Source organism: Cervus canadensis, chromosome 11 (assembly GCF_019320065.1).
Source record: "Cervus canadensis isolate Bull #8, Minnesota chromosome 11, ASM1932006v1, whole genome shotgun sequence".
NCBI lineage: Eukaryota > Metazoa > Chordata > Mammalia > Artiodactyla > Cervidae > Cervus > Cervus canadensis.
This window is the reverse complement of record NC_057396.1, coordinates 68,734,378-68,804,724: the sequence shown is the minus strand read 5'-3', so window position 1 is coordinate 68,804,724 and position 70,347 is coordinate 68,734,378. Positions and strand designations below refer to the sequence as shown.

Sequence of the window (70,347 nt, the reverse complement as noted above, 5' to 3'; positions counted from 1 at the left end):
CTGGAGTTCAAGAGAAGATACAAACCTTAACCAACAATTACAATTACTGTCACCAGGGCCCCAGTGGGGAGACAGCTCCCGGTATCAGGCACTGACAGCCCACTCTGCGTCTGGCAACAGCTTTATATAAGCGCTCACTCGTTCAGTCCTTCCATCAGCCCTACCAGGTGGGACGATGATTACGCCCTTTTCTCAGAGGAGGAACTAGAAGGTTAACCCATTTGCTGAGGGTCATACAGCTTGGGAGGGCAGAGTCTGGATTTGAACCTGTGGCCCATATGTGGACAGTCAGGAGGCAGTGCGATCTTGGGAGGAGAGGGCCGTGGGAGAACACAGCAAGGCCACCGGCGTCACTTGAGGGTGTGGTCAGGGATCTCCCCAATGGCTGATCTGAAGGAGGGAACGGGGTTAGACAGGAGACCGGAGGGAGATGGTTCCAGACCCAGGCAGAGGATGTTTCTGAGCGCGCTAGCACAGAAGAAGCGCTCAGGGCAGTCCCGGAGTGCAGGGCCGGCAGCTTAGCCCAGAACACCATGCAGGCAGTGTGGGAGGTCCACCTGCCCAGCAGCTGGTGAATCTGGCAGCGTGTCCACACACGCACACACGGCACCTCCCCCAGAAGCGAGGCCGAGCCCCTCGGCTGGGAGTCAGGATGGCTCGGTTCAAATGACCTGTGGCCACCACCCACTTGCCAGCTTTGTGACTCTGGGCAAGCCACTTCACCAAGCCCCTCAGTTATCCCACCTGTAAATGGGGTGATGCTAAAAGGTCTTAGGTCTTCTGGCTGGTTGGAAAAATACCTGAGAGAATGTGTATGAAGTTCTGAGGACTTACTGAGCGCTGTTTTTTAGCGTCTGTGCATATGTGGCTCTGAGCACTTTCCGTCCAGCTTCAAGATGAAGAGATGAAGGTCCAGAGACTTAGGGTGACTTGTCAAAGGTCCGTGAGGATGCCCAGTGCAGGGGTCTTCCCAGCACCCAAGTCCCCCCAGGGGAAGAGAGCCATGTGTGGTTGTGGGATGTGAAAATCCCCCATTCCAAGAAGACCGTCAGGCCTCCTAGCCTAGTACCTCCTGACTCTTCTGGCTCCCCCAGACACACCGCCTGGCACTCCTGGACCAGAGGAAGTCTCCTTGCAGTTAGACTCTGATCGGCCAGGACACCTGGGTGGGGCCTGGTGCCAGCCTAGAGGAGGCAGCCTTGGAGGGAACGGGACTCTGGGAACCTTCGAAGGCCTGCGGCTCAGCCCCCAGCCCAGAAGGATAATCACCCTGGGAGGAGGAGACAGCCGGGACGGTCCCTGAGTTTCCCGTCTGTGAACAGTTCAGCCAGGAGGGGCAGGGCACTGTGTCTGGTGCCTGGCGCTGGAAGAGGTCCAGCGGCTAAGCGGAGGGGCGGGGCCGGCGGGTGGGGATGAGGATGGGCAGGATTTGTCCGCTCTGGATGCTGGGAGCAGGTGGAGCCGGACTTCTCTCTCCACCCCTCCAGCACAGGCTCCCTCCCCCCTCACCTGCTGGAGCTCACAGCATTCCCTGGGCCTGAGCATCACCGCAGAGAGACCGACAGCTCTTGGAGTTGGGGAACATTTTCCAACACCCCACTACACTTTCTTTCTCTTCTCAAACTCCCAGTCTCCTGTCTGCCATACTCAAAGACCGGGGGAGATTTTTTTAAAAAAGGCTTTTAAAAAAATTTTTTTAAAAAGCCACAGCTATGGTGATAGAGTAAGAAGAGGCTTAACGTGAATTCAATCAAACCTGGAATAAAATCATGTCCCGACCACTCACTTGTGAGGTGGCCTCAGGGGGGCCACGTCACTTCTCTGGAACCTCAGTCTTCCCATCTGTAAAGTGGGGATGACCTTCGCTCCTCCAGTGTTGCTATAAGGGTTACACATGATGAGTGAGGGCCTGACACTCAGTCAGGGTCCAGGAAATGTCAGCAAAGAAAGAATGCTGTCGAATAGGCACACGACAGACCCTCGACAAATATTTTCTGATTAAATAGGAGATTGAATAAAAAGGAAATAAATAATCCCGACATCTGTGCTTTTATCATCTTAAAAGCCCATGGGAATTAGAGGCATTGGATGGGGTGAGAGAGGAGCAGAGTGAGATGTGGCATAATTCTTGGGGAACGGGAGGCTGAGAACATTCTTAATGACGTCAGCTCCCGTGTGCAGAATACATTATGATCTCAAGTGCTGCTGGCTTGCTCTGACATTGAGGCTTATCTGGGAAGGAGATTCAGACCTGAGTCCAGGGAGACAGATCTTAGGTTCCCCTCTTGCTTCTGCCTCCAGCCATTCAGGGACGTCTGGACAAGGCCTGTGTCTTCCCCTAACCTCAGTTTTCTTGTCTGAAAATGAAGATCCCGACACCAGGGTTCAGAGCTGCTGAGAGGATTAAATGGGCTTCCCTGGTGGCTCAAAAGGTAAAGCGTCTGCCTGCAATGCAGGAGACCTGGGTTCAGTCCCTGAGTCGGAAAGATCCCCTGGAGAAGGAAATGGCAACCCACTCCAGTATTCTTGCCTGGGAAATTCCATGGACAGAAGAGCCTGGTAGGCTACAGTCTACGGGGTCGCAAAGAGTGAGTGACTTCACTTTCACTACTTCATGTTGAGGGTTTGGTCCAGTAGGCTCAGCAAATGGTAACCATCATTCCCATTACCTAAGTTCATCACTGTATCATTTAGCTGTGGCCGTGTAATACCTATCCCTAAGTTTAGAAGCCTAAAACAAACACCGTTTATTTAGCTCAGGATTCTGTTCAGCATGTTGACAATTCAGGCTGGGCTAAGCCAGGTGAGCCTTTGGCTCTCCTCTTGTGTCTGTGGTTGGCCACAGCCGAGGGATGTCCGGGACAGGAAGCAGGCCTCTCCGTTGGCAGCTCAGTGACCCCCCCCCCCCACCAGCTGCCCGCTCTGCCCTGTGCCAGCATCAGAAAAGCCCGTGTCTTTCTCAGCTGGCTTCCCCACTCCCTGCTCCAACCGCAGGCAGAGCCAGCTGCCCTCTTCAAATCCCTGCACCCTCAGGAGATGGAGACCAGACCCCACGTAGGCCAGCTGCATGAATCCCATTCACAGAACCACAGGAACCGGGTGACCTGCGTCCACCAAGGCAACCCGAGAGTCCCCACCCCCTCAGTCTGCAGAGGAAGGAAATACACACAGACCCCTGGACACGCGGGGGTCCTCTGCCCCTCCCCATAGGCTCGCCCCAGCTGTCCGCCAAATAAGCTCATTGAGCTATCCCTGAGGAGCTGTTTTAGACCATCACGAGCTATCGACAGCTTCTCCTGCCCACATCCAGTGAACGGGAGGCCGTGGCAGTTCCCCTTGGTAGGGGTGCCTGGGTCTCACTGGTGTTCACATTTTGACTGGTTCCTATGCCTCTTCTCAGGTCACCAGCCTCTTGATGGGGGAGCAACCCCTGCAGTGCTCCAGGCAACGAGGACGTCAGGTGACAACCAGTCTGGGGACAGGCTTCTTCCATCCCTTGTGCCTTTACTGGCTGGGAGAGACAGGGTCTTGGTCTTATGTCCCCAACAAGGGGCACATTTTCCAGTTTCTGTTTATGGCCTGTGCCCCGCCATAGCCTGTGAGCTCCACGATGTCAGGGACCATGGTGAACCCCAGTTCCTCCCACACAGCCTGGCACATAGAGGGTGCCTGATAGCTACTGCACAGATGGATGGATGAAAAGTTGGATTTGATTGTGTAGGGCCTCCTCACAAAGGGCTTACTTCCTCTCCCCTTTTCTGAACCAGGAGTCTTTATTCCTATTGGCCTTGAATGTGAAAGTGGCTCAATCACATTTGACTCTGCGACCCCATGGATTATATAGTCCTTGGAATTCTCCAGGCCAGAATACTGAAGTGGGTAGTGTTTCCCTTCTCCAGGGAATCTTCCCAACCCAGGGATCGAACCCAGGTCTCCCATATTGCAGGCAGGTTCTTTACCAGCTGAGCCACAAGGGAAGCCCAAGAATAATGGAGTGGGTAGCCTATCCCTTCTCCAGCAGATCTTCCGGACCCAGGAATCGAACCAGGGTCTCCTGCATTGCAGGCGGATTCTTTACCAACGGAGCTGTCAGGGAAGCCCCTTGGCTTTGAGGTCTAGCAGAAAGGGTCCTGAGCACAGAGCCACTGGCCTGGGGCCAGTCCCAGCTTGTCTACTTCCCGTGTGACCGTCACAGGAGGCGGCCATGTGCAGTGGTACAGGTTGTCCACTGCCCCCTCCAGGGGGAGTCGTTTCTTTAGACTATAATGTGAACGACTCCTCCTGGGTTAGTGTAGCGGGGCAGTCACAGCAAGTGCCTTAGCTTCTCCAAGCCTCAGTTTCCACAGCAACAGGGGGCATCCCAGGTGCCGGGGTATGATGGGTAAAGTACCCGGCAGCCGCTGCGATGGTGATGACAATGGGGATGATGACAGGGAAGGAGGCAGGTGCCGGGGTGACGCGCCAGCCTGCGTGACTGCTGGCTGCCCGCCTTCGCTCCTCTTACCACCCGGCACAGGGGAGTCATGCCCCGCCCTGCAGAGCTGGCCCAGCCCTTATTCCCAGCTCCTCCTCCAGCCAGGGTCCTGTTCATAGCACGCTTCCCACACTTGCCCTCCTTCCCTCCTCTCTGCAGCTCGGCGGGTGAGCTTGCCCCTCTCTCCCCATCCTCCCAGACCCAGGACTGGGACCCCTCCAGTCCCCCGAGACCCCGAGTCCTCCGTGAACCGGCAGGAAGAGGGGGTCACCCTGAAAGCCCCAAAGTGGGCTCTCCCAGGTGTGTGATGCAGGGCAGGGGGCAGACCCCTCTACACCGGTCAGCACCTTCCTGCCCAAACTGCACCCCCACCCAGAGTCTGCTGGGCCTCCCCGGCTCCCACCTTCCCTCCTCCCCTCCCCCCAGCCCCCCCTGTACTTCCAGCTCTTCCTGCCGGTGCCCCCACACCCCCAGCATCCTGCAGGAAGCCCACTCCTGTTCCCAGAGGCGCTGCTGGAGGCATCTGCAGTAACATTAGGGTGTGAGGGGGGGAGCTTGGCTCTGGGCCTGACATTCCCCCGGCCCAGAAGGCAGGTGCTGGGGAAGTGACCTCAGAGGGGGCAGCTGGGGGATGGGGGGCGGCGCATGCACGGCTCGCTGCCTTCTAGCCGCCCCTCCTGCCCCTCTGCATCTTCCCTCATGGGGCAGGGGGCTGGACACAGATTCCTTCCTGTCTGGCCGCAGCCTCATAGACCAACCAGCAGTTCCTGGTCTGGAGGCGCCAGAGTTCTCCAACCTGTGCCTTCAGGTCCAGGGAGGCCCGCCCCAAGGGGATGGGGAATCCCCCTGAGGCCGAGGGCTGCCCTGGGAATCCGCTAACAGGAGCTCAGGGCCGTTTGATTCCCACAATAACCCTGGGAGTCAGGAACCATAGTCCCCATTTCACAGATGAGACTAACAGAGGTGAGGTCACGGGGCCTGTCGCCCCGCGCCCCCCAGGACCAGCAGGTGTTCTGAATTTATTTGGTTTGGGCCGGGAAGGGGGCTGCGGGCAGAGGGGAGGATTGAGTCCTGCTGAGTGTGGCTGGAGGGGCGGGGGCTGAGTGATGAGCCTCCCGCCCCCTTTCCTGTTTGTTCCGCTGGCTGTTCATTATGCTACTTCCTTCCACAGGATGCCAGACGCCTTGGATGGGCCCCAGGGGTCCCCACAACACTCAGCATGAATCGTGCTGTCGGCAGCTGGGGGTTGTGTGCATGTGCGTGCAGGTGCGTACAGGTGAGTGTGCAAGACTCCCCTACATTCACCAGAATACAAGTGCCATGGAGGTGTCTTTGCAGCTGTGTCCTCAAGGGTCTAGAACAGGGCTTGGCTCATAGCGGGTGCCCATTAAATGTTCATGGGATGAATGAATGAATGAATGAATGAATGAATGAGCCCGCAGGTTCCCAGGGAGCAGCGGGCCTTCACCCCGAGGCAGTGTGACAACTTAGGTCTCTGTCCCTCTGCAGGGGGCGGAGGTGGTGGCAGTCCTGGCCCAGGAGAAGCGCTGGTGATTGGCCATGCCAGCATCACGATAACCCCCTTCGCTGGCGGCTCCTCGGCCTGGGGAACTTGCTCACCTGGAAGACCCCAGAGCAGGGGCTGGGGGAGTCTCTGCCTTGGAACAGGCACGATTGGGGTCGGTGGTGGGAGGCTCCGCCACACGGGCCTGGAACATTCCAGGCTGGCAGCCTTCGGCCTTTCCTGCTGCCACCGGCCACCTGCAGCTGAGAGGAGAGCTGGAGGTCCTGCCATCCGGGAATGGGCTGAGCTCAGGAGGTGTCAGGGCCCGTGTGTGTGTGTGAGTGCATGCACAGGGCTGACATGCAGAGGTACTCACCTATACAGCCATGCTAGCTACTCAAACACTGAAATATTTCTCTACCGGTGGAGGACAAGCCCCCAGGCCTGCTCCTAGGAGACCCTGCACCGCCCGCCAGTCCGCACAGAAGGCCCTATTCTGACCCAAGTCATGGTTGTTGTCCATGTCACACAGCGTCCAGCCTCCCGGACACTTCCATTGGCTCCCCCAAAACCCGGAGAGCAAACTGGTGCCCACCTAGACCTCCTACCTGGCCCCGGGAGCCGTGAGCAGGCACTGCCCAGGGGCTCAGCACCCAGGCATTGTGGGGGCCCTTTGTGGCCAGTCCACTGCACAGCATGTCCCCCCAGCCTGGGCATCGGTGGGGAAGATAGCAGCCTGGGGGTGACCCTGCCCCCATAGAAGGTCTGGCAGCCCCTCAGCTGGCCCAGCTCCTGGGGAGGGAGGCAGGAGGCCAGAGCCCAGTGTCCCTGCGGACATATGACCGGCCCTTGGGGACAGCTGGGAATTAGAGAAGTTGGTTTATGGTCCTTCCTCATGGAACTTCATGGGCCTGGGGGCAGGGGGTGGAGAAGGAGGTGGGGAAACTGGGTCCTGCCAGGAGGCAGGAGTGAGGCTCAGTGCTATGGTGACCGGGTTTTGCAACACCACCCTGGGTTCGTCCCGGGAAATCGGGGGGTGGAGAGCGGCTGTGGAGGCAGGGGAATGTCCTCTGAGTCAGCTCCCTGCTGGTCCAGGCCCGGCTCTGGCACCCTCCAGCTGCCAGGCCTGGCACATGCCTCATGAGGTGGGCATGCCGCAGGAAGCGGCCCAGCCCGCATCACTGTGACATCATCTCTGTCCTCTCTAAGGTATTTGCAGACGCGGTTTTGAGCCCGCCCCCCACTCCCTGTGGCACAGGGCGTGTGAGGACAGGCTAGGTAGAACCTTCAACACTTTGCCACCTGTCCCCTTCACCCACCTTGGGAGGTGGCCGAGGTCCCGTTGAGGTCACTGGTCAGCGAGCGGCTGGGGGACAGGAGCTATCTCAGGGGTCCCTTGCACCCCCACACCAGCTTCTCAAGACTCCCAGCCTCAGTCCCAGAGCCGCAGGCATCCAAGCCCGGCCCACCCAGATTTCACATTGTGTTCTCAGCCAGATAACGCTGTTCTGCTGCTATTCTTTGGGAGGAGGCACGCTCTGGGCTTTCTGGACCATCCTGGCTCTCCTGTTCTGCCACCCAGGCCCAGGGGGATTGAGGAGCAGAGAGGTGCGTGGGGAAGAAAGGAGTTTGAGGTTTCCTAGTGCTCACCTGACTGCTGGCCCCACACTGGTGTCATCCCCAACTCTAGGGGCCTGAGATAGACCCCAAGCAGGGGTCTGACACCCTCCTGCTTCCTTCTCCCAGGCAATCCGCTGGGCCCTCCCGCCACCCCCACGGGCATTACTGAAGGGCAGGGAAGTTCTGCCTTATGACCACCTCCTCTCCCCCATTGCCTCACAGGGCCCTGGGCTTCTCTGGCCCCGTCTCCTGCAGCCCCTTACCCTCCACGTGAGCCCCACACCCTCTGCCACCCTGGTCTCAGACAGACAGGACAGACGTCTGCTCAGCTGGGGGTACTAGGAGATGGGCAAAGCCCAGGGAGACAGTTGTTCGCTCGGGTTTGGGGTTCCTGGGGGCCCAGGTGCCTACAGGTTCCACATCCTTCATGTGACCTGAGCCTGGCATGACCCTGTCATCCTCCCAACATTCAGATGAGAAAAGCGAGGCACCAAGAGATGAAGAGGGTTGCCAGGGCTCGCGTGGCTCCTGAGCACCTGAGGTTCCTGTTTGAGCCCAGATCTGCCTGACCCACGGACTGAGCCCTTCTCAGGCCAGGGGACGGGCATTCCCCACCCCCAGCCTTGCGTGGTAGAATTGCTGCCTGGGCGCGGAGGGCCTGCTAAGCTGAACCAGACCCCATCCCTGTCCCCACACAGCTCTGAGTCCAGCTGAAGTACCAGATTCTCCTTATCTGGCCAGGGACCGCAGCCCTCAGCCAAACACCAAGCCTTGTCTCTTTCCTTAGCCTCTCTCCCCGCTGTAAGCCCACCGTGGGCAGGGGTAGCTCATGGGTCCCTTTGCAGGGCAGAGTGATGGTGGTTTGTTCAGTCGCTAAGTCGTGTCTGACTCCTCTGCGACCCCATGGACTGCAGCCCACCAGGCTCCTCTGTCCATGGGATTTCCCAGGCAGGAACACTGGAGTGGGCTGCCATTGCCTTCTCAGTGGGTCAGCTCCCTGCTGCCTTGCCAGTAGGACCACCCTCACCTGCAGACGGTGCAACCCAATGGTCAGGATATAGCTCCCACTCCTTTTATTTTTAAAATTACTTTTTTACTTTGTGCTGGATCTTCGTGGCAGCGCACAGGCTTTCTGTCATTGTGGCTGGTAGACTTAGCTGCCCCAGGGCACGTGGGGTCTTAGTTTCCTGACTGGGGACTGAACCCACATCTCCTGTGTTAGAAGGTAGCATCTTAACCACTGGACCACCAAGGAAGTCCCTCCCACTCCTCTTAGCAATAGCAGAATGTTGAGGGAACTAGTTAAGCTCTTGTTCTTATTGTCCTTATCTGTAAAATGGGGGTAATCGTGAGCATGCCCCTCACTGGATTGTAGTGAGCAAATCAGTGAACATGTCAGTGGGACTAGTTCAGGGTCAGGGTTGGCCAAGCACCAGCTATGCAGAACTGTCACCGGCGGGTCCGAGCACCTTCACGAGATCTTCCTGGGTCCTCCTTGATGGACAGCATGGCTCCTGTCCCCATTGCCAATAACCAGCTCCAGGTCAGGCACTGCAGGTCCATTTATACTTTCTGCTCCTGCCATGAAGGCATAGCAAAGTTTGTGGGTCTCAGAGCCATCTTGGGGGCTTCCCTGATAGCTCAGTTGGTAAAGAATCTGCCTGCAATGCAGGAGGTTCCAGTGGTCATGTATGGATGTGAGAGTTGGACTATAAAGAAAGCTGAGAGCCAAGGAATTGATGCTTTTGAACTGTGGTATTGGAGAAGACTCGAGAGTCTCTTGGACTGCAAGGAGATCCAACCAGTCCATCCTAAGGGAAATCGGCCCTTAATATTCATTGGAAGGACTGATTGCTGAAGCTGAAACTCCAATACTTTGGCCACCTGATGCAAAGAACTGACTCATTTGAAAAGACTCTGTTGCTGGGAAAGATTGAAGGTGGGAGGAAAAGGGGACGACAGAGGATGAGATGGTTGGATGGCATCACCAACTCAATGAACATGAGTTTCAATAAACTCCAGGAGTTGGCAATGGACAGGGAGGCCTGGCATGATGCAGTCCATGGGGTCGCAAAGAGTAGGACATGACTGAGTGACTGAACTGACTGAACCGAGCCATCTTGAATTCTAGATTCTGGCCAGTTGCAGTCTTCCTAGTGGCTAAGCTAAGGACACCGTGAGAAATTAAAGCTATATAACTAAAAATTTTCCCTTTATGGCTTTGACCACCAGGAAGCTCAGAGGTAAAATTATATAGGGTTCAACTAAGCAACTAGAGCTCAAGGTTGGCAACTGCTTTCACTCTGCATTCCAGCTAGACTGATCACCTGTGCTGAGCTGAGAAGGATTCAGAGGCTTCAATGAGGGGTATCAGCTGGAAGTATAGCCTGAGTACATCTGGGCTAAGAAAATGAGATGGGTGATCAACTAGTGATGTCTGCTGTGCGTGCAGCCATGGGGAACACACTCTGTGCACACCATGCATTTGCCATCACCAGGCTGGGCAACTCAAACTTGTGTTTATATCGTTCAAGTCTATGCTTCTTCACTGTGGTGGCTATTGTTCAGTCACTCATTCATGCCTGACTCTGCGATCCCTTGGACTGCCTCACGCCAGGCTTCCCTGTCTTTCAGTATATCCTAGAATTTGCTCAAACTCACGTCCATTGAGTCGATGATGCCATCCAACCACGCCATCCTCTGTCTCTCCCTTCTCCTCCTCCTCTCAGTCTTTCCCAGCATCAGGGTCTTTTCTAATGAGTCGGCTCTTCGCATCAGTTGGCCAAAGCATTGGAGCTTCTTCATAAATTTATTATTTTCTCTATTGTTTTATGTTTTATTATATGTATTTCCTTTGTGGAATGAGGTGGATTATAAAAAACAAAATAAAATCAGCTGGAATGGCTTCACTGGGAGCCCTCAGCCCCCTGAGCTGGGTAAGAGCTCCAGGGGAATCCCTGATTATGGTAAACAGCACCTCGGAGTTTAAGGTTTCTTCAGCCCAGGGCTGTGTCTGATACCTCCCACGGGCCCCAGCTCGGATTTGCCTAGGGTTTTAGCCACAGAAAGCCTCTGGCAAGAATTTAATTAGGTTCAGATCAAGTGTTAGGCTGCTCCTAAGGTGTGCCCCCCACTCCCTGGATAGACAAGCACTATCTGCCCCAGGCCCACCCTCCAGCCTGCCTCTTTTTGGGGAGGGAGCATCTCTAAGCTACCTCTTGTCAGGGCCTGAGAAATGAAAGTGACTTGATTCAGGAATCACCTTGGAGGGCTGTCCAAGATGCTGATTCATTCTCCCAGGCCCAGATCTGCTGCCTCTGATCTGCTGAGCCCTGGAATCTGCAGTTTCACCAGCTGCAACCCAGGCAGAGACCCACCAGCCTGGGAACCACCCTGCGTTCCACCAGGCTCCTGGGATGGGGCAGCAGCGCCACCTGGTGGCTCCTGCTGAAGCACCCTACCCACTGCTCTTCCCGGCCTCCTTTAGGGAGGCGAGTCCCCGCACCCACCCACGCACTCCTCTGCCTCCAGGGCCTCAGAGGAGTCAGAGGGGAGGAGATGGTGGAGCGAGTGACCTCCTAGAGGGGCCTTTCCCCCAGCCTTCCAGACCCACCGCACCCTCACCCCAGGGGACTCCCCGCGCTCAAATTCCTAAAGCAGCCGCCAGGGCAGAGCGTCTGCACAGCCCCCTCGAGCTTCGTGACGCTGGGCAGGGCTGTGTGCTGGGGCTCAACTTCCTTACTTGAGTAAGTACAACTAAGAGCTTCCTTTAAAGATGCTTCTTGAATCTTTCAAAACCTCCTGGATTCTGCACGTCTCACTCCATCACATTTCTTCAATATGAAAATGTTTCCTTCTTTTGTAAACACACAAACAAAAACAGACGCTCTAGAAAGAGGCAGAGTTTACTCTGTGGCTTCACTGACTCACCTCCGCAGTCAGCCCACTTTGGGTCACTTTCTGGGGGCACCTGTACCCTAGGGGTACCATCTACACCTGCTGGAACACACACATCAAACCCCAGGCAGGCCGGCAGCCAGGCAAACGGGTCAGAGCCAGGCGTCACACTTCTCGTGTGCCAGCTTGAACGGGGGGCCAGAGGTGCCCCTAAAGAACCCCCTGTCCTGGGGACGGCAGGGAGGCGCTCACCACTCTTTCCCGCAGGCCCGGCCACCCCGTCCACATCACCTCGCCCCTTTGGTCCTCCGCCCCTGCCCTCGGAAGCAGCATCTCCACCACGGCAGGCTGGATTGTTACAAATCCTCTTTAATAATCGGTTGTGTGTGTTCTACAGAACTGTGCCCTGGGCCCCTCCCCACTCCCCTTCAAGGCACAACCTTACCCACCCATTCCCTGGGGGACAGAGGACAGGAGAAAGCAGCCTCGCTTCCCTGGGCCGCTCAGGGTCCTGGTGAATGCAGGGCCAGCTCTGTGCCACACTGGGAGGGCTCACCCCCTGCTTCCCTAAGCGGCCCAGGGCCAGTCCAGACCTTCATGCCCAGGCCGCCCCCTTTCAGCCCAGCTCATGCGGGCCCTGCCCTCACAGCGTGGCCCAGACTGGCCCGAGCTGCTTGGGTGGGGCTGGGTCAGGCTGGAGAAGGGGTGCCGCTCTTATGTCAGGTCAAGCCCACCTTCTCCCACTACCTCAAGGAAAATGGAAAAAACAAGGACAGAAGCATCAGAATGGAAGCAAAGCTGACCCACGCAGTGGGCAGTGACAACCCAGGGTGCCTTATCCAACCCCCCCACCCCCAGTTTTTAACACACTTTCTCCCATACAATATATACAGCCCCCAAGGCAGGTAGAAACCCAGCCCACCTGTGCAGGGAGTGTTTCCTTTGGGTTGCTAAGACAACCCTGGCAGACAGGGAGTGTGTGGAGGAGCCACAGAATAGCTGGAGCTTAAGGCTGACAGCAAAAAAGCAAAGGAGAGGGGGTCCAGGCCCCAGGAAGCGCCCCCAACTTCCAGCCAGCACGGGACAGACAAAGGGTCTTGGCAGTGAGGTGGGAGGCGGGCCTGGAGAGCCTAGGAGAGACCCCTAGGAGCCCTGAGGTTGGGGGGACAGGCAGGGAGGTGGGGACAGCAGCCGCCTCAGTACTTGGGGACCTTGCTGTAGTCTTCAGAATGGACACGCCGGCATAGGAACATGGATAGGAACATCCCCAGGAGCTGGGAGGGAGAGGGAGACAGTCAGAGGCGGGACCCCGGAGGAGCATCCCGCAGTCGGGGTCAGCACACAGGGCCTGACCTGCACAAAGCTGATCCTCAGTTAGAGCTTCAGGACCAACTCAGGTGGCAGAGGGCCCTGCGAGGGGCAGGGGTCCGGCCAGGCTTACCACGGGGCCTCTAGAAGCCGATGGGCCTCAGCCCGCCCCTCCCTCCACCCCGGATGTCTGCAGAGCAGGGCCAGTCTTGGGAGGGGGCAGCCCGGGGCGGGGGTTGGAAGGGAGGGGACCCAGACCTCGATGACAGCGACGCCCACACACACGCCGAGGATGACGCCCAGGTTCTCCTGCAGCCAGCCCTGCACCTTCTCCATGCAGCCCTGTGAGCAGAGGACACGGCCACGTCACCCCACGATGGGCCGCGCCACCCCGACACCCCGACACGCAGGGTCACCGGGGGTGGGGCCACCCCCAGCCCGGAGGTCCGGTGGAGCGGGGTCTGGGTGGTCCTCGAATGGACCCACTGATGAACACAAAGATGAAGGTGCAAATGACAAGCAGAGGAATCAAAGGAAGGCAGGAACAGCTCTGCGAAGAAAGGTCGATGTAGCAATGGCCCAGGTGAGGCTGGGGGCCGGAGGGTCTGAACCCACCGCGCCCCGAGCCCCCCCAACCACAACCACCCACGCACCTCCTGATACACTGGCCAGTCCTCAGGGTCGTTGCCGCTCTGGGTTCTGTTGCCAAAGGGCGCCTCGCAGAAGCCCTTCTGCGGCAATGCGAGGGCGTCCTCCTCATCACTCTTCTTGCAGGAACAGGGGAAGGTGATGTTGGTGCGATTCATGAGCTCAGGGTTTTCTGTCCAGTTGAGGAAGCTGACCCAGCCGCAGCACTTCACCTGGGCGGGGGATGGGACAGGGTGCTCAAGCCCACCGCCCACTCAGCTGGGGGCTTCCTGGACAGGAGCTCAGGTCTGCCCCCCGACTCCGCCCGCCCCCAGTCTCAGCCAAACTCCCAGGATTAGAGTTTAGGTTTCACTTTGGCCTTTGTGAGCCACGAGGAGTTGAAAGGGGCTCTCAGGATACACCATAAACTGTGAAAACAGCAGGAAACAAAATCAGAAGCAGCAAAAATATACAACAACAGAAGGGACGGTCAAGTTGAAAGGACATGGGTGTGCAGGACATGAGGAGGGCAGATGGCATGCGACTGGGGGTGTGGGGGCTCGAGTCAGGTTACCGGGGTCCGATTCAGTTCTGCCACCTTCTAGCTACTCAGCTCTGGTCAGAGTGCTAGCCTCAACTTTCCCATCTGGAAAATGGGGGAAACCAACTAACTCCCTAAGTCCATCTGTTACGAGGATGAAATGGGGCCAGGCAGGCAAGGCCTCCAGCCCAGGTCAGGAGGGCACAGCAGTTGCCCAGGAGAGGCCGGTTCCACCTGCACATGCTGGAGCTGAGGTTCGGCTCTGAGCTTCGCGGTCGCCAGAGTGAAAAGGGAGGTGCACATCTGCCTTTTTAGAGGAGAAAGTGCTCAAGATGACCCTGAGGCAAAGAAAGCTCGTGAAGGGGACCCCGAGAGGCTTCAGATCACAGGCGGGCTTGAATTCCCGACTTGCCGACGGGACCAGGATCTCAGGGGCGAGGGCTGGGTCCAGAAAATGCCCCTGAAGGCAAAGCGGAGTCGGGGGTGAGTCCTATCGAATGTGGGCCCTGCCCTGCGCACTTCTCTGCGCCCCAGTTTCCTCATCTGGAGAATGGGGGGATGACAGCCACTCCGCTGGGGCTGAAGGGCTGGTACGGGTGAGCTGCGTGCCACCGTGCCCAGCAGGCGGGCACTTCCCGCTCCTGCACGACAGCCCGGTGGCCAGCAGGGGGCGTGCCAGGCACACGCAGGCTCCGCCCCGCTCCGGTCAGTTTCTCACTGAGGATTTATCGTCTACCTTGCTCTTTTCTTGCTGGCTGCCTCCTCTCCAGCAAGAAAGGCTGGCACCTCCGAGGGGCACCCACAGACCCTTGCACACCCAAGCAAAGTGAGGCAGCGTCTCTCGGTCGCTCTGCAGCAGGCAGAGCCCTGCTCACCAGGGCCCCCTGCAGGACACCCACTGTGTCTCAGTGCCTGCGCGTCCTAACTAAACATCACCACTCACAGGCCACGTGATAAGTGCCTCGGCCTTTATAAACTCATCGCAGGTGAGCATGGATCCCATTTTAGAGATGAGGAGACTGAGTCAGGGAAGGCCTGGCCAGGAAGTAGGTGAGTTTTGTATTTCAGCCCCTGGGAGCCCGACTCGCCTTCTGTTTTCTTACCGCCATCCCAAGCAGCCTCTGATAGACATCAAGTCACCTGGAGGTCCTGTCTGCCGCAGGAATTCCCCCAGTCAGCCCACCTCCTCCCCTGACACTTGTTTATCCTGGGGCCCCTCGCTCCCTCTGATCTCAGCAAAGCCTCTTGGCAATTGTGGATCAAACCAAAGGTGGGATGACAATGTCTTCCCGTGCGCCTGGAGCCTCTCAGTTGACACAGGACCCCCGTGTCTCCAAAACTTGGTGACACGTGTAGGCCAGGAAGTGTCTCCCTCCCCTCTTCACTGCTCGGAGAACAGGCGTGCCCAGGAGGCCAGGGCAGAGCCCCACCCCTAGTCTCCGGGGTCTCCTGGTGTCGGGCTTTCCTGTGCTGTGTCTTCCCTGCCCCTCACGCCACAGGACTCCCCGAAGGCAGCGGTCGGGCAGGGCCAGCAGGGCCTCTTGTGACAGAGGGGGAGGCTACCGCCCGGGGAGCGCAGGTCCCAGCCGAGCACGACAACATCCGGGATCACCCAAGGTGGGCGTCTGGGGCTTTATCACCGAGGGTGTTTGCAGTGTGTGGTGGCTGGTTCGACATCAAGGCAGGAACATGGACATCATGGCAGGCTGGGAACCCAGTCAGTCAGTCAGCCTGTCTTTCTCTTCCACTTTAACTGAGGTGAAATACTCCAAAGTGTATTGGACTTCCCTGGTGGCTCAGACAGTAGTGTCTGCCTGCAATTCGGGAGACCTGGTTTGATCCCTGGGTCGGGAAGATCCCCTGGAGAAGGGAATGACCACCCACTCCAGTGTTCTTGCCTGGAGAATCCCATGGACAGAGGAGCCTTGTGGGCTACAGTCCATGGGGTCGCAAAGAGTTGGACACGACTGAGCAAGTTCACTTCATACTGAAATGCATCTTGATGAACTTTTCTACCCATGTTGACATAACTGCCACCTGGATCAAAATTTGAATAGGACATTCCTTGAGCCCCGGAAGGTTCCCATGCCAGCTCAGCAGAGGCGGATCTCACCCTGTGCAGCCTCGCAGCTTGGACACGTGGTTTCGTAACCTCCAGGGGGAGCGCCCAGCCTGGCTTGAGCGGAGCAGTTGGAGGACTGCCCCACCTCTCTGACCGAGGGTGGGGAGAGTGCTGTGAATCCCAGATCAGCCTCCGGGCCCGGGGCCCCTGGGCCCAGAGCGGTGGGGGTGACTCGAGGTCGGGCAGGAAGAGGGGCTGCTCAGGAGCCCCTGATCCCAGCAGACACACGCTCACACTCAAGCCGCCAGCTTCTGTCCGTCAGGCACCCCAGGCCCACGGGCACCCGGAGGCCTGCCCGCGCCCCTCACCTGAGCCTGAACGTAGTCCCAGGCCTCCTGCAGGTTGTCCCCGGAGCCGTCCGTGTAGTTGTGAATGAGCTTGATCACAATGCCGCCCATCTCCTGCTTCAGCTGCAGAGGAGAGAGCATGGACCGCGGTCAGCATGCTCGAAACGCGCGACCCCATCCCCGGTCACACGTGCTCAAGCTGCCTCTCCGCCATGCCCCTAAACGCTGGGGCTACGCTCATCGCTCAAAGCATGTTGTCACCCATTCCAGCCACTTTCCTGGTCCTCCCTGGGCGCCAGCACCCCCGACCCCAGTGCAGTCAGGGTCAGCCACCCCCGCCTGACCATCTCCTCAGCACTCAACAGCACATGAGCCTGTAGACGAGACTCTGTCCACGTCATTGCTGCAAACTGTCCAGCGGCGGGCGTCTCACCAAGCTCGGGAGAAATGCTGCCGTCTTCTCAACAGCCCACAGGCCCTATACTTTTTGGCCCTGCTCTTTTTGTTTGTTTTTAATTAATTAACTTTTTTAATTGAAGGATAATTGCTTTACCAGATTGGCCCTGTTGCTTCCAGACCTCGTTATCCCTGTTCTTCCGCCTTCCTTTTCAGTTACGCAGGTCTTTGGGCAAGGCGCGCTCCTGCCTGGGGCCTTTGCACTTGCTGTCCCCTCTGCCTAAAATCTTCTTCCCCCAAATATGAACGTGGCTCATTCTCCCACTCTCTTTAGAGCTCTCCTCAAATGGCTGCTCCTCAGAACAGCCTTCCTGAACCACCCAGGAAAATCTCAGCCCTTCCCTATCCCCTGCCAGGACCCCGTATCCTACGAGGGGAGGCCCGCTGCAGGTTTTTCCTTGTAGCCTCGTCATAGCATACTCTTCTGCTTCCAGAATCTATGGTCTCTCTCCCCAACTAGAACATCAGCTCCGTGGGGGGGGCAGGGACTGAGCCTGAGTCAGCCTGGCCAGGGGAAGTGTGAGGCGAGCATGAAGGATGAAGGCAAGAGGAACCCCGCCACCTGCCCAGCTCCAGGGCCCCCCCAAAGTTCACATCTGCCTAGGCTGGCTCAGAATGTAGGGTCCCTGTGGGGGTAGAGGGAAGCACCTGCTTTTTGCTAACCCGGCAGAGGAAACACTCGTTTATAAAGAAGGTGGGTGTGAGGTGCAGGGATCAAAAGGCTTCGGCCCCCAAGGCCTCTTCCTGGGGTTTGAGCAGAGGATCTCACTATGGCAGCTTTTCAGAAACCAATCCACTGTGCAGCGGCAGGTGAGACCCAAACCGGCCCCACCTGCGGACCTTGCTCAGGGGCCTCCCCGGGGCGCCCCGACTGGAACAGGCTGCTCACGGTCACCTCTTGTCCTCACAGAACCTCGGGGCAAGGGGCCTGAGAGGAGCAGGAACACCAAGGGGATGGCCCCATGCCTGCCCCTCAGTTCCTGAGAAAGTGGAATCGGGGAGATGGGACAGGGACCTCCAGATGGGGGCTTTCAGAGCGAGCCAGCTCAGAACTCCGTGAGCAGGGGCTTCCTCCAGCTCCCCACGAATGCAGCGCTCAAAGAACCCACATCCTCCAGACTGCCCTGCAGGTCCGGCCCCCTCCGTTCACCCGCCCTGGGAAACCAGCCCCCTCCCAGGCAGCCCCACCCCCCGGCCCACCCCAGGATCGTTCTCTGTCCCTCTCTTACCATAAACTTCTTAGTCAAATATCTCTCTGGTTTTATTGGCAGAGATCTACAACTTGCAAAGCTAGCCTGTCAGTAACTAATCACAACAGTAGAGGCCAACTTTGATCAAGCTTGTTATTACCAGTACCGTGCTAAGGACTTTTAATGCCTTATTTGACTATCCCTCCAGGCAGATCGATGGCCTAGGTATTATGGAGAGGCAGAAAACAAGGCCCAGAGAGGTTAATTAACTTGCTTAAGGTCTCACAGCCAACATGTGAAGAGTTGGGGTTTGGACCCAGGTCTGACTGATTCCAGAACCCAAGTTTTTACCCACTGAGCTTTATCAGCATTTAAACCACATGGCCATTGCTTGCAATAGGTCAGAGCAGTTTCTTTTTCTTTTTTTTTTAGCACTTAATCTTTAATATGTTTAATTTGGTCAAAATCTATGGAAGTCTACAAAAATCTGCAGACCATATGGCTGTGTAACGCAACGCACAGTGTATTATAACAGAACCACATGGAGAATGTAAAATGTAAAGTTAGACATTAGGTTAAATCACAGACGTGAACATAGTCTTTTCTCCGGTGCTGACAAGGACCACTCACTTTAAAATTCTCTTAACGAATAATTAAAAGCTGCCTAGGTGTCAGTTTAAGCTATCTCAGTTCTCTTGTTTAGAATGAAACCCCTTGAGGTCACTGCAACGAGCAGTTTTCTACCAGAGCGGCTTGGTGCCTGGCCCACGTCATGCAGCGAGGGCTGTCTGCCTGCAGAATCTGAGTCTCTTTGCCCCTACCCTCTGCGCTCCACCTCTGCTCCCCAGTGAGCAGATGACCCCTGAGGTGTGGAAAGAAGGGGGTCCCCAGGGGCACTTGCAGAGAGAGCTGTCTCCCCCCCACATCCTCCTACTGGCCCTCCCCCACCGACCTGGGCTCTATTTATACCCAGCATGGTTGCCACAACAGCCCAGACTTCCCTGTTTCAGCCCCCAGAAATGAGAAGGCAATGGAAGCTGGGTGGTTTCCACTGAGGCTGGGTAGTTTCCATGGAAACACCACATCCATCCTCCAGCCCAGAATGGGGCTGAGAGACCCAACTGCTCCACGGGCGGCCACGGTGGCAGGGGCTGATTCAGCTTGGAGTTGAGGCCTTGGGACCCCAATGCCCAGGAGGCAGTGTCGGGAGCCTGGGGAAGTTACCCTGGCAACCAGGCTGTTCCTAAGACGGGGAGGAGCAGGGAGAAGCAACTCGCCATCTCACTTCATCCCTGCAGGGGCCTCTCTGTGGTTTCTGCCTGCCCCATGTCCACTCTCCCTTCTTGAAACAGCAACTCCCTTCCTTGGCAGTAAGCACCCCTCAAACCCACCATGCGGCTGAGGAGTCCTGCCCCCTCGCTGCCAGAGGCAAGCAAAAACCCAGGCTGCCACTTAGCGCCTTCTACACCCTGGCACAACAAGTGGTTCAGGGATGGGCAAGTGACCCAAGGTCATGCCCGAGGGCCCTCGCTTTCTGCTAATTTGGTGGGATGAGGGCCTGAGTGGCCACCCCAAGCCCCCTGGGGACAGCTGACCTGAGGAGGATGCCAACGGAGGTGAGCAGGGCTGAAGATGAAGACAGACAGTGCCGGGGGCAGCCTTTAGAAGCCTGGATCCAGCTGAGCCTGCAGCCAGGGCAGGCCAGTTTCAGTTGGGTTACTGTTACGGGTGATAAAGAGGCTTGCCCAGGAATGGCTGCATAACTTACAGCCTAGTGTGAAGTGAAAATGCAGGGCTCCTTACTTCAAAATGATTAGGAATTTCAAGACATCAGCCCAAGCACAGAAACCTTCTAAGTGTGGGATGCTGTGTGACTGCTCAGTGAACACACCTAGGAAGCCAGCCCTGGTCTTGTCCAACACCATCCTCCCCACTTCCCCAAAGAGAAAACCAAGGCTCAGACAGTGAGAACAACTTCACAAGATCAGACAGCTGGCGAGTTGTGGATATATAACCATCACCTGCTACGTGCATCTCCAGAACCCTGAGATCCTATCACAGCAAGCCACCCACCATCTCCAACCCTGCCATCCTCTGGGATAACTCTCCTCCCCACCCCCCCACCCCATGCTATGCTCTTATGTCACTTTGTTGTGTGACTTTTCTGAGAGAGGCACAATCAGAAGACATCTTTGAGTCCAGCATATCATCCAAAAGTAAGAATCCTTTTCTGTACTTTTCCAGGCTCTGCTTAAATGCTCCCTGTGATGGGGAACTCAGTACCACACAAAATAACACATTGGGGGGAGGCTCTTGGTTCAGTCAGTTCATTCTAAGTTGAGCCCAAATGACTTCTAGCCATGGGTTTCCATCCTCCCTCTCCCTCCCAAGTCCCAGCTGGGACCACACAGAACAAATTGAATCGTTCTCTCCCAGGACATTCAGGTGTTTGAGACCCCCTCCTCCCCGGGGTAAATCTCTAGGCTCTTTGCAGGCTCTTTGGGATGGTGATCAGCCCTCTCTCCAAGCTCTTATGTGCCAAATTGCCTCTCACAGTGAGGGGTCCCTGTGCGATGAAAGGGACCCACACCTTCTTGCCCCCTCCCCCTGTACCCACAAAAGGGGTTGCCAAGCGCTTTGAGGCTTCATCCTGGGAACCTGGTGAGAAATGAGGACCCTTTGCCCTGGAAGATGTGGAAGGGGTAGCATTTTCACTCTTAGTGACCACCTAGGTCTTTGCTGAAAGTCTGGATGCAATCTACATAACCAGTTGCCGAAGAATTCAGCAGGGGGCCACACCATGTAAGTCTGTCCTGCCCCTACGATAGGCTCCCTGAGGGCGGGGCCCGAGTCAGCTGCTGGAGCCAGACACGCGGGTGCTCGACAGTCTCTGCCCACTGGTCTCCAGAATCCCTTTCCAGAAGGACAGTCTGGGTGCCTTCTTCCCCTTCCCCGAAAGGGAAGAGAAAGGTCCCCACCACCCACCTCCACCACCACCCCCGGCCTGGCTCCAGCCAGGCAGTGGAAACCCAAGCTAGTCACTCAGGAGGTTTCCACGGCAGGGAGGGCTGTCTCCGAACATGCTGCCCTCAAGGAACTCGTTTAATCACCTGTGTGTTCGCTCCTATGGGCACTGGCGGGTTGGCTACTGTGGGCCTCTTGCATGGGAGAGGGAAGGAGGAGGAAGGGAATAATGGTTTTCCTGGCCGGCCACCCTCTCTGCAGAGCAGACAGCAGTCCAGCTGAGCCCATCACCACCACCACCCCCTGCCTCTGCCCCAGCGACCACCCAGACCACGCGAGCCCCTCCCTTCGCGCTCTCAGCCCTCAGGCCTCTGCTCAAGCTGAAAGTGAAAGTATTAGTCGCTCAGTCCTGTCTGACTCTTTGCGACCATATGGACCGTTGCCTGCCAGCCTTCTCTGTCCGTGGAATTCTCCAGGCAGGAATACCGGGGTGGGTTGCCATTCCCTTCCCCAGAGGACCTTCCCGACCTAGAGACTGAACCCGGGCCACCTGCACTGCAGGCAGATTCTTTACCAACAGAGCCACCCAGGGAAGCCCCCCGATACAAACTCTCAGAGCCTCAGCGGCCTCCCACGAGCAGGTCAGTGGGACGACCTGTGTGCGTGCACCCAGCCCAGCACCCAGCACCTTCTGGGAACTGGTTACTAGTTCACCCTCCTTCTGCACTGACTCCTGCCCACCCTCCACCACCCAGAAAGAACAAGCCAGGATCCCAGGGTGACAGAGCTGGGAATGGCCCAAGAGGTCACCAGGGGCTCAGAGAGGCTGAGTAACATGTCCAAGGCCACACAGCAGGCAGCGGCAGAACCCAGACCTGAGCTTTTCCCACTAAATGGGGGCTGGGTAATGATCAGACAAGGAAACAGCCAGGGGAATCTTTACTCCATACCTAAATTTTGGTTCCCACAGCCCTTGCTAATGTGAACATTAGTACTGGTGACAATAGGAACAACTGCCCATTTACTGAGCCCTTACGAGGCATTAGTGAAGTCAGCAATGGTGACAATAATAAGAAACTCTTGCAATGACGCCAGCACACATCTGCTCTGGGCCAGGCAGACACTAGGCCCTTCCCATCTGTCAACGCTCTCTATCCTTGGTGCCCCACTTGTAAGGTGGCCTTTGGGGCCAGTGCGCTCCGGCCCCAAGAAACGGTCGGATTTTAGGCAGGGCCAGAGGGCTGCGTGTCACCCCCACAATCTCTCCCATTCTGTACTTCCCAGGGGACAGCTAAAGGGGGTAAGCCAAGGCCATCAACAAGCTCATTTCTATCCAGGTTCGATTTTGCCACCAAATGAGTTGCGAGTGGTACATTGGTTTCCGAAGTGTTTTTTGGACTTTGGAATTATGGCTGAGGGAGAGTGGGCCTGTAGGATTGCTGCCTTTTGACAAAGGAGGAAACTGAGGCACAGAGAGGCTGAGTAACTTGCCGAGGGCCACAGAGCGGCGCTCCGACACGGGCAGCTTGATTCTGGGGTCCAGGGCCTGGGCCAACACTGTGTTTGCTACAGGCCTTGAAGTCTGGGCTCCCAGCAACCCTGAGGCTGGGGGGAAGCCAACCAGCTCTATTCTCCATTGATAGACGCAGACCCCAGAGCTTGGAAGGCCGGTGCTCTGCCCGAGGTGCCCAGCCTCCCCTGCCGCCGCCCTGGGAACAGTAGCTGCTGGGAGGAAGGACACTGGAGACCACTTCAGGGAGACCCCAGGGGCTCAGTCCCTCCCACCTGCCCAGCAGGCCTGGAGAGAGGGGGAAGACGGGCCTGTCGCCTTCCAAAAAAGCCGTTTTCCTTCAGGCTCACCCAAGTCCCACCTCCCCAGCTGGGCCTCGTCTGCAGGAATAAACACCACCAAGGGCATGTTTAGTCTCCCACCGGGATTTACAATGTGTTAGGAAAGAAAAAATAAATCATTCATTCCAACTCGGCCGATCGGGTGGCGCCAGAACTTCCCCAGCGAAGTCAGGAAATTTCCCTCTGCTTTCCAGAGAAGAAGGTGGGCCAAGGGGAGGAGGGCTGGGGCTGGGGGCTGGGGAGCGTGAAGTGTGGAGTCTGGGGGCTCGGAGGAAGGTAGAGAAGGGGACAGTGGGGTACCATGACACACACAGCCTGGACTAGAGTCAGGAGAGCTGATTCTCCAAACCAGCCCTGCTCTGGGGCTGGGCGTCACCTCTGGGGCACGGCTCCTGGTTGGCAGCCAAGCAGATTATGCCAGCCAGAGGGGAGGCAGCGTGGAAGTAGAGGGAGGCACAGGCCTCGGGTTGGAGTGGATGGGAATCTCCACCCTGTCGCATTTGAACTGCATGTGACCAGGGCCAAAAGTCACTGCCTTCCTGGGCCCCAGTTTCTTAAACTTGAAAATGCCAGTAAAACTAAAATGAGTGTCAAGCGACTAGCGCAGCCCCTGGGACGTGATTGGTGCTCAGAGATGGACACTGTCTTTATTACTGTGAGATGGGACAACACGGGGGTGAAGAGGTGGACTGCCCAGCACCGTTTGACTAGCTTCTGAGTCACAGGAGCTGCTCACTGGGGACCAGTTCTCATCCACTCTCTTGGTAATGTGCCACTGACTGGGGCCCAGAGAAGCCCCAAGTGCCTCACGGGTGGAAATGAAGACCCAATCCTGCAACCCTTGCACTGGGAGAATAGCTTCCCTTCCCTCAACATCGGCTTTCTGTCTGGTAACCAAGCTAACTTCCTTTCATTTATTAAGCTGCTATTTTCCCTTTCACCTTGGCTGCCAGGAAGCTCAGTGTTCAAGTTAGCTCTAAGCTCCCATGAGTATCTTGTCCCCCAGCTCAGGAATAACATTTTTCTTTTCTCTTGGTGTGTCTTCTGACCTTTCTCATATTGATTTTAGCTGCTCTATGCCTACGTTAGAAGCTAGCTCCAGTGCTCCTAGGAAACAGACTGGGTAGATTATAAATAAGCAAAGCTGATTCAGGTAGGAAGCACTATAATGAAAATTTCACCAGCATGAACCAGGAAGCCAGGTTGCCTGGGTTCAAACCCTGGCCCTGCACTTACTAGCTGTGTGACCTTTGGCCCAGTGACCTAACCTCTCTGTGCCTTGGGTTCTACATCTGAAAATGAGGGTGCTCATACCCGTGACCTCAGAGGCTTGCTCTGAGGAACAAATAAATGCAGTATATACAGTGTTTAGTACCAGGCTTGTTCTAAATTCTATGAAGTATTACTTGATGATGTTGCTGTAATGTTTTCTCAACTTCGTTCCAAGAAAGATCTGTGGCAACGTGACCTTCAAGTGGTAAAATGTAGGAGTCCACATGGCCACTGGCTCTGCCAGCACTGTGGGTAGATGAGAATTGTAGTCCTGGAGGAAAGGCAGGATCCAGCCTCAGCCGGGCCCAGGGTGAACTCCGACTGGCCTCGTGGAGCCTGGGCCCTCACCTGGAGCGTGAGGAGGTGAGGCCCAGGAAAAGAAGGCATGGAGGGTGGCTGGCACTGAGCCCAGAACCTGGTGTGTGCTCAGTAGGGATCAGGGATAAGGGGCTATCGTTACTATCACTGATGCTGTCGTTGTTAATCATCTCTAAGCATCTGCTTCCCGGCCCATCAACATAAGACGTACAAGAGCTGCTGGGAGGACGAGATGAGATAATGTGCATAAAGCTTCTAGAAATTACCAAGTGCACAGGGTAGGTGCCCCATAATGCTAACTGTGACGGTCACAATCCACTGGCACACCCAGCGGCCAATAGGCAGCCTACTTCTCTCTTGCGTCTCTGTCTTTAGAGTCTGAAAGCTGGATACTCACTTTCTCAGCCTCCCTTGAAGCTAGGAGTGCCTTTAAAACTCAGTCTGGAGGAGACTGGTCGGGGGCTTGCTTTTCGGGTAAAAGGGATGGCCGTGGCTGGCACCGCCCCAGACCTGCTTGCTTGGTAAGGGGCTTGCTTTTCAGATAAAACAGATGGCCGTGGCTGGCACTGCCCCACTCCCTTTCTTCTGGCCACAGCAGCAGATGTTGGGCCTGGTGCTGTGGCAGCCATCTTGTGACCATGAGGTAAGTGGCTTGATGGAGGAAAGATGTCATGATGAGGATGCTGAACAGACAGCCAGAACCAGGGCCTCTTGAGCTTCCAAACCTGACTTCTGGTTAAATCAACAACATATGTCCTTAGAGTTTAAGCCCCAGTATGTCTGATTTTCTATTTCTTAACACTGAGGGTCTTCCCTCTGACATGGGAATAACGTTTTCATGGACCGTCTCCTCCCTGGGCCTCATCTGCGGACGAGATGCTGAGAATTGCGCTATGTGTTTTGCTAAGATAATCTCACTGAATCACTGCAGCAACCCTGAGAGTTAAATTATTAATGATGCCCGTTTACAGAAGGTGAAACAGGAACAGAGAGGCAAGCAGCTTGTCAGTGACCACACAGCTAGGAAGTGGTGGGGTCCAGTCAATACTGGGCCCAGCAGCGACTCCATCCACCTGTATTGTCTCCACTCCCCTAGCCTTCTGCCATGTGACCACAGGGAACCGGAGGCCCGGGAGGCTGACCTGGCACCTGCGAGTTTCCTTTTTTCTTTCTTTTGACTGTGACACATGGCTTGGGGGATCCTAGTTCCCCGACCAGGGACTGAACCCACACCCTTGGCCATGAAAGTATGGAGTCCTAAACACCATACCAGGAATTCCCCACCTTTGGGTTTCTCCATGACAACCACAAGGCCGCTTGTCTGTCCCCCACCCCCAGGCCACCCCCACCCCCAACCCTACCCACATGGCTAGTCCAGCCCAGGTCAGGGGTGAGGCCGGGGTCGGGGGGTGCTCACCTCGCCCATGTTGAAGTAGAAGAAGACCCCTGCAGTCACCTGGGCGATGAGGATCAGCAGGAGGAAGGCAAAGTACTGGGGACACAGAGCAGACACATAGTCAGCAGCAGGGTCCCCACCACGCCCCCCTCACCTCGATGCCCCCACCCAGACTGGGCCAGGGCCCCCCAGGCAGGATAAGGTGGGGGCGCTGGGTGGGCAGTGCTGGGGGGACCGTACTCACCATCCCCAGCAGGCAGCGGACCTCGTTGACGGCACCCAGGCAGCCCAGGAAGCCCATGACCATGGTGAGGGCCCCCACGCTGATGAAGACGTAGGCCGCCACCTTGAACGAGGTGGAGGAGGTCTCTGCCAGGGGAGAAGGACACTGGATTCAGCCTGCCTGTCTCGGCCTTGCTGAGTACAAGATTGGGGCAGGGCTGCAGCCACACCCCTGCCGTGGGGTCGGAACACTGGGGTCAGCCATCCAGCCAGGCACCTGCTCCCTCCCCTGCTTTGGAGGTGGCCTCCCCTAGATGCACGCCCCGCCCCCATCCCTGCTTTACTTTTTGTCCTTAGCACTTAGGGGACTGAAAAGACTCCAGTTTTACTGGCTTCCCTTGCTCATGGTCTGCGACTCCGAGGAGCCTGTAAGCTGCACCAGGGCAGGGACCGGTCCCTGCTGAAACCCCGCCCCCGGACAGCGTCCAGCACAGCAAAGTGTTGTAGGAGTCACTGCTGAATTAACAAAACAGACTGGCAGGTTCCGCTGGGGCTACGGGCACTGATCACCTTCCTCCGTGTCCACAAACAACAAACGCGGCCCCTCTTGTCCACTCGCTATGCCTCGGGGCTTCACATGTCTGCCAGAACTCTGCCTGGCAGGCACCAGCGTGCCCATCTCACAGATGAGGACACTGAGGCTCAGAAAGGCACATCAGTAAGGGCCAGAGCTGGGATTTGCAAACAGGCAGACCCAATACTTCGGCCACCTGATGTGAAGAACAGACTCACTGGAAAAGACTCTGATGCTGGGAAAGACTGAAGGTGAGAGGAGAAGGGGGTGACAGAGGATGAGATGGTCAGATGGCATCACTGACCCAATCGACATGAGTTTGAGCAACCTCCAGGAGACAGTGAAGGAGAGGGAAGCCTGGTGTGCTGCAGTCCATGGGGTCGCAAAGAGTAGGACACGACTTAGCGACTGAACAACAGACCCCCAGCGCCAGGCTCTTTCCACTTCTGCGCGGGGCGTGCGTACTGACGCAGGTATGTCCCTCCTTCATTTGTTCAGCCCACAGAGATTTGCCAGGAATCACTGCATGCCAGGCGCTATGCCAACTGCTCCGTATGCAGCGGTCAGTCAACCTGCTGAGGTCCCCACCCCACAAAGGGGACGTGTGGTGGGGTGGGGGGTGTGAAAGGCCATGAAGACACTGAGGCTGGCTAAGGTCGAGTGAGCAGGGCAGGCGCCTGATGCGGGAGGAAGCGTGGTGCATGGGAAGACGGAAAAGAAGGTAAGAGAGAGAGGAGTCTGACAGGGATATGCGGGTGGCGGGGGTGGGGGCAGTGCCTAATGGCAATGATGGAGCCCCCCCAGGAGGATGGGGGTCAGAAATCTCGACCAGCATTCCCCAAGAATCCCAGCAGATCACGCAGGGAAGAGCTCACGTCCTCCTCCAGCCCCTAGGTGTGGGGTGTGGGGAGTCCTTTCCAAACCCCGAGGCTATGACGTGCCAGGAGTGGGGGGCGCGCCTCCCCTGGGCAGGCGGCTGCGGGCACTCTCCTCTGACAGCCCCAGGCGCTGCAGGGAAGCTGGTGAAGCACCCTCAGGGTGGGGGTGCTTCCAGAGGTTCCTGGGTCCACCGCAGCCAGGCGGACTTTGCCGGAGACAACCAGGAATCTGCCTGTTGGTTGTGCTTTCCCGATGACTTGGGCACGGCCAGAGCTGCCAGCGGGCTGACCGACCATGACTCCTGGGGCAGGGGGGTCCCTCAGAGGGGCTGGGATCCCCACCTCGGCCACAGAGGGGGCGTGTGGGCCCTTAAGGAATGACCACAAAGCTGGCGCGTGGGTGGGTAGGAGGGGGTGATCCAGCTCCACTTCCTGGGCACAGACAGAAGGTTCTGGAGCTGAGGAAATGCCCTGGCCAGCCCACCTCACACAGGCATCAGGACAGGGCGAACACCCAGCCCAGCTCCTTAAGGAGACCCGGAGAAGCTGATCAGAGGCGCCGGGGGGTGAGTGAGGAGACTTCCCTCTTACTCCAGGCCCTCACCGCCCGGGCTCTCAGCCACCAGCAAGAGCAGGGGAAGGCGGTCAAATTTTGCTTTTTCTTAAACTTCCTGGGTTTGGGTTTCAGCAAGCCCTCCCAGTGAGTCCTCCTCCCCCAACATCCACGGAATCCACGGTGTGCCAGCCCCGAAGAAGGCCCTTTATCCAAACCATGCTGCTGAAATTCTGCCACGACCCAGGGAAGGTGGCTCCACACCCTGATCTGCCTGTCAGAGCCCGGAGCAGCTGGGAGGCTGCAGATGGGCCCCAGGGGCAGGGCTGGGGGCTGAGAGCCTGCCACTGCCGCCAGCACTCGGGGCCTTCTCCGGGGAGGCCAGCCGGGGCGCGGGGTCTCTGTTTCCCAGAGCGTTTTGCCAGGGCCAGTCCTTGTCCTCCTCCAGGGCCTCAGGCTGGTCCTGATCTGAGCAACCTGACTTAGGCAGGGGGCACGTGGACAGCCCAGGTCCTGTGCTCCAAGACCTGCATCCTCTTGGTCTTGGGTCTCAGAGGTACCAGTGAAGTGGACAGGAAGTAGCCCAAACCTCCCAAAGTGACCAAGGACCACGCAAGGTCAGTTGCTACTTAACCCCAACTTTGCTGCTAATAGGCTCTGAGCCCTGTGGGGTGTGGGCAGGCCATTTTCTGGGCTTCTGGTTTCTGTTTTTTTTTTTCTTTTTTCCCTCTGTGAAATAAAACTAGTAATTCCGGCTTCTTAAAGATGTTCTAAGGATCAGATGGTATCCTAAACTGATTTAACAATCATTTATGGAGGGTTTACGATTTACTAGAAACCCTTCTCAACACGTTCAGACATTAACTTGCCTAATTTCTCAGGATGGACTTTATGACGCGGTCTATTATTATCTTCATATTGCAGATGAGGAGGTACAGAGGGTGGAGTAACTTGCCCAGGATCGCACAGCCGGTAGATAGCAGAGCCGGGCCTGGAAGCCTGGCATCGGGCTGGGGGCTCTGCGTCCTGACCCGCCGTGCTGGCTTCTGCTCCTGAAGGAAGGGCGTGCCACAGGGCCCGGGGTTCGGGGGCTCAGGCATGGGGGCTCAGGAGCCATGCCCCCTGGTTCCCACCCGTCCCCCGCCTCAGCTGTGCCCGTGGACAAGTTACTACCTTTCCCCTCAATTTCCTCCGTTGTAAAACGGGGCTAGTAACGCTCAGCCCCAGGGCCTCCCAGTGAGGATTCGATGCGGGGAGGGGAGAGCTGTGTCATGCAGGCCTGGCACACAGGGGGCCCGGCTCCTGGTTCTGACTCTCACTTGCTGCGAGACTCTTAGCAAGTCTTCTTCTGCCCTTTCTCTGAGCCTCAGTTACTCAAGGGTATGGTGACTGGGCTAACAAATTAGTGTTTCTGAACGCTGGCTGCCCGGGGAACCCCCCAGGAAGATTTTTAAAAGCCTGGGTGCTCTGGGGCTCCACCCACACACCTGGAGTCAGATCCCTTGGGGGTGGGGTCAGGCCTTGGTATCTGTAAAATCACTCGGGTGCATCCAGGGGGCCTCCAAAGCCTGGCTAGTTTGAGATTCTCAGCCCTGAACAGGGAGGACCCCGGGAGTACCGGGCAGGTGGGGTGCAGAGGGCAGAAACGCGGTGGGCGGGCTGGGCTGAGACTTTGCCCCGAGGCACAGTGCCCGCTGGGTGTGCACCACGGCCCAGGAAGCGGGGAGCCTGGGCCGAGCGAGTGGGCCAGGGAGAACGTGTTCCATCCTCCTTGCGGGGAGCGCGTGGGGAGTGTGGGTACCCGGCTGCAGCAGGAAACCCAATCCTTAGCCCCCCGATGGGGAGCAGTCCATGCTCCCCACCCTCAGCAGAAGTCAGGACTGAGCCCCAGACAGCAGTGGGTATGGTGGAGGGGGGATCACCCTTACTTCCCTTCCCTTCACGTCCGAGGGGAGGCTCAGCCCCCGGGGCCCCCTCCATCACCCATCCTAGCCTGGTTCCGTTTCATTCAAATCAAGCAGCTGTCACGGGCCTGAGTCCAAACCTGCTGCCCCGGGCAGCTGCTGGGAGGGGAAGTGAGCCAAGGACCCGCTCGCCGAGGGGCGTGGCATCGCTGGACTCTGCTCTCTGCCTCCGTCCCACCTCAGGACGTCCACCGGAGGCTAGCTCAGCAAGCCTGGCAGGCTTCCTGGAGGAGGCAGCGAGAAGACCAGAGAAGGCCTCCTGTTGTCCTGGCAGGGGAACCTTGGGCTTCTTCCCCTCCAGCTTCAAGAGGGAGACAAGGGGCTTCCCCTACCATCTGGACTAAAGCTCTGGGGGGTTCGAGTCCCACACCCGTCACTCCAAGGCTGGGTGAACCTCAGCCGGGGATGTTACCTCTCTGAGCCTCACTTCTTCATTTGAAAGGCAGGAAGTTCCTACTGCCCGAGGCTGCTGTAAGGTTAAGGCAGTTTATCTATGCCAAACGCTTGGCTCCATGCCTGGCACACTGTGACCACAAACCGTAGATGCTGGCCTGGCGCCTCCTCATCACTGCACTTGCCTGGCCCACCTGGCCGGGGCCAGGCACATAGTAGGTGCTTCGTGCATACCTGACGATCTACCACTCCTGGCTTTTCTTCTGAACTGGGAAAGGGAGGCACTACTGCCCATGTGTTGCTGAGCAGGCAAGTGGAGGCATGGAGGAGATAAGAGGCTTTCTCAAGTTCAGGGCAGAGGGAAGGGGCCAGGATGGAGAACAAGCCTCTCTCATCCCCCAGCGTTCTCCAGACAACAGCAGCTTTGTTTAGAGAGGGAGAGAAAATTCCTTCTGAAAACCCCTGCAGAGAGGCCCGGGGGCAGAGTGGTCAGCAGCGGGACCTGGGCAAGGCAGGCCCCGAGGGCAGCTGAAAAAGGGAGGGACGGGCTGTGAGGGTCAAATATTTGTGGGAGCAGCCCTGACTGCTGCCCCGCCCCTCGTTCAGAGGCAGCTGGGCCAGCGGGGGGTAGAGGGGTCCTTACGTAAGATGGAGATGAAACTGTTCTTGTCGACCAGGATCCATATCCCGAAGCCCAGGATCACCGCACCCAGGACCTGGAAGAAGAAAGCGGCAGTTAATGGGGTCCCCTCCCAGCTGTCCCTGGGTGGGGTGGGCCACATCCATCTTTGCCCAGCCCAGGATGTCAGGGTGGCCTCAGGCCCCGAACCCCAGCTGCAACCAACTCCAGCAATCCAGAGAGCAGGCCATGAGTGGGGAGTCCCTCCTCACTGGGTGCGGTCAAACCGAGGGTGCCTCCTCCTGCCAGGGGACCCTCCTACTCATCTCCTGGCCCTTCCCCAGCTTGGGGGCTGGGGGCTTCCCAAATAAGCCAGGCTCCGGGGCACTTGGAGCCCTCGGCAGACTTGATCATTGAAGCTCAACCTGTCCTCAGATCTCTCGGCTCCAAGACCACTTTTCATGGAAGACTTCCTGACCCCCAGCCAACTAAGGGGCCTCAGCTGCGGGGCAACCACCACGGGACCCTTCTTAAACCCGCTGAACCCACTGGGTTTAACCCTGCCGCATTCTCCCTGGACTGTGAGCTCCCTGAGTGGTGGGCTGGGTTGCATGCAGCCTGTGGACCTGGGCACCTATTGTACCAGGAGCAAAGGACTCAGCGGGAGACTGAGTTCATGAATCAGACTGTGTACACACAAGATTAGAAAAGGAAAGGGATGGGGTGTGTGGTGGGGGGTGGCCGTGTAGGTCCAGACCCAGGGATTTCCTGCCTCCCTTCCCTGCACCAGTGGGCAGACCCACAACCTGAGCCTATCTTCCCAGGTGGAACCCCCACCAAGATCCACCCTCCCATCTAGCCAGCTAAATGTGGACAAGGGCCCACAGTCAGGGCCAAAGCACAGATTCCCTTAAGGGGATGGAGGTGGGGAGGCCTGCATCACCCTGTAAGACTGGTCTTCCCCTGCGGTCTGGCTTGGGTCCTTCTTGGGGATAACCCACCTTCAGGGTCCCAGCGTGTCACCATGCCCCTTTACCACCAGCCCTGGGCTCCGGCCTTAGTCATCATCCCATAATCTCAGGGGCTAGGCCAGCAGCTGCTGATAAAGCCCTCAGCCTGGAATGAGCCCCTTGGCCTCAGGGGCTTCGTCAGTCTTGCTCTACAGTTATTAAAAACCAGAGCTGTGGCCCTGGGTAAGGTGAATGGGCATTTGCCTCACAGGGAAAAATTCAGGGGACACCAAAACCACTCAGTAACCAAGAAAAATGAGTTTATAGCTATCATTTTTAAGAAACAAAACCTCATGAGGAAAAAAATATCAATCTTTTAAATAAAGACAGGCTTGGTGTTAACTGCTTTTGCCTTTTGAAAAGGCGCAGGGCCCCAATGTGGTGGGCTATTGCTGACCCCAAAGCAAGTACCTTGCTCGCCTCACCCTTAAAGACAACACCCCTTAAGGACAACAGCAGCTGCGGCCAGGAAGTGGAAAGAACAATGACCTCCCGACATTTGTCCCCAGCAACTCACTTGTCGCCTCCTCTCTCCCTGTCAGATGGGCCCTGTTATTGTCCTCATTTTACAGACGGGGAAACTGGGGTCCTGACCTTGCCTGAGGTCACCCAATTCACCCCCCAGGGGCTCAACGTCAGGTCTGAATGTACAGCTTGGTCACGTGGCGGCAAACCAGGGCCAGGGATTCTGGGGGTCTCTCACGCGCCTCGGCCCAGAAAGCCAGCCCCTGAAGACAGGAAAACTCCTGGGACCCTGGGGGTTGAGTGCGGGAAAGGGTGGGGCGAGGGTCCACCCGTAAGTGGGGGGCATCTCAGACCACACAGCTTGCTGGGAGGAACGTGGGCTTGACAGGGCCTGGCGGCTAGGTTTCCAAAGACTCCCGAACCCCTCCCCACCCCAGCCAAGCACCCCAGCATGGCTGGCCCGGGGTCTGCCCTGCACTCACACCCACACGAAGGAGCCCATCTGCTCACCTGCACTCACGGGGCGGGGCTGCAGGAAGAACTGCCCTTCCAGAGAATGCAAGACAGGGCGGGAAATTCCCTCTGGGCAAATATTTTACCCCCAATAGAGTAAAATCCCAGACTGCCCAGCTGGGCTCAGCTCGCCTCCAGGAGCCCAGGGAGCGAAGTGCCTGGCACTATCTTTTCGGCTCCTCTGCAGGTCTGGGGACTATGGCCTGACTGCTCGCCAGGTGTGGCTGGATCCGCGCCAGGCCACGGGACAGCCGGGAGCGAGGCCAGGTCAGGGGGCCGAGCACCATGACACACCCCCTTTCTCTATGAACCCAGACTGGGGCCACGGGGCACACCCCACATGAACACCCCTCCCCAGACCCACCAGAGCCTCCTGACAGGAGCCAGGTGCCTCCCAGGCCAGCATCCTACCATCAGAAAGGCCACGGCACCCGCAGCCTCAAAGTTTCTTTAGCTCTGAGAAAAGCTGATGACGGGGTAATTTTCTGGGGAGTTCGGGGTCACAAGGGAGGGTAGGCCAGGGTATACACGTGGACCCGTGTGCATACGTGAGAACATACGGCAGCCAGAGCGATTTTGCCAAACCACAAGTTCAATCACGTAACCGCTTCCCGCTGTGCAGGAAACACAGACCCAGATCCTTCCTGGAAGGGCTGAGAGAGGCTCGCTGGGACCCACTCCCCCACTGCTGGACTTCCGGTCCTGCTGGGGGACCGCGCGCCCCAGCCGCACATGTAACTGCAGGGCGCTCTCGCTGACTGCCCCGACAAGGTCAGTTGCCTTGTTATCTGCTCTCTTAGGGACCACGTCCTTCATTCCCAGTATCTCCAGCAACTGCAGTATTATTGTCCACTTGAGCCAGTATTTGATGGAAGCCCATCACCCCTCGGACCACGAGCGCCGCGAGTGCAGAAGCCACAGCTCTTCCACCAAGTGAATGTGGCACCCAGGATGGAATCTGAATACACAGGGCGGTCTAGTATACCCTTGGCGGATGAGTGACGAGTGATGGATAAATGGACACACACACACACACACACACACACTGTCTCCTTTCATTCTCTCTTTTCTCTCTCACCCTCCTGAGATAAAAAGCTCCCCCTCTCTCCCACCACAGCCCCCCTCCATATCCTGATGAGCCCTCCTGGGCCCCGGAACCTGGGGAGGGAACACCTGCTTCCTGCCAGTGTCCTGGAGCAGCTGGGAGGAGATGAAGCGAGACCAACCCTCAGAGCGCGGCCCGAGGGAAGCTCGTCCAGGCTCTGGTTCTGTGGGAAGCCTGGAAGTGGAAGGGACACCCTGGCCCCAAACCCTCAACCCCTCTCCCTTCCTCCGTGAAGTCCCCGCCTCCCTCCCTCCCGCTGCGTGGGGGGAGAGGGGCTGTCTGTGTCCCTGTGTCCCCAGGCCCTGCCACCTCCGAGGCTGTAGCCCAGACTCCCCGCTCCGGCTCCAAGAGCCCCAGGAACAGAACCATCGGCTCCCACACTCCACCCCCCATCCTGGCTGGCTGGCCCTTAAAGCTGGGCCTCAGCCCGGGAGCACAGTGCCTGCCAGGGAAGGCGTGGTTCTGGCTGTGTGGGCAGCCAATTTCCAGAAGCCTGGCCCCGCTGGGAGGGCCCTGACCACCGAGCTGGGAAACTCAGGTGCCCGGGCCCTGCGGCCATCAGTGGAGGGCCGGAGCGGCATTGCGGCCTCAACAGCATCCTTGAGGCGGGGAAGGTGGGCCGGAGCCAGGGTGGACCTGCTTCAGGGTGGGCAGCACCAGGGCCGTCCATGCCCATGCAAGTGTGTGCATGCATGTGGGTGCATGTGTGTGCCAGCAACACACCTCTAAACATCTGTGTGTTGGGTTAAAGTTATGAGAGGGAGTTTAGAATGATGCTTTATTTTCCAAACTTTCTATACTCCTGTGTAGCTTGTAATGTAAAAAAACATTTTTTCCACCAGGAATTCATTGTAGAAAATTTGAAAAATGCAGAGAAGCAAAAAGAATGAGACCAAAAATCTCAGGAATCCCAATATGAACATTCAGAGGTATTTTCTGTTCCTCTCAAAAATATTCACGTATACATACCTTTTTAAAATAAAATCGAGTCATAATAAACATCCTATAAAAAATTCTAACAGTATCGGTGAACCAATAGCGTGAGAGGCCACAGCCCTGCCGCACCACTCCTTTAGCGGTCCCTCCAGTCCGCTCTCCACCCACCCCGACGCCCGTCACACACTCACTCTCACATACCACTCAGGCATTCACTCACACACCCACATGCACTCACACAAACAGACACACGCTCACATATCCCCTACACACTCACACGTAATCTCACTACACTCACACACATATACACTCGCCCACAAGCGTGTGCACACACACACACACACACACACTCATTCCATCCTGGCAACTCCGAGGCAGGAGGCGTCCTCCTGTGCCAGACCAGAGATGAAAACCAAGGCCCCGGGAAAAGCAGCTCCGGATGTGCACGGGGCCTACAGCTGGGCGGCCCGCGGCCCGTGAGGCCTGCAGGGTGGGCCTGGGGAGGGGCGACGGGGTCCTCACTCTGGCCCAGAGCCCCGCCTCCTCTTGCCCACCCTCTGGGAGCTCAGGGCAGCGGGGAACACCCCTCACCATGTGGGTGGGGGCACAGTGGCGGCAGCTGAGACCCAGACCTGCCACAGGCAGATCCCTCAGGGCGGGCGGAGGAGGATGGGCAGTCAGGACCGGACAAGGAAGATGCCGCTCTCCCCACGCCCACCTCCCGCCCGGGTCGCCCCCGAGGCCTCAGCGGAGCTCCGGGGGAGGGAAAGGCTGGGGCAAGGGCCCAGTGTTCTGCCTCCGCGCCAGCTGGGAACGCTGGGAATCTCCTTCCACCCCCACCTGCTTCCATTTCCAATGGTCTGCCTGAGGCCCCAGCCCACCACCAGCCCCAGGCTGGAAGGTCTTGCACTGGGATGCCCCCAGGAAGAGAGTCTCTTTCGGAGGCCGTGGGGGGCGCGGGTCATACTTACAAAGAAGAGCAAGTTGAAGAGGAAGAGGAAGTACTTGGTGACTTTGATGCAAGCTGACCCCATCCCGTCAGTCCTGGAGCTCCCTGGGGACAGGAGAGAAGGCAGGTTGGTCAGTGCTGGGCAGGGCCTGGGCTGGGGGAGGAGAGGGAACAGACGCTGACGGACACCCCAAAGCCACTGACCCTCGATCACCCCCGCTCACCCTCGCCACAACCTCACGATGTAGGTGCTGACGACGTCAGGTCCTATTACAGGGGACCCCGAGGCCGAGAGGTGAGATGACCCGCCCAAAGCCACGCTGCGGTGGGGTGAGGGTGTGGGTGGCAGTTAGGGTCTGGCTCAGCCACTCCACCAGGGCCGGGGCCTACAGGAAAGTTATGAACGATAACCCTCAGGCTCCCTGAGGTCAGAAAACCAGGAATGACTAACGGCCAGCCTTCAGGCCCCACGGGGCCAAGGGAGCCAGCAAAGGCAGCTGGGGCTGAGACAGCTGGCCTGGGACAGCTGCAGGGGCCGAGCTGGCCTGGGGGTGGGGACGTAGGCACCAGACCCTGTTCCCACTGCCCCGTGGAGGGGGGGAGAAGCAGGCCACGGAGCAGAGGGAACAGGGGGCACGAGGTGTGCGCATCATCCCTTCTTCCTCCTGTAAGGGTGAAAGGCTATCCTGAGCCTTGTGACTCCCCCGTCCACGTGGAGGTCCCCTCACCCTGGTCTAATCCATCCTTGTTGCCAAATGGGAGCTCAGCTTCCATTTTCTACACCTCCAGGGACCAGGGTAGAGGAGTTAAGGGGGGAGATTCAAGCACCACATGGAACAAACCCGTCCGAGGAAGGAAAAGATGACCTGGGTGGTAGTGAGTGTCCTATCCCAAGTGGCATGCAAGCAACATCCGAATAACAACTAACGGGAATTCAAGTGCTGCACGGGGAGATTAGGCTGAACACTCCTCCAGGCTACCAGGGTCCAAGGCCTGGGTCTGAGAAATGTGGGAACAACAGTGACTCAGAGCCAGGGAAGTCCAGCCTCGGTAACTCCACCTGGGGCCTCCCCCAGGCCCAAAGGGGGAGAAAACAAGGGTTCGCCTCGTGTCAAGAGATCCAGAGATCTGAGATTCTGAAGCCAGGCCTGGCCCCAGGAAGGCCTGCTGGGGGTGTTCTCCATGAACGAGAACTATTGTTTTCTCTCCCCTCCCAGGGCAGCGCCTGACAACCACAGGCACTTAGCAAACTGGCACAGAACAAAACAGCAGGAGAAGAAAGCCTCTCGCCTAAGGAGGCGCGCTTCTCTTGCCCACCACGGCCCTGCTTGAATTTCCTGCCTGTGAAGGCAGAGGGGCTGCCCCAGGCTCAGCCCCAAGCCGCCTGTGGCTAAGTCATCCCTTCCTGAGAAGAACCCCACCACTTCGGGGAGTGGCGATGCTGGCTGCATTCTTGTGAAACTGGAGAAGTGTGGAAATGGTCGGTCCTTTGGCAATTGATGCCAGCCGGCACTGTTCAACAGGGAAAGGGGTTTCTGCCCTTTCTGGCTTCACATCCTCCGTTCAGGCCAGGTCTCCAGGGCAGCCTTGCAGGGTTGCAGGTGTTCAGAAAGGGGCGATTTTTAGACAAGGGTAACCACCTGGCCAGGGCTTCCCCAGTGGCTCAGCAGTAAAGAATCTACCTGCCAATGCAGGAGACTCGGGTTCAATCCCTGGGTCGGGAAGATCCCTTTGGAGAAGGAAAGGGCAATCTACTGCAGTATTCTTGCCCTGGAAATTCCATGGACAGTCCATAGGGTCCCCAAATAGTCAGACGTGGCTGAGTGACTAAACAAAAACCACCCCCTGGCCTCCCCCATGAACAGCACAGGCTCCAGGCAGCTGTCAGTGTGTGTCATCCCTTTAGTCCTCACGACCTGCCCAGAAGGTGTGGCGGGTCTTCCTCTCCAGTGGGGGCCAGGGGTAGGGGGAGGCAAGTGAAGCAACTCGTCCGAGTCACAGAGATCCTTAAGCAGTGGTATGGTATTTAAGCCCTAGAACTACCATATTCCAGTCTATTTGATGAGCATGGTATTGCTTTTTATTGATTTTTGTAAGGTGGCACTAGTAAAGAAGGGCTTCCCTGATAGCTCAGTTGGTAAAGAATCTGCCTGCAATGCAGGAGACCCTGGTTCAATTCCTCTGTTGGGAAGATCTGCTGGAGAAGGGAAAGGCTACCCACTCCAGTATTCTTGGGCTTCCCTGGGGGCTCAACTGGTAAAGAATCCCCTGCAGTGTGGGAGACCTGGGTTTGATCCCTGGATTGGGAAGATCCCCTGGAGAAGGGAAAGGCTACCCACTCCAGCAACCGGCCTGGAGAATTCCATGGACTGTATAGTCCATGGGGTCACAAAGAGTCAGACAGACTGAGCGACTTTCACTTTCATTTTTGGTCTTCCCTGTAGCTCAAATGGTAAAGAGTTTGCCTGCAACTCAGGAGACCCAGGTTCAATCCCTGGGTCGGAAAGATCCTCTGGAGAAGGAAATGGCAAGCCACTCCAGTATTCTTGCCTAGAGAATCCCATGGACAGAGGAGACTGGTGGGCTACAGTCCATGGGGTCGCAAAGAGTCGGACACAACTGAGCAACTAACACTAGTGGTAAAGAACCCGCCTGCCAATGCCGGAGACGTAAGAGATGCAGGTTTGATCCTGCGGTTGGGAAGAGCCCCTGGAGGAGGGCATGGCAAGCCACTCCAGTATTCTTGCCTGGAGAATCCCATGGACAGAGGAGCCTGGTGGGCTACAGTCCATGGGGTTGCAGAGTCGGACACGACTGAAGTGACTGAGCACACACGATAGCTCCAGACCCAAGGACCGTGAAGTGCTGCCTCCCAGGAGCGGCCCTGACTGCAGAAAGGGGTCTCTGGGATGGCTGGGGCTTCACTAAGTAGTTGGTGAGCACCAAGGCCACTGCTCAAAGGAGCTCTGGTTTGCAGGCAAGAAGGAGGCAGAGGCTCCTCGGCTGGGATTCCCTGATACCACAGGCAACCTCGCTGGTCTCTCTTCACGCACTCAAATTATACTAGGGGTTCAGCAAAGTAAGCCCTTCAGCATCCTATGAGCAAACTGGAGCTCAGAGGGGTGAAGGAGCTTGCCCAAGGTCATGGGTAAATGGGCCAGCAAGGACAGAACCCAGGCCTCCTGGCCCCTGAGGCCACATCCTCCTCTCCAGGAGGCAGCTGGATGGATTCAGATGCTTGAACAGGCAGCTGCATGATTGACAGGTAGGTTGGCCAATCAGGGAAAGCCCAGAGACTACCTGAGACTCACCTGAGGGAAGAGAAGGGGCTGAGAATTAGAGTCTGGGGCGATGGGTGGTTCCTGGACCTATCGGCCGAGATCCAGGATACAGAGTGTTTCTGCCCCGCGAGTGCTGGCACTACCCCTTAGAGAAACAGGGAGCAAGAGATGAACACGTCGTCCGTGCTGGGCAGAAGATGGGCAGTCCCACGAAGGGCTGGAAGTCAGCTCAGGCTGGGGACACGCCCAGGTTGCCCCTGATACAGGGTGACATCAACCTCAGTGAGACCACAACGACCACCAAGCCCCAAGGAGACCCCAAAGTCGGAATCCGAGGGCCTGGGGTCACACTCTAGGGGCCTGAACCTCAGTCTCTTTATCCAAAAGGAAAGAATAAGGGTTGGCGTAAGGCAGGGAGTGGCCAGTTAGGGCCTGTGGATCAAACCCAACCCACCCTCTAGATGCTGTAGAGCTCACAAGCTAAGAACAGATTTTACATTTTTAAGTAGTTAGAAAAGTAGAAAAGTCTCCCAGTCGTGTCTGACTCTTTGTGACCCCTGGAAGTCTCCAAGCCAGAATACTGGAGTGGGTAGCCTTTCCCTTCTCCAGGGGATCTTTCCAACCCAGGGGTCAAACCCAGGTCTCCCACATTGCAGGGGGATTCTTTACCAGCTGAGCCACAAGGGAAGCCCCAAATCATATCTTCCCTGACTGGGAACCATTTTAAGTAGGTGGGAAAAAATAAAAAGACTATCTTGTAACACATAAAATTCAAATAAATAAAGTTGTCCTGGGACCCAGCTATGCCCACCCTTTTATGTATTTGCCCATGATAGCTATCACAAGCAATGGCAAAGTGGACTGGTTGTGACAGAGACCACTGGCCTGCAAAGCCTGAAACATTCCCTGTCTGGCCTTTTATGGAAGTCTGCAGGCTCCTGGCGCAAGGGAGCAGATGGTACACACAAGTGTCTGGAAGAGATGGCAAGAACCAGGACTGCTGATAGCTTGGGATCTTGGCGGAGAGCGAGCTGCATGGCAGAAATTGAATAATCAGGAAGAAGATGCAGGATCCCTAGAGAAGGGTTCAAACCCTCGTTCTGCCAATGCATGGTCAGAGAAGGGACTCATGGGGTCTTGATGCCCAGTGGAAGCCCGTGTTATAAAGAAAAGTGAGGTCAGTGCCTGGCACAGTCAGGGCTGGATGAGCTGGAGCTGGGGAAGCGTCTTCATCAGTGCTTTCCCGAGAAGCGATGGGTGAGCGTTTCACTTGCACATGAAATTAGACAAAGAGGGAGGCTCCCGATGTTAGGCTTTCCTGTATACACTTTCTGTAAACACGAGAAGGTCTGCCCATGCTTTCCTATGAGGACGTCTTGACAGTCACAAAACAAGGGAAGGAGATGCAAGCCCATCTCTTTTGGAAAATTCCAGGGAACTGTCACAGATAGCTCTATGAGCAGCAGAACTTCACTTTAGAGTAGGTAAACGGACCATTTCTAAGCAACTTCGATTTAAATTGACCAAACATGTAAATTCTATGCCAAATCAGTTTGTACAATGAAATTATTACACTATTGGTATTTTACTAATTCCGGCTCATCCTTCAACACTCACTTCAGACATCTACCTCCTCCAGGAAACCCACTCTGGCCATCCTTGTCACCACCGTCACCGCCACCCACTCCCCACTAACACACAGGCTGGCTGGGAGCTCTCCCCCTCTGCTTCTTTCCAGCGGCACTGGCTACTACAGCAGTTCCCACAACAGGCTTTGGCATCAGACTGCCTGGGTTTGAACACTGTTCTATCACCTCCTGGCTGTGTGACCTTGGACAAGTGACTTAACCTCTCTGAACTTCACCTTGCTCATCTGTGAGAAGAAGAAACATATAACCCATTTGGCAGATCTGCCCAGAGATTAAACTAGATAATGTGGGTAAAATGCCTGGCACAAAGGAGGCTGTCAATAAATGGGGGTTACTATTATAACTCATGATGCTGTACAGTAATTTTCTACTTACTTGTCCATCTCCCCTGTGGACTGTGCTATCTTGAGGGGAAAGGTGATGTATTCTTTATGAGGTCAACGTGGGCTCATCCAAAATTTGCTGGATGAGAGACCAGGCGGATGCAGGGAGGGATGAGTGAATGGATGAAGGCATAGGTGGGTGATGGACAGATGACTGGATGGAGGGAGGGGTGAACGGAGAGGTGGTGGGCAGATGGATAGAGAGGTGAAGGGGAGGGGAAGGAACTTCCACACGGAAAACCAGGACTTTTCAGATGCGTGGTCACTCGAAAGGGGCCTGAGATCCGTTGCCCCCAAGTCAGCTGAGACTCCCTTTTCAGACTTCTGTCTTGTCCCAAGGGGTGGGGTGGGGGATGTGTAGGGGTGCACACAGGGCCAGCTCTGCCTGCCAGGACCCACAGTCACGGCTCCTTCACCTTCCCCGGTGCAGGGAGGGGGGAAGCCCGAGGGGAAGAACCCCTTCTTTAGGAGAACCCCTCGTCTGTGCCGGGCCCCTGTGAGTTCACCCCAGTGGAGTGGGAGGTTGGTTTATCCCTTGCCTGATGAAGGAGGAACCCCCGGCCTGACCCTGGAACCCGGGTGTCCCTGAACAGCCCTGCGGAAACCAAGTGGTGGGGGGCGGTGTGCTGTGGCCTCTCCAGGCCCCGAGTCTGGGGGTTCAAGCTCGGCGCCTGCTCTGAAGGGATGCCCTGCTTGAGACCCAGCCCAGGTGACTGTCCTTCCCACCCCCACCCCGGACCTGCCTCTTCAACTGTCAAGTGACAGGCTGGGACCAGAGCAGAGGCAGTTTCCAGGGTAGTTCTTCGGAATACAAGTCCTAGAAGACGCACCATTCAGAACTAGAGACTCCCCTGTCACCAAGTCTATGCAGCGCCAGTTCTTCCTAAGGGTCACATTAGGCTATTAGCGTCTCCAAGGCACCCGGCAGTAAACACCGCTGACCAAAAACCATCTATCACTCAACAGCCTAACATCGCTTGGAATACATCTTAGGAAACGCCAAGCCCAAGGCTCTTGAAGGTCCCCTGGGGCTGGGGCTCCTGAACTCTAAGTGCTGCAGGATTCAGAGATGGGGAGATGAACAGCCCTTCGACCCACCAGCTGGCTCAGACAGGGCACCCGAGAGCCACGCTCGGGTCTCCTCCTCATTCCTTTATCCTACAGCCGGATGGGTCTCCTCCAACCCTTGACCCTCCCAGCTCCCCGCCCCACCTCCTGCCCTTGTCAGGCCGTCATGCCCACTGCAGGGAGGGCTCTGGGAAAATACAAACTAGATCCTGTCACTCCCTGGCCAGCAACCCTCCAATGGTGCCGGAGCCGAGGCCTTCTCTGTAAGATCCAGACTCTTATGTGGCCGGTGAGGCCCCGCCCGCTTGGCCCCGCCCTGCCTCCATCCTCAGCACCTCCATCCTCCCGCTCACAGGTTCGTTCCTAAGGCCGCTCCTTCCTGATGTCTGCATACCAGGTCCCTGCCCACTGGAGCGCCTTTGCCCTTGCAGTTCCTCTGCCAGGAGCACGCTGCCCACAAAGACCCAGGCTGGCTCCCTCCCTTCCCCTGGGCAGGCGGAGGTATCCCCCCGAGAGGCCTTCCCTGAACACCTGATCTACACGGCTGGCTGGCTGGCTGGCTGGCTGGCTGGCCACGACTCCAGCTGCGTGTGGGAATCAAAATATGCTAATATGCAGCCCCTGGCCCCTGCCCCAATCAGGCCATCAGACTCTTGGGTGTGGGGTGGGGGCGTCCCCTGGTGCACACCCCTGGTGTCCCCTGGGCGACACCTGGGCCCATCACATGGCCCTGCTCACCGCAGTCACCTTACACTCCACTACCGTGACCGGAGCCCCTATTAGAATAGAATATGGTTCTGTTAGTTCTGTGCTTCTAATAGAATATGGTTCCTTCAGGGGAGGGGCTGCATCCATCTCATTTACCTGGTAACCCAGAGCCCAGGACAGTGCCTGGAACACCGTAAGCCTTCCATGTATATCTGCAGGAAGAAGGAAAGGAAAGGAAGGTCTGGGGAAGTCAGGAACAGCTCCTTAGAGGGGATAAGGCAAACCGACTTTGATCCTGCAGCTTCAGGTCTCTTGGTATTGTTCCATCACTCAGTCGTGTCCGACTCTTTGCGACCCCATGGACGCAGCACGCCAGGCCTCCCTGTCCATCACCAACTGCCGGAGCTTGCTCAAACTCATGTCCACCCAGTCGATGATGCCATCCAACCATCTCATTCTCTGTCGCTCCCTTCTCCTGCCCTCAGTCTTCCCCAGCATCAGGGTCTTTTCCAGTGAGTTGGCTCTTTGCATCAAATGCCTAGGGCTTCCCTGGTGGCTCAGATGGTAAAGAATCTGCCTGCAGTGCAGGAGACCTGGGTTGGGAAGATCCCCTGAAGGAGGGGGTGGCAACCCACTCCAGTATTCTTGCCTGGAAAATCCCCCTGAACAGAGGAGCCTGGCGGGCTACAGTCCTTAGGGTCACAAAGAGTTGAATGCTACTGAGCAACCGAGCGTATCAGGCGGCTAAAGTATTAGAGCCTCAGCATCAGTCCTTCCAATGAAAGTTCAGGACTGATCTCCTTTAGGACTGACTGGTTTGATCTCCTTGCTGTCCAAGAGACTCTCAAGAGTCTTCTCCAGCAACACAGTTCAAAAACATCACTTCTGTGGCAGTCAGCCTTTTCTTGGTCCAGCTCTCACATCCATACGTGACTACTGTAAGGAACAGTATGAAAAGGCAAGTCCCTGGTGCTTAAAAATAACATCATTGGCTTGTGGGGAAGGGGTTACTTCCCTTCCCCAGGGATTGAATTTTAATCTCTGCTGGGTCAGAAAAGGCTGACAGAAGCCATGAACCCTCTCTCTAGAAAGATGCATGAAGCCAGGCAGGCACACGCATTCTCCTGGTTTCAGGGGGTCACTAACCCTGGAAAGCCAGGGCCTTACTTCCCCCATCTCCTGATTGCTAAAGCAGTGGCCCCTCAATCTTGGCCGAACCTTAGAATTAGCTCTAAACCTTGCTGGTGCCTGCCCTGCTAACCCCGCCCCCAAGACCCTGAAATCCTGATTTAATTGCTCTAGGGTAAAGCCTGGGCACTTAGTTCAGTTCAGTTCAGACTGCAGCACGCCAGGCTTCCCTATCCATCACCAACTCCCGGAGCTTGCTCACACTCAAGTCCATCAAGTCAGTGATGCCATGCAGCCATGTCATCCTCTGTCCTCCTCTTCTCCTCCTGGACACTAGGGTTTTATTTTTTTAAGCTTCCCAGGGGATTCTCATGCATCGAGACCCAGCGTGGCCTGGGCCCCCTGCTCTGAGTGGGGATGTCTCGGACCTGGGAGTCCTGAGGCAGCAGGTCCTGGCCAGGGAGAATCTCATGTGAAGCTTTCTGTTCCTCTGCTCCATCCTCGGCTCTTCCTGGAGGCATATTCCCGGGGTGATTCACCCCGGCACAATATCCGCTGTGCAGGAGGAGACTTTTGAGATCACTGCTTTTCTCAGAGGGGCCGGAGAACACAGGAGACTACAGATCCCATAGCAAACTCGGAGCTGAGCACACCATGGAAGACTTGGAGATTCCTGGTCCAGAACACTGTTCTTTCCACCTGCTGCCTGCCCCAGTTCCCCGGGCCTTCCTCATAGATATTTAAGGAGAACTGACTCTGCGTCACACAGTCGTCCTTGGTTCTCACCCCTGTATCTGCTACCTCCAGGCCACGCAGTCTACAGAGCTGCCTCCTGATCAGTGAATGGAGAGACTAAACCCACCCACCCCTCACAGGTGTGAGAGTGAACTGGACTCAGCCTCCACATAGTAGGGCTCAATCCATGGAGGTACCCTGGCCCCCTCCTCCCACTGTCCCTACCCGAAGATACCAAAGCTGCCATATCTTACCAAATGTGCAGTCTTGGGCAAGCACTTCAGCCCCATGCCTCAACTTTCCCACCTGTAAAATGGACTTAATAATGGGCTCTGGTGAGGCTTACATGATTTAGTGTCTGTAAAGCGCCTGGCACCTAGTAAGTGTCTCATAAATGCCACCAATTATGATGATGATGATGATGATCCGGAAGTTGTTGATTTCCTGACCAACAGCCCAAAGCCCTCTGCAGGGCCTCGAGCCAGCCTCTAGATACGTGCAGGGGAATGCCAGAGAGTGACTACCCTGCTCTCAGGCCAGGGGGGCAGGGTGAAGCAGGGCGGGGCTGGGCCACCTGAGGAAGGAGGCCTCTGCCCTCCATGGAGGCAGGGCCTTTGTCTCTGAGCCTCTGGGCTGTGTCTCAGCGGCCTGCCTGAGACCTGGGTGTCCAGCCAGTTGGGTGAGTTGGACAACTGATCTCGTGGGAGCCCAGGCAGCTTGGACAGAAAGAGGAGAGAGCAAACCTGGCCTGGCTGCTCAGCTCTGGAAGCCCGCCCGCCAACAGATAACGCCACCTGCACGCTGGTTCCTGGCCACCCAGCTCTGCAGTCCTCTGGACTTTGTCCCGATGGCCCGAGGAGAGAGATGGGCCAAGGTGGCTGTGTTTGTTTTCACCTGCGACAGGTGCTGTCTCCTGAAACCCATGCTGCCTCCCTGGAGGGGGCTGGCTTTTTGGCCTCCCTATATCCTCCTTTTCAATCTCGGGTCGTACTTTCCCCTTGTTGTTAGAAAAATGAAAAGCTATTACCCTGGGCAACTGGAAAATTAGGAGGCCCTCGGAGTGGGTTGCCATTTCTTTCTCAAGGGGAAATGGCAACCCTCTCGAGTATTCTGGCCTGGGAATTCCCTGGATAGAGAAGCCTGGTGGGCTACAGTCTGTGGGGTCGCGAAGAGTTGGACACGACTGAGCGACTAAACAACAGCATGATTAGGATCTCAGCTTCTCTCAGGACTTCGGTGTGAATCCCAGCTCTGCCTCCTCCTGTGTGACCACCAGCGAGGACACTACTCAACCTCTCTGAGCCCAACGTCTCAGCTCTAACACGAGGACACCAGCAGGGCCTCCCATCTTACAGGGCTGTTGGAGGACTGAGATGAGGCGTGTAAAGAGCTTTGGGGACACTATCAGCTCCTCACAACGCAAGTGAGCAAACCCCACAACCACCACTGTGGGGTGGAATAAACACATCCAGATCAGACCTTCCCAGGAATCCCAGGATTTCACAGCCCAAGTTCAATTCAGTCGCTCAGTGGTGTCCAACTCTTTGCAACCCCATGAACTGCAGCACGCCAGGCTTCCCTGTCCATCACCAACTCCTGGAGCTTGCTCAAACTCATGTCCATTGAGTCGGTGATGACATCCAACCATCTCATCCTCTGTCGTCCCTTCTCCTCCCACCTTCAATCTTTTCCAGCATCAGGGTCTTTTCCAAACAGTCAGTTCTTCACATCAGGTGGCCAAAGTATTGAATCTTCAGCCTCAGTCCTTCATTGAATATTTAGGACTGATTTCCTCTAGGATGGACTGGTTTGATCTCCTAGAGCCCAAGCCAGAGCTCAGGGCCTTCTGCCTGTCTCACCTGGCCACATCGCGGTAGCAGAGGGACAGCACCACGTCTGTATCAGCCCATACCCACCACCCCTCGTTTAATCTATAACAACCCTTGAGACATCATCACCCCTGTTTAACAGATAAAGAGACTGAGACTCAGGTTCAGTGACTTGCCTCGGGCCACACAAGTGAGTGGCTAAGCCCTGACTGAACTCAGGCCTGCCTTGAGACCAGAGCTCCTCTCTCTTCACCTGCTGCCAAAGCAAAGGGGGTTGATGGTGGAGCCCGCCGACCCCACCCTTCCGTACCTTGGTCTGCTTGCCTGACCCCGATCCCACCCCAGCTCCAAAACCTGACTCTTGGCTTCCTGTTCAGGAAGGAAAAGATCAGCCCCACCAATCCTGGCCACGCTGTTCCTTCAGGGGCTGATGAGACCAACAGATGTGGCCCTTCCTTGCTTTTCTCTGAAGCCCAAGCAATACGACCAGAGGGCCTTCGACATGAAGAAGGGGCCGCTCTGACAGAGGGTGCAGCCTGGGGAAAAGCAGACCCTTCGAATCTTGCAACCTCCCCACCAGGCCCGATGCAGCCAAAGACCCAAGCTGAGGTTGAACCGTAGCCTCTGATCTTTCCCTCTCCGTGACTCCCTTTCCTATGTTTTTTTGCAGGCTGCTTGGGCCCCATGCAAACCCTGCTCCCTCCTAACCCTGGGAGCTAAGGCTCACACACTCAGATTCACAGTGCTAGGAAGGCCTTTGACATCACCTACTTCAGCCTTCATTTCTACGAGGAAGAGACGGAGACACAAAGAGGACCTTGAATCCCCACTCTTCTGGGGAGTGTATGCGTACAGAGCAGGAGGGGGGCTGGCTAGAGCCGTCAGTACTTCCCAACCTGTTTCACATCATGACTCATGTGGAGAAATACACATATATACTCAGCACCTGAGGTGGACAGGCAGGACTGAGCCTGGTCTGAGGTGACCCTCCTAGGGCTCTGTTCCCAGGGGCTGAGGAGATAACCAGCCATTCGGGAATATTACTTGGGAAATGCTAAGTTAAAGGGATCAGTTCAGTCCAGTCGCTCAGTCGTGTCCGATTCTTTGCAACCCCATAGACCGCAGCACACCAGGCTTCGCTGTCCATCATCAGCTCCCAAAGCTTGCTCAGACTCATGTCCATCAAGGTGGTGATGCCATCCAACCATCTTTAGGACTATATGAGAGGATGCCCAGGAGCCCCAGAGTCTAGGAGCCCTAACAAGAAGACCCAGATTCCCAAGTGGGTTCTCAGGGAGCCAGTCAGCTTCTGAGGACCCTTACCCAGCCCCAGGTGTGGAGGCAGAATAATAAATCAGTCCACAGTATGAACTCTGAATTGAGAGAGACTTAAATTCCAATTCCATTTCACAGCAACATGTAACCTTTGGCAAGCTGCCTACCCACCCTCAACCTCAGTGTCCTTATCTATAAAACGGGGATATCAAAGCTTGTTCAGGAAGATGGTGGAATCAACTTGCCAAACTCTAGGAAGCAAGTACGACAGAGGCAGAAGTCTCTGGGAAGAGGTCGTGTTAGGCAGAGTCCCCTCCTCACATGGCAGGAGGGTATGCATAAAGATTGTCCCTTGAGATGTGGGGTGCAGAGAGATTCCTACAAACTGCCCCTGGAAAGTTACTATCACCCAAGAACTTGAAACAGATCCCAGGCAGAGGGATGGCTGATGAGATAAACATTTATGAAAGCATCCCCATTTGAGCGGTGCTTCACTGATCTCATCTTCTTTAACCCCACAATCCCCTGCCATGTGTGGGGCACGGCTTCTGTCTTATAAGCGGGGTGTCTGGGGCTCGGGAAGGTAGTGGCACCTTCTCCAGTCACACAGAGGACAGTGGCCCAACTGAACTTTGTGTCCCAGACCCTCCAACTCTGGAGTCCAATGTCCTAACAGCTTTGTGACACCGCTCCCCACCGCCAAGCCTTTTCACGTGGGGTCACAAAAGCCCAACATTATGGGCACAAAAGCCCATGGAATCAGAGTATCCAGGAGCCGGGCCAAGAGTCTGCAGGTCTGACAAGCACACAGCGGCTGTGGAACTCTTACCCTATACCCGGCAACTGGCAGCCGTGGGTGCAGAGGGCCGGGCGGAACCCACAGGACCTGAGTAAACCGAGGACTAATCCTCAGAGGCGACCTCAAAGAGGGCAGCAAACCTCCTCCTCCCAGAACAAGAGGGGACTTCCAGAATGGCTCATGGGGACTTCCCTGGTGGTCCAGAGTTTAAGAATCTGCCTGACAATGCAGGGAACATTGGGCAACCCCTGGTCCAGGAAGATTCCCCAGGCTCTGGGGTCCATGCTCCACAGCTCCTGAGCCTGCTTGCCTAAGCCCATGCTCTGCAGCAAGAGAAACCGCCCCTATGAGAAGCCTGAGCACCACACCTAGATAAAGTCCACAGGAGCAACGAAGACCCAGTACAGCCAAAAATAAAAAAGAACAGCTCATGGGCCGGAACGGAGAAGGCAATGGCACCGCACCCCAGTACTCTTGCCTGGAAAAGCCCATGGACGGAGGAGCCTGGTAGGCTGCAGTCCATGGGGTCGCTGAGAGTCAGACACGACTGAGCGACTTCACTTTCACTTTTCACTTTCATGCATTGGAGAAGGAAATGGCAACCCACTCCAGTGTTCTTGCCTGGAGAATCCCAGGGACGGGGGAGCCTGGTGGGCTGCCGTCTATGGGGTCGCACAGAGTCGGACACGACTGAAGCGACTTAGCAGCAGCAGCAGCCTGGGTCAGAATGCCTGAGTGGCTGCCCTCCCAGAGGGCCCCCCAAGTGGCCATGTCTGCTAGGTTTCTGTCCTGAGTCCATGCAGTTCATTGAACCCCCAAGTCCAGCCCCAGACTGGACACAGGAAATGAATGGATGAAACCTACCCTGCCCCCGGGGAGTGCTCAGTCTGGAGAGGGGACAGACCGGAAAGTGAGCAATTGGACACCAGCAATGTCATAAAGCTGGGCCCAGTGATTCCACCCAGCCTCCCACTCTCCCTCTGCGGGGCTCTTTAGAACACAGACCCCAGGATTCAAGAATCACAAAAGCGAGCCTCCTTGCAGTTACTCTCCGCCAGAGATTGTGCTCAGTTGTTCACTTGGCTCAGTGTATCCTTGCAACGACCCCACGGGGCAAGCACTGCTTTTAACCCATTTTACAGTTGAGGAAGCTGAGACTCAGGTTGGCAAAGGGACTGGCCCATGGTTTACACAGACCACAGGCTGGGAGTTGAACCCCGAAGCCTGACCAGAGGCTCTGAGCATAACCGTACTGCCTGCAGAAATGCAGTGATTCATGATAGAAAACTAGAGTAAGCTCGCCAAGGCCCAACCTACATTCATTGGGTTTCACAGCCCAGCCTCTGGACCCAGCCAACTGAAGACATTCCGCCGAGGCACCAAGTCCCAGCTCACATACCCTACCCACCCGGGGGCCTGGCCAGCTGGGGGCAGGTGCCTAAAGAGGGGTTAACCTCTGAGTCGGGGCTGCAGAGATGGAGACTGGGAGCTGGGTGTGGGCCCTCAGCAAGGTGATTGGGGAGAAGGAGGCGAAGCTCTAATCAGGGACCTCACATGGCAGCAACCATAGCACACACACCCCCGCCCTGGGCTCGGGGAGGAAGAGATGGGGCCACGGTGATGCCACCTCCTCCAAGCAGCCTTCCCAGAACATTCTCCTATGCAGACACACACGGGGCACTATCTGGCAGCCCTGACCATCTTGGCCTGAGTAGCTGGGGTGGGCATCGGGCGGATAGGGGTTCAAACCCTAGCTCTGCCCACCCCTCAGTGTCACTTAACTTTTCTGAGCCTCAGTTTCCTCATCTGAAAAGTGGACTAATACTTCCTACTTCCCAAGCTGTAGTTCTCAGCACCTTCCTAGGCCTAAGAGCTAGCCTGGCCTTGGGGATATCTGATGGAGAGAGAGACACAGATAGAGAGAGAGGTGAGTGAGACACAGTGATGGCAAAGAGCTGCACACACAGATATAGGGGCACTGTCTCTCCCGAGTCCTGGGGGGAAAAGCAGAAAAGATGGGGAAGAGGAAGGAGGGTAAGGGCAGGTCTGTGACGCTAAGAATTTGGAGGAGGAGGGCGGGATGGAGCGGGCGCTTCCACCTGGCTCAGCCGGGGAGGCGGGGCCAGGGCAGGGCCCGGGGGCGTCCCTGCTCTATCCTGCAGACCATCCTCCTCACCTGTCTCTTCCCCTGCGTATCTGTCCGTCTGTCTGCCGGGGGCTTGCGCCAGCCTTCCCCTCTTCCTATTTCTGAGACCAGATCTCAAGTCTCTCTTCGCACATCCTGAGGGCCTCTGAACACCCAGAGTGTCTGGGGCACTCACTGCGGACACGGGCCCCAGACCCAGCACAGACTCTCCTCCCCAGGGTGGGCACGGGCTCCAGGGAGGAACAGCCTGGGGATCCATTTCCATGGTCGCTGCAGGGGTCCAGGCCCCCCGAGGCTGGGGGAAGGGCTCCACCCCACCCGGTGCGCTTGTAACCGGCCCAGACAGGCGGCAGTTGGGGGAAAGCAGGTCACAGGGGAGACCAGCGCAGCCTGCGGGGGCTCCCTATCCAGGGCCCCCGGGACTGCAGAGGGGCAGGGCCGGGACAGCTCCCCTCCGCTGGGCTCGGCCAGGGTGGCCCCTCAGCCCCTGCTAGGCCCTCCAGAGATGCCCTGGCTTCAGAGGCACAGGAGACTGGTGGGGCGTGGGTGGCAGGGGAGATAAAAAGAGAGGCGGGAGAGGGAGACAGGCAGGGATGGGAAGAGAGAGAGAATGACAGGCGGAGAAGGACAGACAGACCCCCGGTGGGGAGGGCCCCAGGGCAGCCAGCGCTCCGGGCTCCAGGCCTCAGGCCCTGAGGTCTCCATGGGAAGAGCCCAGGCGGCCCTGAGGCGACCCCTGACCAGAGCTGCAGGCCTTGCTGCTCCAGGCAGGACGCTGCCCTGGGAGCCAGCTCAGCTCTGCCCCCGAGACCACCCATCTGCCCTCACCTCCTCTGTCGCTGAGAGCCCTGCCTCCCGCTGCGGCCTCCTGGATGGACCGGCCCGCACCACCCTTCTCCCCCCGGCCTCAACCAAGGCCCATTCCCGCCTCAGCCCACCCTTCTCAGCCTCGGCCTCCCGCAGATTCAGAGAGTGCCAAGCGGTGCCTGGACTGGCACCCCCCTCTTCCTACACACACACACAGAGACACACACAGACACACACACACACACACAGACACAGACAGACACACAGAAACACACACACAGACACAGACACAGACAGACACACAGACACACAGACAGACACACAGACACACAGAAACACACACACAGACACAGACACACAGACACACACAGACAGACACACACACAGACACACACACACAGACACACACACAGACACACACACACACAGACACACACACACAGACACACACACAGACACACACAGACACACAGACACACACACACAGACACACACACAGACACACACAGACACACACACACACACAGACACACAGACAGACACACAGACACACACACACACACACACAGAGACACACACACACACACAGACACACACACACACACACACACACACACAGACACAGACACAGACAGACACATATACACACAGACACACACAGACACACAGAAACACACACACAGACACACACACACAGACACACACACACACACACACAGACACACACACACAGACACACACACACACAGACACACACACAGACACACACACACACACACACACACAGACACACACACACACACACACACACACACACAGACACAGACACACACAGACACACACACACACAGACACACACACACACACACACACAGAGACACACACACACAGACACACAGAAACACACACACAGACACACACACACAGACACACACAGACACACACACACAGACACAGACAGACACACAGACACACAGACACATATACACACAGACACACACACAGACACACACACAGACACACACACAGACACATATACACACAGACACACACAGACACACAGAAACACACACACAAACACACACAGACACACAGACACACACAGACAGACACATATACACACAGACACACACAGACACACAGACACACACACACACAGACACAGACACAGACAGACACACAGACACATATACACAGACACACACACACAGACACAGACAGACACACACAGACACAGACACACACAGACACACACACAGACACATATACACACAGACACACAGAAACACACACACAGACACACACACACACAGACAGACACACACAGACACACAGACACACACACAGACACACACACACACACAGACACACACACAGACACACACAGACACAGACACACAGACACACACAGACACATACAGACACACACAGACACATACACAGACACACACACAGATACACACACACACAGACACAGGCACACACAGACACAGACACACACAGAGACACAGGCACGTACACACAGAGACACACACACACAGAAATACAAGTACACACAGACACAGAGTCAGAGGCACACGCGCACACACACAGACACAACACAGAAACATACACACAGAGACACACACATAAAGACACAGGCACACACACACAGACACAGACACACACACACAGACAGAGACACACACAGAGACACAGGCACACACAGACACACAGACACAGGTGCACACACACACACACAGGCACACACACACACACATGCTGATTCCTGAGCAGCCTGGGTCTTTATCACCAGATAGGTGCTGGACTCACTCCCAGGCCTAAAGGAGCTGAAGCCGGATGAGGGACTTGACCTCAGGCAGCAGCACCTAAGCCACCAAAATGAGCATCCAGGTCCCAAACAGCCCCCTGGAATCTCCCCAGCTCAGGCCCTGGGGAGGAAAGCGAAAGCCCAGCCAGCTCCACACTCATTTCTCTCCATCAACCTCAGCTGCCCCGCCTCAGCCGTGGGTATAGTCCCTCTGCTAGCCCCCAAAGCAGGGGCCCTGCCACCCCGACCCTGGAGATCTAGGGCTCTGCCACCCTCACCTTCTCACAACCCACTTCCCACTCCCGACTCCAGGGGCACGCCTGCGGCAGAATGCAGACAAGACACGAAGGCCCACTGAGGGCTGGGGAACGGGGCTGGGTAGACAGGTCATGAGGCCCCCACTGCGGGCTTTGAAGAGTCCCCTCCCCTGCCTCGGATAACCGCAGTTCACTCCTGCCTTACAGGGAGGAGACAGGCTTGGGGAATAAAAATGCTCTGGCACAATCAAGGGAAACATGATGATGATTATCACTGTGAGAAGGTTCCGGGCCACACGGAGTTGGGAGGAGGAGGGTATACAGACAGACAGATGGACAGAAGTAGAAAGGAAAGGGGCTTGCTGCTAGGGTCTGTGCCCCCCGTGAGCTGCAGGGACCAGGCATGGGGTTCCGAAATTCTCAGCACAGGGACCCTCCTCCCGTCAGGTGGGGCTTCAGGCCTGGGCCGGCTCCCCCGCTGCCCAGGGAGAAAGGAGCCCGGAGGGCTGGCGACCCCACACACCAGGCCCAGAGCCAGGATCACAGCAGCCTGGCCAGCCTCCGGGGGGCCAGAGGGAACACGGACTGTTTGTGTCGCAGGAGGAAAGTGGACATGGAAATGAATTGTGACTGGCCAGACTCCAGGCTCCTGGGAGGGAGAACACAGTGCTTCAGGCCACCTGAATTCCCACCCCTACTCCTCCAGCTCTCCCAGGAGGCCCCGTGTGACCCTAGGAACACAGGTCATAGGTGTGCGCCCCTTCCACAGACCTGGAAACTGAGGCTCAGGAGGTACCGTGCCCAGGGTCACAATGTGGGGCTGGCAGAGCCTGTTGGGAGCTGATTCTGTCTGTCTGCCCAATCATCCCATTATCTGCCTAGAACACCCCCATCCTGAGCAGATAGAGTTCAGGCCTAACACCAAGGCCCAACCAGACTTCCAGCCCCTGGGCTGGGTGGTGGAGGAGGAATGAAACCCAAGCTGACTGCAGGGAAAGGAGAGTGGCCAGCGTTTCCCGAGAGCCTCAAACTCACTGGACATCAGCGGTCGGTGTTTTATCCATTGCATCTCATGCCAGCCTCACAGTGACCGGTGAGGAAGATAGCGTTCTAGTTTTAGAGGGAAGCCAGTGGCCAGAGAAGAGAAGTGACTTGCTCATGGTGGCAAAGTATGAGAGAAGCAGGTCTGAGGCTGACCATGGGTGGCTCGGCTGTCCCCAGCGCTCGCAGACCCCCGGCGGCTCGGGCCCACAGCAGCCGGTCGCTGCCCTCATTGCCACCTTGGAGCATTAACTAATCCTGTGAGGCAGCTCACCCGCAGGACAGAACCTGAGACAGTGAAGCTGGCTTGGCCACAGGGAAGAAGGTGACTGGAGTTGGGTCTGGAGGGAATGAGGAAGACTCAGACCAGGAGAGAGGAGGAGCTGAAGGCGTTCAGGCAGAACCAGAGGGCAGGGGAGCTGAGTCCTGAGATCTGGAAAATTCTGCATGGTGTATCTGGAGGGTAGGTACAGTCCTCAGGGAGACCAGGGGTTGAAGTGGGAGGAGGACCTTGGCCAGACCACCCCCTGTCCACCAGGAACCTCACATGCCTGGGCCTGTGCAGGAACCGGTAACAGGGGCAGCCTGGACAACCCTATCTTCCTTCTCCATGGTTCCCAGCCCAGAGCGAGGATCTTTGGCCAGCCTTTCCTGGAGTCCTGGGCCCCTGGCACCCAAGAGCCAACAGCCCAACTAAGATTCCTGGCACCCCCCAATCCTGAGCTGAGAACAGAAGGAGCCCAGAGTTCTCCCTTCTTACTTAGGAGGCAGCTGGGGTGCTGGACCAGGCTCAAGATGGGAAGCAAAGACAACATGGGTTCAAGTCCTGGCTCAAGGCCCTCCTTAGCCATAGGATCCTGGGCATCTCACTTACCGCCTCTGACATGATCTGTGAAATGGGCCCAGTAATCACCACCCCTTGCCTATTTCATAAGGGGCTGGGAGGCTTGCAGGAGTAAGCACATGAGAAAACGTCCTCTGCTAAAAGCTATAAAGCATTAGGTATCATTATGAGAAATGAAGACCTGGGTGCCCCAAGGCAGAGGGTGATTTGCCATGGTCACACAGCCAGGGGGCACCTGAACATGATTTGAACTATGGCTCCCAGTGGCTGGGCCAGAGTCCTCTCACTGCAAGACCCCAAGTCCCCAGGGAGCCCCGTCGCTTGGGCTGACCTTCTTTGCATGGGAGGTGGGTGGGGCACAGGCTGTGTCCCCCACATCCCAGCTCCTTCCAGGACCTGCTACCACTCCAGACCAGGGGGCCCAGCCTTGGGGTTTGGAAATGAAAGCCCAGCTCTGCTGCCTCCAGCTGTGATCTTGGACAAGTCGTTCCAGCCATGGGAGCTTCAGTTCCCTCATCTGTAAATGGGTGTGTGTGTGTGTGTGTGTGTATGATGATAACCTCTACTGGTGGGAGGGGGCTGGTGGGAGGGTGACCTGACATCATGGCTGCAAAGTGTCCAGGGCCAGGCCTGGCACACATCAGATGGGGCTCTCTCCCCTTCCTCTGCTGTGCCTGCCAGGACAGCGCCCGGGCTCAACCAGAGAAAAGTTTCCAGCCTCCCAGAAGAGTGGCCCAGAACCATAACTGGGAACGTAAACTGGCTGGAGGACACGAGATCTCTGCAGGAGATCACATTACTGGATGGTCAGTGGGGGTAAGATGTGGAGCAAGACGCTGGCTCAGAGACGATGTGGGGGAACCTGGCTGCCCATCCCCTCACGTGGAGTCAGTCCCCCAGGGCGGGCACAGGGCCCAGGGACTGCATCTCTGCTCCTGCACGACCCCTGCGCGGGGAAGCCCAGAGACAGCATGTGCATTTTTTGGGGAGGCGGGTGGGTATTCAGGAGGAGCATGGAAAGATGACAACGTCAGGGGTCCTAAATTAGAGCTCCTCCTGGTGGCTCTCCTTGGACCTATCAGGTCACCTGTCAGAGCCTCAGTTTTCCTTTCCATAAAGTGGGAATGGTGGTGAATATCTTCTCCTCTTGCACACAGTTATGTAATAGTGCATCCTGGAGAAGGGTGATGAGCTAGGGGCAGGGGCAAGCTGAGTTCAGATCTCACACCAGCCTTTGTTAAAGAAGCCAAGGTTCCTACCGGCAGCAACCCCAGGAGCTGAAATTCACTGCAGAGCCTCCTCTGCCCTAACCCACTACTCCATTATTCTCAGACTATGATCCCACACCAAGAGCAGCGGCACGTCCCGGGAACATGTTAGTGACACACATCCCTAGGCTGCACCCCAGACGGACGGAACCAGAAACTGTACGGTCTGCGTTTTAACAAACCCTCCAGGAGACTCTGATGTACGTCAGGGTTTGAGAACCATTGCAACACCCCGTGACCTGCCTCCTATTCCAGAGAAACTTCCTCCCACAGACTCATCTCCCATTCCCTGGCTCCCAGCAGGCTGTTGGGAAGGAGTCACCATGGAGAGAGGTCATTAAATAGTAAAGATCCCATAATTAGTTAATGACACGCCAGGCTCCCCGACACGAGGGTCAAAAGTCAGACTGCAGTCGTAGAGGAAAAGCTCTTTCGTATCTGTCTTTCTCTGCGTCTCTGACTGACTGTTCCATATACATGTCCCAAGAGCCTGCCCGCTTCCCTCCGTGAGCCTGCTCAGCACCGAGGGAGAGACGGTGCCTCTCCCCTCAGGTGGTGGCGGTTTAGTCGCTAAATCGTGTCCTACTCTTGTGATCCCATGAATTGAAGCCTGCCGGGCTCCTCTGTCCATGGGATTCTCCAGGCTGGAATATTGGAGTGGGTGGCCATTTCCTTCTCCAGGGGATCTGCCCGACGCAGGAATCGAACCTGGGTCTCCTGCATTGCAGGCGGATTCTTTATCAACTGAGCTATGAGGGAAGCCCCCCTCAGGAGACCTGGAGCTAAATGTTGGTGGAGGGGGGAACATACACCCTGGTACATATCACAGAGAGGGTTTTCCCTGAGAATCTGGTCCTCAGACCTTGAGTTTGAAAATCATCTGACAGGAAAGCCACTTTGAAAAATTCAGTCTGTGAAGATCACTCAAGTTGAGAACAAAACAGACATATGGACAAGGTGGTCACTATGGCAATGTGGGCACGAATGAAAAATTCAAAACGGCCTAAATGTGCAACAGCAGGGGAATGTTTAACTGGGTCACGGCAGATCCACGTGGTGTGATGCTATGGAGCTGGGAAACCCGCTGTGGAAGAATATTGAATAACATGGAAAAATCCTCCTTCTACAGTGTTAACCTAAAAGCAACAGCACAGGAAGTGGTTCATATGTGAGATCCCAATCGTGTGTGTGTGTGTGTGTGTGTGTGTGTGTGTGAACACCAAGCCCTTCTCAGGATTTATCTCTCTCTGAGCAGTTATTTCCTCCTTCGCATCTGTTCTTCACCCTCAAACTTTTTCCACAAAACTATTTCTTCAGTAATTAGAAAGTGTTTTTTTTTTTTTTTTAAAGGGCCCATTAGTTCAGGCAGAGATGAAGGGTTTTTTTTTTTTTTTAAATGACAGAAATGGATTGGGATTGATATACACACACTATTATATATAAAATAGGTAACTAACAAGAACCTACTGTGTAGCACGGGGAACTCTACTCAATACTCTGTAATGACCTATATGGGAAAACAATCTAAAAAGAATGGATATTGGATTATATATACAACTGATTCACTTTGCTGTACATCAGAAATTAACATTGTAAAATCAACAACACTCCAATAAAAATTAGTAAAAATAAACAATTAAAAGGTTGATAGAAATGTCTCTTCCCTTCATCAGAATCATTGACCTGAGGGCAGAGGGGGAGGGTGCTATAAGGGAGGCTTGGTTACCACCCCCCTACACACACACTCAGAGAGTATTCATACTCCGCATGGTCCCCAAGTGGTCCCCATGACCATGATCAGGATGGAAGGGAGGATAGGTTTGTTCAAATGCTACATGATATTTTTTAAGAGTCCGATCTGTCCAGAGATGAAAGGCAGTGAGCTCTTCAAGCCTTGAGGTGTGCAAGCAAAGGCTGAATGTTGTCCAAGGGATCAGACGGGGCAGATAGGTTGACTCAGGGAACTATAACGCCGCTCACAAGACAGCATTATATGATCTTGTGAATTTAGTCACAAGCCCCCAGCTTTGCCCTCGCTCTCGGCCAAAAGCACACACAGATGGAGGCTGGGCTTGGACAGTCTGATGGAAGACTGAGCCCATAGAGGCCCAAGGCCCTCCTGACCCCAGATTTCCAAATAGCCCCAGAAAACTCTTCACTCCAGATCAGGGACCTCGGTCTTTGGGGAAGGAGGACTCTGTTATTTCCCCAAAGGGGTGGCAAGGGCAGCCTTCATTCATCACTATCACCCTCATCATCCTCTGGCTTGAAAGGAGGGTGTATTCTGTGCTGGGCCCACTACTGTTTCACCCAGAGCTATGATCTCATTTAATCCTCACCGAAAGTGGTGAGAGAAGGGATCAGAGGGGCATCGGAGAGCCTCGGACATGGCCTCCTGCAGCTGTGAGTTCAGAGAAGCCAGGGGTCAGGCCACAGAGGCCTCTCTGCCTACGTGCCCGACAGTGACCCAGGGCCTGGTTACCCACTCACTTGTGGCGAGATCTCAGACAAAGCAGTCATATCCACCCCCACTGAGTTTCTATTTCCTTTATACGTAAGGACGTCTCATCGTGTCCCATTGCAACAGCATTCTCATATTCCATCTCCTAAGACAGTGAGTGGGAGAGTGATTTTCCAGCCTCGGTAGTAGAATTACTCATTGCTAACATTAATGTCAGCAACGTCAAATGAACATTAATCAGTGTTTGCCTAACAGGTATCATTAGAAGCACCCTGTAGGTTTGAGGCGGAACACATATTCTTCTCTCCACCTGTTTCCCTGAACACCCGTGCAGGCTGAACACCGGAGGCCTGGCTCCACCCACTTCTTCGCTTCAGGCCAGGACCCCCAGCAGCGGCTTGTCTGATTGGTTCATCTCCGAGATTACTCCATACGCTCAGTGGGGGTCTGCCCGTCTCCGTGAACCAGGTTGCCTGCTGGGAGCATTCCGCCTGGGCTACTCCCCTGTCCACTACCATCTCTTGCAGAGAGGCTGGCTCCTGTTCAGAGCCGCCTGTGACCGGACGCGTAGCTCTGCCAGTTCCAGGGAAGAGAGTTAGTCAGCCCTCCGGGCACCAGATCTAAAGCCACGTTTTCCTGCCTTCCTTTGCAGCTCCATCTTTGTCAACTGCGCTTTTCACTTGGTTCCAAATTCAGAAGGAGAGGGCTTCCCTCTAAACTTAAAGTGTGAAGCTCCTGTTACCTTCACAGCATCGCTCTGAATTGTTTGTTATTACTATCATCCCTATTTGACAAGTGAGGAAAGTCAGCCCTCTGGAATGAAGGACTGTGGAAATGCTTTCTCAACCCCAGGCAGCACTCGGGGCGTGTCCACCACGATGCAGGCTGGAGTGGGCTCCCGTACAGGCCTGACGCTTGGCTTCCTCCACAGACACTCCCTCAGTCTTTTGAGGCTTGACAAATTGACATTCATTTCAAACCAACACCCCACCCCCTTTTGAAATAAATATGATTTATTAACAACAACAAAACCTTCAATGTGATCCCCAAGTTCACATAATGCATTTCTGTTTAAATATGTATAGTACGTTTTTTGATAGCTTTATTGTGTGTGTTCTTTCTTTCTTGAGCATAAAAATAATGCGGGTTTATTGCAGAAGATTCAGAAAATGGGGAAAAGTTAAAAAAAAAAAAAAGCCTGTAATTTAATCTAGATAATCCCATTATTATGTTGTATATAAATGTATTCATCTGCTTTTTAGCCTTGTTGAATGCAGTCATGTGGGGGGGCACCCGGTCATTCTGTTTCTGGTGTGTCTCTATGACACTGTGGGGACCAGACCACCTCCAGTGACTGTTTCGGGGCAGGAGAACAGGGTGGGCAACCACAAGCCCTTTCCCTAAATCAAACCCTGCAGCTCCCCACTGTGATATCGCATGGGCTTCTCTTACAAAAGCCAAGTGCAGCCAAATGTACGATAATAAGAGTTTTGCAGCCAGAGAAGGGCTATCCCTTGCCCAAGATCATATGGCAAGTAAAGGATGAGCTGAGATCAGAACCCAGGTCTCCAGATTCCCAGACTCAAGCCATTCACCAAAGACTGCTCCCAAAGACTTAAATCCTGCTCCCTAGGGGCTTACCGGGAGGCACAGTGGTAAAGGGTCCACTTGCCTAGGCAAGAGACGCAAGAGATGTGGGTCCAATCCCTGGGTCAGGAAGATTCCCCAGAGTAGGACATGGCAACTCGCTCCAGTATTCTTGCCTGGAAAATTCCATGGACAGAGGAGCCTAGCGGGCTACAGTCCCTGGGGTCGCAAAGAGTCAGACATGACTGAAGCGACTGAGCGCAAGCACATTAGTAATAGCAACATTACCCCAAACAGCTGACACATATTAATATAAAGCACTCACTGTGTGCCAGGCACGTATCACACAGGCTTCACATACCCTGACTCGTATCATTCTCAAACAACGCTATGAGATAAATACTATAACTGTCTACGTTTTAGATGCTGAAACGGATGGGCAGAGGGGTTAAGACCCTTAGGGTGTGCCTAAGGTCACACCCCGCAGGTAAACAGCAGAAGCAGAAACGATAGTCCGATTCCAGAGTCCACAATGTTGCCTATGGTTCCTTTTCCACTGTCCTGGGCTGAGGCCAGCTGGACCTCCAGCAGGCTTCTGGAGCATTTACTGCCTGAGAAGCAAGAGAACTGGCCTAGGGGACCAGGCCCCTGGACCACTTGACAAGTGTAGCCCGCTGCCACTTCACAGCGGAGCCAGGAACCAAACCTGGGCTTCCTAACGTCCCGTTTCCAGCACTTCATCCTTTTTTCTGCATGGGTGCTATGAACCCAGGTCTAGAATCCTCAGCAACTCCCATCCTGGGTCACCCCTCAACACAGCAGGGAACATCAGGGGTGGGGCCCAGAGAAAGGCAAAGAAAGAAGCCAGGAAAGAAGCCAGAGGGAGAGCGGACAGGCCTCCCAGAGCTCCCCATCGGCTGGTCTCCTGGGACAATGTTGGGGGGAGCAGGGGTCTAGGAGGGCATCTTCCCATCCCCCAGCCCTGAGCCTGCACCTCATGGGACAGGGGCACCTGGCACAAATAACTGCTGACGTGAAGGTGGCTTTTCTGGCTGAGTCAGGGTTCACTAAAGGCCAGAGATGCCCCCACCAGGCTGGGGCTGGAGGAAGTTGGGCTCTTCCCCTCTCAGGAGGGGAAAGGCCGGGGCTCACAAGGGAAGTCGAAGCCCAGGCTGAAGCAACAGCCACCGTGTCCCCACCTCCCCGGACCCCAGTTCCAGGCCCGGGGTGGGCAGTCCTGAAGGGCAAGGCAGGGGCATGAGACCTCGCGTCCCGGCCCCACCCTTGCCCAGGAGTCACCGAGGATCTGGCTCAAACTGGGTCCCACTGGGCCACCCTGAGGAGAATCACTCACTCGTTCAACCTCCATTCCTGAGTGCCTACTGTGGGCCAGGCTTTGTGCCTGCAGCCGGGACACAGAGATGGACAGGGCCTTCCCTGACTGGCAGGCTTCCCAGGGACACTCCATGTGAGGCCAGACAGCAGCGGAGAGGCGAGGGCCCCGCGTAGACCAGCACAGAGGGAAGAAGGGAAGGGCAAGGAAAGGTTTCGAAGGAAGTCTGCCACTGATGTGCAAACCCACTTCCCCTCAGGAAGCTTAGCGTCACGCTGGGGAAACCCAGCGACCCCCAGGAAGGACACCATGTGGGCGGAGATGACTGGTGTCTTGGGGCACGTGCACACAAATGCTGGGCAGGCACAGAGGGCCTGTATGGAAGGCTGGGGCTCTGGGGAATGCTTCCGGGGGCCTGAGGAGCAGTCTGGTACAGCCTGGGAAGACTGGCCAGATGTAGAAAATAAGGGCAGTGGATGCTCTCGTTGAGGGAGGGTTCACCATGTGCAGGCAGAAAATTGCTAAGCGCTTCACGTGCAGCTTTTTTTGTTTTATCCTCACGTCACCCTACGAAGTAGTAAGCATTATTATCTCCAATGTACAGGTTCAGAAACTGAGGCTCAGAAAGGGTCACGTAGCTAGGGACGGGCAGGGCCAAAACTTCGGCTCCAGTTCTTCACCACCATGCTGGTCTATATTCCTAATCTGTGGACAGGCAGAAAGAAGCAAGGGTGCTTCAGGTCAGAGGTAGTAGGCGAGGCTAGGAAGTGGGATGGATTGCCGTGTGTTTGAGAGTTGCCCAGTTCTACTCCGTACCAACCCTGTGTTGTGTGTGTGTGTGTGTGTGTGCACGCACACACTCACATGTACCCTACTTTACAAGTGTCGGGGGAACCCCAGGGATGAGTCAGGAACCAGGCAGCCCTCAGACACCAAGTGGGCCCGTCACAGAGGCCCTGGGCCTGCGGCTGGCCTCCTCCCAGGCAGCGTCAGCGGTTGAGGGGAAGAGGGAAGCCGGCGTAGCAGGACGCTCAGCCCATGTTTACCTCTGGGCTTCCCTCCTGTCTCCTCAGACCCAGGCTTACGGGAGGGGAAGCCGGTGGGCAGGACAGTTCCTGCTGAGATTAAACCGGCCCCCCACTGCTGCACCCCAGCCCTGGCCTGTCCTAGAGAGGGGCCCAGGCTCTTCCCTCTTGCCTGCCTCTCACACAGCCAACTCCTGACCCTGATGCTCTCGGTGAAATCGTAACCGCCCCTTGAGTTCCCCGTGGGGTGGAGAAAGTGGGTTTAAAGATTTGGAGCGAGGGGTCAAGGCCAAGCCAAAACCACAGGGTGCCAGTGGGCCCCAGATGCTACAACACAAAAGGAATGCTTGGGGCTTGGGGCTGCCCCCCTCTGCGCCGGGAGGGGCTGTCTGGGTCTCAGAGGGGGACAGGGGCTGCGTCCCCAGGGTTGGGGGGTGAGAAGGTGGGGAGGAGCTTCCAGGCAGTGGTTCAAAACTCTGAGGTCTCAAGAGAGAGGGGACTGCCCCACACTGCCAAAACTTCAGAGGAGCCCTGGAGGAACCAAAAAAATCCCCCCACGATGTGAGAAATGTGTGCTCCCACTGGCTAACCTTTCACCCCAGCCCTCTTTAGGCTGGACGAGGAGGGGAGGGGCTGCAGGCACTTCTTTCCAGCCAGCCAGCTCTCCAGCCCCCACCCCCTGATGACTGGCTCACTGTTCCCTGCACTCCCCCCCAGACGCCTGTCCTGCATGGGCAAACACAGAGCCTTCTTGGGCGACTCCCTCTCTATCACTCTGTAGCACTCATCACCCTCCCCGGCGTCCCTACCCACCCAGCCCAACCCAACCACCTTCCTGAGTGTCTGCCATGCTCTTCGATCTAGGCTGGGATAGAAAGAAACACAGGGCACATCCTGGGACACTCGCTTGTCCCTCCCCTATGACTGTGCCTCCCCCCACCCCAGCCCCAGACCTCCCCGAAGCCCCTGTGGCCCCTCCTTCCCCATCACTACCGCGTCGGTTCATTCTCCCTTGATCGCTGGGTCCTGAACACCAGCACATCTGGCAGACTGTCCGTCCTAAAGTGCCACTCTGACGAGGTCACTCCCCTGCTCGAAAACCTTCAGCAGCCCTCAAGGTCTATAAAGCAAATCCAAACATCTCATCTTGGCATTCAAAGTCCTCCACGAGTTGAGGCAACCGACCATTCCCCCTTCCCATTCCTGCCGAGTCTCAACTCTTCAGCCAGACTGATCAAGCGAGCAGTTTCTTCAAAATTCCCTGACCCCTCTTCCCTTTTCCATCAAATCTGAACCCTGGTCTTGGTGGTCATAAAAGGAGGCACAGTGGTACTGAAGCTGTGCTTATAGGATCTGCTGCATAGCATGTGGGCTACTTTCAAACAAGGTTGAAAAAAAATCTCCCCTGAACATGCTGATCCCCTTACCTTCCTCGAGGCATTCCCCTCTACCCAAAACACAGCCTTAGCTGTGGATGCTGAAACCTTCGAGATCCTTAAGGCCCACCCAAGACTTCACCTGCTCCAGAAACTTTCCTGAAGATCCCTTTGACTCTTCATCTGTCTCCTATCGGAGTCCCCTTGTCCAAGTTCTTTACCAGATTGTAAGCAACTAAGGATGGGGTCAGTGTGTCATCATCCATCATTCATCACATGGGCTGGAGGGGTGGTGGAAGGACTTTCCCCTAGATGCTTACTAAGCACTGTTGGAAAGGAACGTCTCTTCCCTGTTCCCCCCGCCACACAGGCAACACCTACTGACCCCTCTCCCTCCCCACCACACCAAACTCTTAATCTTATGCCACTCAAAAGCTTAGAGAGGGAGTCTGGGGCCCCAAGTTGATCTAAGCCCAAGCAGGACTTGGGAGTGCAGGCAGAAAGTCCTGTTCAAGTCTCGACAACTCCGGGAAGCCCTGTCACCCCGTCACCCCCTGCCCTGGTTTCTCTAGGGTCCCACCTCTCTTGGGCACCACCCCTCCCGTACCTACACATGCTGTCCCCTCCACATAATTAACAGCCCTCAATCAAACTCTGTCCCATGGTGGTTTAAGTCGTGTCCAACTCTTGTGACCTCATGGGTTGTAGCCTGTAAGGCTCCTCTGTCCACGAGACTCTCCAGGCTGGAACACTGGAGTGGGTTGCTGTCCCTTTCTCCAGAAGGGCTTTTCAAGCTGGTTCCAAAGTATAGGGCTCATCTTGCCAGGAGATGCGAGGAGTCAGTCACCTTCAGTGCCCAACCCTGATCAAACAGATAAAAGGTGCACACACTGCCCCTCACCTCCACCCTGAGCCCAGCATGCAATGGAAGAGCTGGATTCTGGCCACCAGAGCAGTTCCACATCCATGACATCTCATCTGGCCTTGAGCTCTGGGTGTGAGTTATCTTCTCCAGCAGAGGCATGGTGGGGATAGGGACCCCACTGGGAGCAACTCAAAATGAGTGCAGAACCCGAAGGCTAGTTCATTTCTACATCACATCACCTAGCTCCATCTGATATATAATAGATGTTGAGTAAACATTTGGGGGCTTATTTAACCAGACACCTAACGACTGCAAGAGTATTACCCAAAACTCAGCCAGTCTTTGGCCTAGATGACACCTCCCCCCAACCCCAAAACGGACAGAGTGTTGTTGGTGGCAGGTGGCGAGTCTTGGCTCTCACAAGGTCAGGAAGAGCTTCAGCCAGCCCTCCAAAAACAGTCTCATTCCCAGGCAGGAAGCCAGTCTATCACCTGCCCGTCCACATCAGAGCAGCTGTCATACAGGGAGGGCTCCCTGGGTGCCTGGCGCCTTGCTAAGCACTGTATACACATTATTGTATTAAGTCCTCCCTGCCAGGTGGCTCAGCGGTAAAGAATCCGCCTGCCAATGCAGGAGTCGCAAGTTCGATTCCTGGGTCATCGGGAAGATCCCCTGGAGAAGGAAATGGCAACACATTCCAGTATTCTTGCCTGGGAAATTCCATGGACAGGGGAGCCTGGCGGGCTACAGTCCACAGGGTCACAAAAGAGTCGGACACAACTTAAAGGCTAGACAACGACCACCACCACTACTGTTGCTTATCATCACCATGCCCATTTTAACAGATGAGGAAACTGAAGCATGAAAAGTGACTGGAATCCAAACCAACGTGGTCCCAACTCCTTGACCACCGAACCAGCTACTCTGGCCCAACGCAGAGCAGCTACCGCCACCAGGGACGTAAACCTCCAGCCCAAGAAGGAACTTGGCATGCAGCAAGAGCCCCAAGCTCTGGGCTTGACTTTGGGCCCAACGTTTGGTGGAGTTTTTCCTTGTCTTCCCCACTCACCCAGATAAGAACTTGTCCCCTAGCTTCCGCCAGGGGCCTCCCAAGCCAGCTCACCTGGAAAAGCCCTGAGGAGAGGGGGAGGGCAAAGTCCGGCTGAGTTTCCCACCCCACGTCCTACTGGGCTCTCAGGGGTGGGGGGAAGGGGAGGCTGAGACCTCCCCGACTTGGGTCACCACGCCCCCTCGGCCCCCCAGCTTTCCCAGGCCTGTGACTTCAAGTCCCATCAGAGGAACGAGTGCGACCCTTCAAGCAATGCGCTTCAAGCTCGCAGAGAAATTCTCTTTGCTCAGTGCCACTCTACAGGGAAACAGACTGTAGTCTGGGTGACGCGATCTCAAATACCTGTTGCAGTCCGCTCTCACTTGCCGGCCTCACCTTCCGAGGGTTTCCAGCGAGAAAGGGCAATGGGAACACGGAGTCCACCTGGGTCCAGCCCCTCCTTGTACCGGAACCCGAGAGGTCCAAAGCCGGTTAATGGGGGGAGGCGCCTGGGGTCACACAGCTGGTGCGCGGCGGAGCCGGAGAACTGGGAGGGGGGGTAGCGGTCAGGACTTGGGAACTTAAGTTCCTTCTCAATCAACCACCAGCTTGCCTTCGCGGCCCGACCTGTCACTTGTTCCGAGAAAGCTGCCCCGAGCAGGCTCTGGAAGTTGGGGGCGAAGACTAACCTTGTTCGTGGTTTGCCGGAGGGCCTCCCCCACCCACTTCTCACCTGCCGCCTCTGCTTTTTTATTTTTTTGCCCGGCGCTGCAAGCCCAAGAGTCGCCCGCTCGCGCCCCAGTCCTCCGCGTCCGACCGCGCAGCTACGGGTTCAGTCGCTCGATCGTCAGTCCCCCTCCCGGCGGTCTTCGGAGAACTCAACGGCCTCAGCCTGGCCCCGCCCCTCCAGAGGACACGCCCCCTGGACACGCCCTCTCGGCCTCTGGACGGGGCCCCAGCCCCGCCCCCAGGCTCTGCGGGAGCGAGGCCTTACCCCCTGCTCGGGCCCTGGGGCGGGTGGAGCTGTGCCCCTTGCCCCGCCCCTCTTACGGCTCCCCCCCAAAACACTCCCGGTCGACCCCGCCCCCACGGTCACCCTGGGGATGGGGCCCTCCCTAGGCCTACCCCACCCCACCTCCAGCCCCTGGGCCTTGCCTGGATAAAGCTCTCTCTGACCCAGGCCCCGAGCTCCAGCCCGGGCTGGGTGGGAAGCCCCCAGTCTCAGCGCGACCTAACGGTCCCGCCCCCTCCTCAGCCTTCCTCAACCTTTCCAGGCTCCTCCCAGGCCGCTGGAAGGTCCTCCCAGCATCCCTGCCTATGCCTCCCTCAGCTCCGGGCCTCTATCCCCCTCCACCAGCCCGCCTAGGAAGAGGCCACTCCCCAGGAACGCCCCTTCCCTCGCTTCACCGCTTCTCTAATCCAGCTCTGCCTTGGCAAGCCTACCCGGGTCAGGCACGCCTCCGGGCGCCTCCCCCCCCCGCCCCCAACTTGGCATTCCAGGGCGGGTGTATCCGGGTGCAACGGGGAAACGGCGGCGTGGGAGCGGTTTGCGTTCCAAGTCCGGGCCTCTATCAAGACGTAGCTTGGACCCAGGCACTGTTTGAAAATACTAACAGCCACCACGGATAGAACTCTCGCCGTGGGCCAGGCTCTATGCCAAACTCTGGCTTAAGAAGAGTACTTTACAAGGACTGGCCGTTGAGTTCACAGAGCTCTGGCCAGATGTTGCGCCCATTTTACCGATGAGCAACCTGAGGCTTAGAGAAGGGAAGTCACGGGCCTCCCGAGTCTCACACGGGTGGTGAGCAGGACCCAGCCCCAGGGCCGTGAATCATAAGGCTTGATGCTGCACCAGCTTGTCTGGACTGGCCCCTGGAGAAGTAGCCCAGACCAGCCAGCTACTGAGACAGTTCTAGCAGGCTGCCGGAGGTAAGGGGAGGAGGCGTGGGTTGATGAGCTGGGTGGCAGGGAGGGGCAGAGAAAAAGAAGGTGGCTTTCTCCCTGGAGAAGAAGTGGCTCAGAGTTAAGATGGGCGGCAAAAGATCTCCAGATGGCTGTGGTACCCCCACTTGCATCCCATCGCCAGCCTTGGGTCCCTGTTTCATGACTAGAGCCATTGACCTGTCCTGCTGACAAAGCTCTTTCGCTCACATTATCTCACTGACATCTCACAAGGACACCATTGTGGGGAGGGTATGATTATGCTGGTGTTGCATGGGTGGAGTAGGCTGGGGAGCTGGATCCCTGCCCAGCAAGGTAGTTCCCGAAGCACAGTCCTCAGACCAGCAGCAGCATCTGGGAACTTGTTAGGAACGTGTGTTTGGGAGCCCCATCTCAGATCTACTGAATAAGAAACTCTGAGGTGTGAGCCTAGCACGTTTGCTTTAACAAGGCTTCAGGGAGATTCTAAATCACACTTGAGAACCACCGTTCAGCATAAAGGTGAAGTTAGTGTGATGTGAGAATCACACAGACCAGGAAGGCTCCTGGGAGCCTTGTGACCCAAGGCAAAGCAAGGAAGGTACTTAATTAACCTCTCTAGACTGAACCCTTGAAAGGGAAAATCATGGGAACAATCTTGAAGGTGGCTGTTGAGGATTAAGTGTGGTAATGCCCATGAAGTGTTTGGCCACTCTTAGATACCCTGCCTGCTCAATAAATAACTGTTCCCTTTCTAGTAAAAAGTCTCCTTCATAGAATCTCCACATCAAGCTGGAGGAATGGGGTTGGGGAGTCCTCTAAGCCTAGAAATGCCCCATAGTGGTGTCCTTCCTACAGAAGGATACCACTTTTCCTGCAGGTTCCAAGATCCTAAAAAGCCCTGGGAGATACTGATGCTGCTGGTCCACGGACCACACTTTGAGAACCATGGTGCTATTCTGCCTTGGGCTGGATTGCCGCTCCCCACCCTAGCCAATCCCTGCAAAATGGGCATAAACCTACCTTCATTTCCTACCCTGCTTCAGATCCCCTCCCCTCAAGCTGGGGGTGTTGGTGATGGTGATTGGCAGGTGGCTAAACAGCTGGATTCCATCATCCCACCCTACCCCCTTCCTCCAGGCAGGCATGAGATCACATTTGTCCATCTGCTACCCCTTCCTGTCTCTGTCACTCCAGATTAGAGATGGAGACAGCGGTGGCAACATGGAGGGCAGTCTGCAGGCAGCTTCTGGAATCTCTGCCCAGACTCCCCCCACCATCCTCTGCAGCCCAGGGAAGAGGGGCTCCTGTAGGAACTCTGGCTGGGGGCACTGGTCCTATTCCACAGACCTACCTTGACATGTTGGTAGTGAAAATCAAGGCACATATACCTTGTATCTAAACATTTAACAGACTGCAGTGTTGAAGAAGACTCTCAAGAGTCCCTTGGACTACAAGGAGATCCAACCAGTCCATCCTAAAGGAAATCAATCCTGAATATTCATTGGAAGGACTGATGCTGAAGCTGAAACTCCAATACTTTGCCACCTGATGTGAAGAGCTGACTCATTTGAAAAGATCCTGATGCTGGGAAAGATTGAAGGCAGGAGGAGAAGGGGATAACAGAGGATGAGATGTTTGGAGGACATCACTGACTCAACGGACGTGAGTCTGAGTAACCTCTGGGAGTTGTTGA

At 56.2% G+C, this 70,347-nt stretch overlaps 1 protein-coding gene and 1 non-coding gene across 5 annotated transcripts; one reads left to right on the top strand and one right to left on the bottom strand.

Moving 5' to 3' along the window:
* Positions 1-11,844: 11,844 nt before the first annotated feature.
* Positions 11,845-68,031, bottom strand: CD82 (CD82 molecule). 4 transcript variants are annotated; one of them, XM_043481920.1, is made up of 9 exons: positions 67,887-68,031; positions 36,031-36,113; positions 31,055-31,127; positions 26,072-26,196; positions 25,849-25,923; positions 16,402-16,503; positions 13,457-13,663; positions 13,062-13,145; positions 11,845-12,769 (listed from the first exon to the last, which is right to left on the bottom strand). In XM_043481920.1, exons 2-9 carry the CDS (start codon positions 36,091-36,093, stop codon positions 12,692-12,694), a joined length of 807 nt encoding a protein of 268 aa, XP_043337855.1. In that variant the 5' UTR covers positions 36,094-36,113; positions 67,887-68,031; the 3' UTR covers positions 11,845-12,691. The 4 variants fall into 4 exon arrangements, with proteins under 4 accessions (XP_043337855.1, XP_043337854.1, XP_043337853.1 ...); XM_043481919.1 differs by lacking the exon at positions 67,887-68,031 and adding an exon at positions 67,421-67,626; XM_043481918.1 differs by lacking the exon at positions 67,887-68,031 and adding an exon at positions 67,465-67,624.
* LOC122450684 lies at positions 64,708-64,830 on the top strand. Its single transcript, XR_006272183.1, has one exon. It is a non-coding gene; the product is annotated as a small nucleolar RNA SNORA61 (small nucleolar RNA).
* Positions 68,032-70,347: the final 2,316 nt, after the last annotated feature.

What these genes read in the sequence shown, in the direction of transcription:
- CD82 (XM_043481920.1), bottom strand. Translation starts at nt 36,093, where the DNA reads ATGGGGTCAGCTTGCATCAAAGTCACCAAGTACTTCCTCTTCCTCTTC. An exon ending in GGGACTACGTTCAGGCTCAG is followed by an intron (nt 13,664 to 16,401) that starts GTGAGGGGCGCG and finishes TCCCCCGCCCAG; the next exon opens with GTGAAGTGCTGCGGCTGGGT. An exon ending in ACTGGCCAGTGTATCAGGAG is followed by an intron (nt 13,146 to 13,456) that starts GTGCGTGGGTGG and finishes CTCTGCTCACAG; the next exon opens with GGCTGCATGGAGAAGGTGCA.